This window comes from Coturnix japonica, chromosome W, assembly GCF_054131305.1.
Source record: "Coturnix japonica strain WE chromosome W, WE-NBRP24, whole genome shotgun sequence".
Lineage (NCBI taxonomy): Eukaryota > Metazoa > Chordata > Aves > Galliformes > Phasianidae > Coturnix > Coturnix japonica.
Window position 1 is genome coordinate 1022940 of NC_140701.1, and position 72089 is coordinate 1095028.

Below are 72089 nucleotides of genomic sequence, written 5' to 3' on the forward strand. Positions count from 1 at the left end.
TTCTAAACATAAAGGTGGTTTTCATCACCAAAAGAAATCGATTTCTCTTCAAAATTAGCGTTTGTAGCCAAATATGACACATTGTTTCCAGAATAACTCTTTTCATCTAAAAAAGAATGACATTTCCAACAGAAATATCCATTTCTGACACATTTTAGAAGTAGGTCACATGAATATCAATACTTATCCCAGAAATGAAAAGTATACTCTTAGGTATGACTCTTCATCCTTGCAGAACTATGGTTTTCTTCCCAAACTAATGCTTTTCATCCCTACAAATAGCAATTTCTCCCTAAATTACTGGTTTTCATCCCCAAAAGAAGACACATTCTCTTTAAAGTGATGCTTTGTAACAAATTATGACTCACTGATTCCAGAATATCTGTCTTCCCCTACAAAATAATGACATTAACATAAGGATTATCCATTTCAGACAAATTTCCCATGTTTTTCACACTAATATCAAGACTTACACCAGAAAAAAATGTGTTCTCTCTTAGGTATCACTCTTGAATCTTGCAAAAAATTCATTTTCTTACCAAGACAAAGCTTGTCATCATTACAAGTAGCATTTTCTACCCAAAAAAGTGGTTTTCATCCCCAATAGAAATCGTTTTCTCTACAAATGGTCCCCTGTAGCAACATATGAAACACTGTTATTGGAATACCTCTTTCCCTCTTCAAAATAATGACATTTCCAACAGAAAGATCGATTTCTGACAAATTTTAGAAGAATGTCACACAAATATCAGTACCTATCCCAGAAATAAAAAGTTCTCTATTAAGAATAATTCTTTATCCTTGCAAAAACATGGTTTTCTCACCAAAATTATGCTTTTTTCCCTTTAAAATAGCGTTGCTTCCCAGAAATACTGGTTTTCATCCCCAGAAGAAGACATTTTCTCTACAAAATGAAGCTTTGTAGCAAAATATGACACATTGCTTCCAGAATACCTTTTCTCTTCTACAAATTGAGGACATTACTAACAGAAACACCTTTTCTCCTCTACAGAATAAGGACATTTCCAACAGATATATCCTTTTCTGAGAGATTTTAGAAAAATTGCACAGGAATATCAATACTTATACCAGAAATAAAAAGGTCTCTCTTAGGTATCAGTCTTTACCCTTGCAAAAATATGGTTTTCTTACCAAAATAATGTTTTTCATCTCTACAAACAGCATGTTCTAAACATAAAGGTGGTTTTCATCACCAAAAGAAATCGATTTCTCTTCAAAATTAGCGTTTGTAGCCAAATATGACACATTGTTTCCAGAATAACTCTTTTCATCTAAAAAAGAATGACATTTCCAACAGAAATATCCATTTCTGACACATTTTAGAAGTAGGTCACATGAATATCAATTCTTATCCCAGAAATGAAAAGTACACTCTTAGGTATCACTCTTCATCCTTGCAGAACTATGGTTTTCTTCCCAAACTAATGCTTTTCATCCCTACAAATAGCAATTTCTCCCTAAATTACTGGTTTTCATCCCCAAAAGAAGACACATTCTCTTTCAAATGATGCTTTGTAACAAATTATGACTCACTGATTCCAGAATATCTGTCTTCCCCTACAAAATAATGACATTAACATAAGGATTATCCATTTCAGACAAATTTCCCATGTTTTTCACACTAATATCAAGACTTACACCAGAAAAAAATGTGTTCTCTCTTAGGTATCACTCTTGAATCTTGCAAAAAATTCATTTTCTTACCAAGACAAAGCTTGTCATCATTACAAGTAGCATTTTCTACCCAAAAAAGTGGTTTTCATCCCCAATAGAAATCGTTTTCTCTACAAATGGTCCCCTGTAGCAACATATGAAACACTGTTATTGGAATACCTCTTTCCCTCTTCAAAATAAGGACATTTCCAACAGAAAGATCGATTTCTGACAAATTTTAGAAGAATGTCACACAAATATCAGTACCTATCCCAGAAATAAAAAGTTCTCTATTAAGAATCATTCTTTATCCTTGCAAAAACATGGTTTTCTCACCAAAATTACGCTTTTTTCCCTTTAAAATAGCATTGTTTCCCAGAAATACTGGTTTTCATCCCCAGAAGAAGACATTTTCTCTACAAAATGATGCTTTGTAGCAAAATATGACACATTGCTTCCAGAATACCTTTTCTCTTCTACAAATTGAGGACATTACTAGCAGAAACACCTTTTCTCCTCTACAGAATAAGGACATTTCCGACAGATATATCCTTTTCTGACAGATTTTAGAAAAATTTCACAGGAATATCAATACTTATACCAGAAATAAAAAGGTCTCTCTTAGGTATCAGTCTTTACCCTTGCAAAAATATGGTTTTCTTACCAAAATAATGTTTTTCATCTCTACAAACAGCATGTTCTAAACATAAAGGTGGTTTTCATCACCAAAAGAAATCGATTTCTCTTCAAAATTAGCGTTTGTAGCCAAATATGACACATTGTTTCCAGAATAACTCTTTTCATCTAAAAAAGAATGACATTTCCAACAGAAATATCCATTTCTGACACATTTTAGAAGTAGGTCACATGAATATCAATTCTTATCCCAGAAATGAAAAGTACACTCTTAGGTATCACTCTTCATCCTTGCAGAACTATGGTTTTCTTCCCAAACTAATTCTTTTCATCCCTACAAATAGCAATTTCTCCCTAAATTACTGGTTTTCATCCCCAAAAGAAGACACATTCTCTTTCAAATGATGCTTTGTAACAAATTATGACTCACTGATTCCAGAATATCTGTCTTCCCCTACAAAATAATGACATTAACATAAGAATTATCCATTTCAGACAAATTTCCCATGTATTTCACACTAATATCAAGACTTACACCAGAAAAAAATGTGTTCTCTCTTAGGTATCACTCTTGAATCTTGCAAAAAATTCATTTTCTTACCAAGACAAAGCTTGTCATCATTACAAGTAGCATTTTCTACCCAAAAAAGTGGTTTTCATCCCCAATAGAAATCGTTTTCTCTACAAATGGTCCCCTGTAGCAACATATGAAACACTGTTATTGGAATACCTCTTTCCCTCTTCAAAATAAGGACATTTCCAACAGAAAGATCGATTTCTGACAAATTTTAGAAGAATGTCACACAAAAATCAGTACCTATCCCAGAAATAAAAAGTTCTCTATTAAGAATCATTCTTTATCCTTGCAAAAACATGGTTTTCTCACCAAAATTATGCTTTTTTCCCTTTAAAATAGATTGTTTCCCAGAAATACTGGTTTTCATCCCCAGAAGAAGACATTTTCTCTACAAAATGAAGCTTTGTAGCAAAATATGACACATTGCTTCCAGAATACCTTTTCTCTTCTACAAATTGAGGACATTACTAACAGAAACACCTTTTCTCCTCTACAGAATAAGGACATTTCCAACAGATATATCCTTTTCTGTCAGATTTTAGAAAAATTGCACAGGAATATCAATACTTATACCAGAAATAAAAAGGTCTCTCTTAGGTATCACTCTTTACCCTTGCAAAAATATGGTTTTCTTACCAAAATAATGTTTTTCATCTCTACAAACAGCATGTTCTAAACATAAAGGTGGTTTTCATCACCAAAAGAAATCGATTTCTCTTCAAAATTAGCGTTTGTAGCCAAATATGACACATTGTTTCCAGAATAACTCTTTTCATCTAAAAAAGAATGACATTTCCAACAGAAATATCCATTTCTGACACATTTTAGAAGTAGGTCACATGAATATCAATACTTATCCCAGAAATGAAAAGTACACTCTTAGGTATCACTCTTCATCCTTGCAGAACTATGGTTTTCTTCCCAAACTAATGCTTTTCATCCCTACAAATAGCAATTTCTCCCTAAATTACTGGTTTTCATCCCCAAAAGAAGACACATTCTCTTTCAAGTGATGCTTTGTAACAAATTATGACTCACTGATTCCAGAATATCTGTCTTCCCCTACAAAATAATGACATTAACATAAGAATTATCCATTTCAGACAAATTTCCCATGTATTTCACACTAATATCAAGACTTACACCAGAAAAAAATGTGTTCTCTCTTAGGTATCACTCTTGAATCTTGCAAAAAATTCATTTTCTTACCAATACAAAGCTTGTCATCATTACAAGTAGCATTTTCTACCCAAAAAAGTGGTTTTCATCCCCAATAGAAATCGTTTTCTCTACAAATGGTCCCCTGTAGCAACATATGAAACACTGTTATTGGAATACCTCTTTCCCTCTTCAAAATAAGGACATTTCCAACAGAAAGATCGATTTCTGACAAATTTTAGAAGTATGTCACACAAATATCAGTACCTATCCAGGAAATAAAAAGTTCTCTCCTAAGAATCATTCTTTATCCTTGCAAAAACATGGTTTTCTCACCAAAATTATGCTTTTATCCCTTTAAAATAGCATTGTTTCCCAGAAATACTGGTTTTCATCCTCAGAAGAAGACATTTTCTCTACAAAATGAAGCTTTGTAGCAAAATATGACACATTGCTTCCAGAATACTTTTTCTCTTCTACAAATTGAGGACATTACTAACAGAAACACCTTTTCTCCTCTACAGAATAAGGACATTTCCAACAGATATATCCTTTTCTGACAGATTTTAGAAAAATTGCACAGGAATATCAATACTTATACCAGAAATAAAAAGGTCTCTCTTAGGTATCACTCTTTACCCTTGCAAAAATATGGTTTTCTTACCAAAATAATGTTTTTCATCTCTACAAACAGCATGTTCTAAACATAAAGGTGGTTTTCATCACCAAAAGAAATCGATTTCTCTTCAAAATTAGCGTTTGTAGCCAAATATGACACATTGTTTCCAGAATAACTCTTTTCATCTAAAAAAGAATGACATTTCCAACAGAAATATCCATTTCTGACACATTTTAGAAGTAGGTCACATGAATATCAATTCTTATCCCAGAAATGAAAAGTACACTCTTAGGTATCACTCTTCATCCTTGCAGAACTATGGTTTTCTTCCCAAACTAATGCTTTTCATCCCTACAAATAGCAATTTCTCCCTAAATTACTGGTTTTCATCCCCAAAAGAAGACACATTCTCTTTCAAATGATGCTTTGTAACAAATTATGACTCACTGATTCCAGAATATCTGTCTTCCCCTACAAAATAATGACATTAACATAAGAATTATCCATTTCAGACAAATTTCCCATGTATTTCACACTAATATCAAGACTTACACCAGAAAAAAATGTGTTCTCTCTTAGGTATCACTCTTGAATCTTGCAAAAAATTCATTTTCTTACCAATACAAAGCTTGTCATCATTACAAGTAGCATTTTCTACCCAAAAAAGTGGTTTTCATCCCCAATAGAAATCGTTTTCTCTACAAATGGTCCCCTGTAGCAACATATGAAACACTGTTATTGGAATACCTCTTTCCCTCTTCAAAATAAGGACATTTCCAACAGAAATATCGATTTCTGACAAATTTTAGAAGAATGTCACACAAATATCAGTACCTATCCCAGAAATAAAAAGTTCTCTATTAAGAATCATTCTTTATCCTTGCAAAAACATGGTTTTCTCACCAAAATTACGCTTTTTTCCCTTTAAAATAGCATTGTTTCCCAGAAATACTGGTTTTCATCCCCAGAAGAAGACATTTTCTCTACAAAATGAAGCTTTGTAGCAAAATATGACACATTGCTTCCAGAATACCTTTTCTCTTCTACAAATTGAGGACATTACTAGCAGAAACACCTTTTCTCCTCTACAGAATAAGGACATTTCCGACAGATATATCCTTTTCTGACAGATTTTAGAAAAATTTCACAGGAATATCAATACTTATACCAGAAATAAAAAGGTCTCTCTTAGGTATCACTCTTTACCCTTGCAAAAATATGGTTTTCTTACCAAAATAATGTTTTTCATCTCTACAAACAGCATGTTCTAAACATAAAGGTGGTTTTCATCACCAAAAGAAATCGATTTCTCTTCAAAATTAGCGTTTGTAGCCAAATATGACACATTGTTTCCAGAATAACTCTTTTCATCTAAAAAAGAATGACATTTCCAACAGAAATATCCATTTCTGACACATTTTAGAAGTAGGTCACATGAATATCAATACTTATCCCAGAAATGAAAAGTACACTCTTAGGTATCACTCTTCATCCTTGCAGAACTATGGTTTTCTTCCCAAACTAATTCTTTTCATCCCTACAAATAGCAATTTCTCCCTAAATTACTGGTTTTCATCCCCAAAAGAAGACACATTCTCTTTCAAATGATGCTTTGTAACAAATTATGACTCACTGATTCCAGAATATCTGTCTTCCCCTACAAAATAATGACATTAACATAAGAATTATCCATTTCAGACAAATTTCCCATGTATTTCACACTAATATCAAGACTTACACCAGAAAAAAATGTGTTCTCTCTTAGGTATCACTCTTGAATCTTGCAAAAAATTCATTTTCTTACCAATACAAAGCTTGTCATCATTACAAGTAGCATTTTCTACCCAAAAAAGTGGTTTTCATCCCCAATAGAAATCGTTTTCTCTACAAATGTTCCCCTGTAGCAACATATGAAACACTGATATTGGAATACCTCTTTCCCTCTTCAAAATAAGGACATTTCCAACAGAAAGATCGATTTCTGACAAATTTTAGAAGAATGTCACACAAATATCAGTACCTATCCCAGAAATAAAAAGTTCTCTATTAAGAATCATTCTTTATCCTTGCAAAAACATGGTTTTCTCACCAAAATTACGCTTTTTTCCCTTTAAAATAGCATTGTTTCCCAGAAATACTGGTTTTCATCCCCAGAAGAAGACATTTTCTCTACAAAATGATGCTTTGTAGCAAAATATGACACATTGCTTCCAGAATACCTTTTCTCTTCTACAAATTGAGGACATTACTAGCAGAAACACCTTTTCTCCTCTACAGAATAAGGACATTTCCGACAGATATATCCTTTTCTGACAGATTTTAGAAAAATTTCACAGGAATATCAATACTTATACCAGAAATAAAAAGGTCTCTCTTAGGTATCACTCTTTACCCTTGCAAAAATATGGTTTTCTTACCAAAATAATGTTTTTCATCTCTACAAACAGCATGTTCTAAACATAAAGGTGGTTTTCATCACCAAAAGAAATCGATTTCTCTTCAAAATTAGCGTTTGTAGCCAAATATGACACATTGTTTCCAGAATAACTCTTTTCATCTAAAAAAGAATGACATTTCCAACAGAAATATCCATTTCTGACACATTTTAGAAGTAGGTCACATGAATATCAATTCTTATCCCAGAAATGAAAAGTACACTCTTAGGTATCACTCTTCATCCTTGCAGAACTATGGTTTTCTTCCCAAACTAATGCTTTTCATCCCTACAAATAGCAATTTCTCCCTAAATTACTGGTTTTCATCCCCAAAAGAAGACACATTCTCTTTAAAATGATGCTTTGTAACAAATTATGACTCACTGATTCCAGAATATCTGTCTTCCCCTACAAAATAATGACATTAACATAAGGATTATCCATTTCAGACAAATTTCCCATGTATTTCACACTAATATCAAGACTTACACCAGAAAAAAATGTGTTCTCTCTTAGGTATCACTCTTGAATCTTGCAAAAAATTCATTTTCTTACCAATACAAAGCTTGTCATCATTACAAGTAGCATTTTCTACCCAAAAAAGTGGTTTTCATCCCCAATAGAAATCGTTTTCTCTACAAATGGTCCCCTGTAGCAACATATGAAACACTGTTATTGGAATACCTCTTTCCCTCTTCAAAGTAAGGACATTTCCAACAGAAATATCGATTTCTGACACATTTTAGAAGTAGGTCACATGAATATCAATACTTATCCCAGAAATGAAAAGTACACTCTTAGGTATCACTCTTCATCCTTGCAGAACTATGGTTTTCTTCCCAAACTAATGCTTTTCATCCCTACAAATAGCAATTTCTCCCTAAATTACTGGTTTTCATCCCCAAAAGAAGACACATTCTCTTTCAAATGATGCTTTGTAACAAATTATGACTCACTGATTCCAGAATATCTGTCTTCCCCTACAAAATAATGACATTAACATAAGAATTATCCATTTCAGACAAATTTCCAATGTATTTCACACTAATATCAAGACTTACACCAGAAAAAAATGTGTTCTCTCTTAGGTATCACTCTTGAATCTTGCAAAAAATTCATTTTCTTACCAATACAAAGCTTGTCATCATTACAAGTAGCATTTTCTACCCAAAAAAGTGGTTTTCATCCCCAATAGAAATCGTTTTCTCTACAAATGGTCCCCTGTAGCAACATATGAAACACTGTTATTGGAATACCTCTTTCCCTCTTCAAAATAAGGACATTTCCAACAGAAATATCGATTTCTGACAAATTTTAGAAGAATGTCACACAAATATCAGTACCTATCCCAGAAATAAAAAGTTCTCTATTAAGAATCATTCTTTATCCTTGCAAAAACATGGTTTTCTCACCAAAATTACGCTTTTTTCCCTTTAAAATAGCATTGTTTCCCAGAAATACTGGTTTTCATCCCCAGAAGAAGACATTTTCTCTACAAAATGATGCTTTGTAGCAAAATATGACACATTGCTTCCAGAATACCTTTTCTCTTCTACAAATTGAGGACATTACTAGCAGAAACACCTTTTCTCCTCTACAGAATAAGGACATTTCCGACAGATATATCCTTTTCTGACAGATTTTAGAAAAATTTCACAGGAATATCAATACTTATACCAGAAATAAAAAGGTCTCTCTTAGGTATCACTCTTTACCCTTGCAAAAATATGGTTTTCTTACCAAAATAATGTTTTTCATCTCTACAAACAGCATGTTCTAAACATAAAGGTGGTTTTCATCACCAAAAGAAATCGATTTCTCTTCAAAATTAGCGTTTGTAGCCAAATATGACACATTGTTTCCAGAATAACTCTTTTCATCTAAAAAAGAATGACATTTCCAACAGAAATATCCATTTCTGACACATTTTAGAAGTAGGTCACATGAATATCAATTCTTATCCCAGAAATGAAAAGTACACTCTTAGGTATCACTCTTCATCCTTGCAGAACTATGGTTTTCTTCCCAAACTAATGCTTTTCATCCCTACAAATAGCAATTTCTCCCTAAATTACTGGTTTTCATCCCCAAAAGAAGACACATTCTCTTTCAAATGATGCTTTGTAACAAATTATGACTCACTGATTCCAGAATATCTGTCTTCCCCTACAAAATAATGACATTAACATAAGGATTATCCATTTCAGACAAATTTCCCATGTATTTCACACTAATATCAAGACTTACACCAGAAAAAAATGTGTTCTCTCTTAGGTATCACTCTTGAATCTTGCAAAAAATTCATTTTCTTACCAATACAAAGCTTGTCATCATTACAAGTAGCATTTTCTACCCAAAAAAGTGGTTTTCATCCCCAATAGAAATCGTTTTCTCTACAAATGGTCCCCTGTAGCAACATATGAAACACTGTTATTGGAATACCTCTTTCCCTCTTCAAAGTAAGGACATTTCCAACAGAAATATCGATTTCTGACACATTTTAGAAGTAGGTCACATGAATATCAATACTTATCCCAGAAATGAAAAGTACACTCTTAGGTATCACTCTTCATCCTTGCAGAACTATGGTTTTCTTCCCAAACTAATTCTTTTCATCCCTACAAATAGCAATTTCTCCCTAAATTACTGGTTTTCATCCCCAAAAGAAGACACATTCTCTTTCAAATGATGCTTTGTAACAAATTATGACTCACTGATTCCAGAATATCTGTCTTCCCCTACAAAATAATGACATTAACATAAGAATTATCCATTTCAGACAAATTTCCCATGTATTTCACACTAATATCAAGACTTACACCAGAAAAAAATGTGTTCTCTCTTAGGTATCACTCTTGAATCTTGCAAAAAATTCATTTTCTTACCAATACAAAGCTTGTCATCATTACAAGTAGCATTTTCTACCCAAAAAAGTGGTTTTCATCCCCAATAGAAATCGTTTTCTCTACAAATGGTCCCCTGTAGCAACATATGAAACACTGTTATTGGAATACCTCTTTCCCTCTTCAAAATAAGGACATTTCCAACAGAAAGATCGATTTCTGACAAATTTTAGAAGAATGTCACACAAAAATCAGTACCTATCCCAGAAATAAAAAGTTCTCTATTAAGAATCATTCTTTATCCTTGCAAAAACATGGTTTTCTCACCAAAATTATGCTTTTTTCCCTTTAAAATAGATTGTTTCCCAGAAATACTGGTTTTCATCCCCAGAAGAAGACATTTTCTCTACAAAATGAAGCTTTGTAGCAAAATATGACACATTGCTTCCAGAATACTTTTTCTCTTCTACAAATTGAGGACATTACTAACAGAAACACCTTTTCTCCTCTACAGAATAAGGACATTTCCAACAGATATATCCTTTTCTGACAGATTTTAGAAAAATTGCACAGGAATATCAATACTTATACCAGAAATAAAAAGGTCTCTCTTAGGTATCACTCTTTACCCTTTCAAAAATATGGTTTTCTTACCAAAATAATGTTTTTCATCTCTACAAACAGCATGTTCTAAACATAAAGGTGGTTTTCATCACCAAAAGAAATCGATTTCTCTTCAAAATTAGCGTTTGTAGCCAAATATGACACATTGTTTCCAGAATAACTCTTTTCATCTAAAAAAGAATGACATTTCCAACAGAAATATCCATTTCTGACACATTTTAGAAGTAGGTCACATGAATATCAATACTTATCCCAGAAATGAAAAGTACACTCTTAGGTATCACTCTTCATCCTTGCAGAACTATGGTTTTCTTCCCAAACTAATGCTTTTCATCCCTACAAATAGCAATTTCTCCCTAAATTACTGGTTTTCATCCCCAAAAGAAGACACATTCTCTTTAAAGTGATGCTTTGTAACAAATTATGACTCACTGATTCCAGAATATCTGTCTTCCCCTACAAAATAATTCATTAACATAAGAATTATCCATTTCAGACAAATTTCCCATGTATTTCACACTAATATCAAGACTTACACCAGAAAAAAATGTGTTCTCTCTTAGGTATCACTCTTGAATCTTGCAAAAAATTCATTTTCTTACCAATACAAAGCTTGTCATCTTTACAAGTAGCATTTTCTACCCAAAAAAGTGGTTTTCATCCCCAATAGAAATCGTTTTCTCTACAAATGGTCCCCTGTAGCAACATATGAAACACTGTTATTGGAATACCTCTTTCCCTCTTCAAAATAAGGACATTTCCAACAGAAAGATCGATTTCTGACAAATTTTAGAAGAATGTCACACAAATATCAGTACCTATCCCAGAAATAAAAAGTTCTCTATTAAGAATCATTCTTTATCCTTGCAAAAACATGGTTTTCTCACCAAAATTACGCTTTTTTCCCTTTAAAATAGCATTGTTTCCCAGAAATACTGGTTTTCATCCCCAGAAGAAGACATTTTCTCTACAAAATGAAGCTTTGTAGCAAAATATGACACATTGCTTCCAGAATACCTTTTCTCTTCTACAAATTGAGGACATTACTAGCAGAAACACCTTTTCTCCTCTACAGAATAAGGACATTTCCGACAGATATATCCTTTTCTGACAGATTTTAGAAAAATTTCACAGGAATATCAATACTTATACCAGAAATAAAAAGGTCTCTCTTAGGTATCACTCTTTACCCTTGCAAAAATATGGTTTTCTTACCAAAATAATGTTTTTCATCTCTACAAACAGCATGTTCTAAACATAAAGGTGGTTTTCATCACCAAAAGAAATCGATTTCTCTTCAAAATTAGCGTTTGTAGCCAAATATGACACATTGTTTCCAGAATAACTCTTTTCATCTAAAAAAGAATGACATTTCCAACAGAAATATCCATTTCTGACACATTTTAGAAGTAGGTCACATGAATATCAATACTTATCCCAGAAATGAAAAGTACACTCTTAGGTATCACTCTTCATCCTTGCAGAACTATGGTTTTCTTCCCAAACTAATTCTTTTCATCCCTACAAATAGCAATTTCTCCCTAAATTACTGGTTTTCATCCCCAAAAGAAGACACATTCTCTTTCAAATGATGCTTTGTAACAAATTATGACTCACTGATTCCAGAATATCTGTCTTCCCCTACAAAATAATGACATTAACATAAGAATTATCCATTTCAGACAAATTTCCCATGTATTTCACACTAATATCAAGACTTACACCAGAAAAAAATGTGTTCTCTCTTAGGTATCACTCTTGAATCTTGCAAAAAATTCATTTTCTTACCAATACAAAGCTTGTCATCATTACAAGTAGCATTTTCTACCCAAAAAAGTGGTTTTCATCCCCAATAGAAATCGTTTTCTCTACAAATGGTCCCCTGTAGCAACATATGAAACACTGTTATTGGAATACCTCTTTTCCCCTTCAAAATAAGGACATTTCCAACAGAAAGATCGATTTCTGACAAATTTTAGAAGAATGTCACACAAAAATCAGTACCTATCCCAGAAATAAAAAGTTCTCTATTAAGAATCATTCTTTATCCTTGCAAAAACATGGTTTTCTCACCAAAATTATGCTTTTTTTCCCTTTAAAATAGATTGTTTCCCAGAAATACTGGTTTTCATCCCCAGAAGAAGACATTTTCTCTACAAAATGAAGCTTTGTAGCAAAATATGACACATTGCTTCCAGAATACCTTTTCTCTTCTACAAATTGAGGACATTACTAACAGAAACACCTTTTCTCCTCTACAGAATAAGGACATTTCCAACAGATATATCCTTTTCTGAGAGATTTTAGAAAAATTGCACAGGAATATCAATACTTATACCAGAAATAAAAAGGTCTCTCTTAGGTATCAGTCTTTACCCTTGCAAAAATATGGTTTTCTTACCAAAATAATGTTTTTCATCTCTACAAACAGCATGTTCTAAACATAAAGGTGGTTTTCATCACCAAAAGAAATCGATTTCTCTTCAAAATTAGCGTTTGTAGCCAAATATGACACATTGTTTCCAGAATAACTCTTTTCATCTAAAAAAGAATGACATTTCCAACAGAAATATCCATTTCTGACACATTTTAGAAGTAGGTCACATGAATATCAATTCTTATCCCAGAAATGAAAAGTACACTCTTAGGTATCACTCTTCATCCTTGCAGAACTATGGTTTTCTTCCCAAACTAATGCTTTTCATCCCTACAAATAGCAATTTCTCCCTAAATTACTGGTTTTCATCCCCAAAAGAAGACACATTCTCTTTAAAGTGATGCTTTGTAACAAATTATGACTCACTGATTCCAGAATATCTGTCTTCCCCTACAAAATAATGACATTAACATAAGAATTATCCATTTCAGACAAATTTCCCATGTATTTCACACTAATATCAAGACTTACACCAGAAAAAAATGTGTTCTCTCTTAGGTATCACTCTTGAATCTTGCAAAAAATTCATTTTCTTACCAATACAAAGCTTGTCATCTTTACAAGTAGCATTTTCTACCCAAAAAAGTGGTTTTCATCCCCAATAGAAATCGTTTTCTCTACAAATGGTCCCCTGTAGCAACATATGAAACACTGTTATTGGAATACCTCTTTCCCTCTTCAAAATAAGGACATTTCCAACAGAAAGATCGATTTCTGACAAATTTTAGAAGTATGTCACACAAATATCAGTACCTATCCCAGAAATAAAAAGTTCTCCATTAAGAATCATTCTTTATCCTTGCAAAAACATGGTTTTCTCACCAAAATTACGCTTTTTTCCCTTTAAAATAGCATTGTTTCCCAGAAATACTGGTTTTCATCCCCAGAAGAAGACATTTTCTCTACAAAATGATGCTTTGTAGCAAAATATGACACATTGCTTCCAGAATACCTTTTCTCTTCTACAAATTGAGGACATTACTAGCAGAAACACCTTTTCTCCTCTACAGAATAAGGACATTTCCGACAGATATATCCTTTTCTGACAGATTTTAGAAAAATTTCACAGGAATATCAATACTTATACCAGAAATAAAAAGGTCTCTCTTAGGTATCACTCTTTACCCTTGCAAAAATATGGTTTTCTTACCAAAATAATGTTTTTCATCTCTACAAACAGCATGTTCTAAACATAAAGGTGGTTTTCATCACCAAAAGAAATTGATTTCTCTTCAAAATTAGCGTTTGTAGCCAAATATGACACATTGTTTCCAGAATAACTCTTTTCATCTAAAAAAGAATGACATTTCCAACAGAAATATCCATTTCTGACACATTTTAGAAGTAGGTCACATGAATATCAATTCTTATCCCAGAAATGAAAAGTACACTCTTAGGTATCACTCTTCATCCTTGCAGAACTATGGTTTTCTTCCCAAACTAATTCTTTTCATCCCTACAAATAGCAATTTCTCCCTAAATTACTGGTTTTCATCCCCAAAAGAAGACACATTCTCTTTCAAATGATGCTTTGTAACAAATTATGACTCACTGATTCCAGAATATCTGTCTTCCCCTACAAAATAATGACATTAACATAAGAATTATCCATTTCAGACAAATTTCCCATGTATTTCACACTAATATCAAGACTTACACCAGAAAAAAATGTGTTCTCTCTTAGGTATCACTCTTGAATCTTGCAAAAAATTCATTTTCTTACCAATACAAAGCTTGTCATCATTACAAGTAGCATTTTCTACCCAAAAAAGTGGTTTTCATCCCCAATAGAAATCGTTTTCTCTACAAATGGTCCCCTGTAGCAACATATGAAACACTGTTATTGGAATACCTCTTTTCCCCTTCAAAATAAGGACATTTCCAACAGAAAGATCGATTTCTGACAAATTTTAGAAGAATGTCACACAAAAATCAGTACCTATCCCAGAAATAAAAAGTTCTCTATTAAGAATCATTCTTTATCCTTGCAAAAACATGGTTTTCTCACCAAAATTATGCTTTTTTTCCCTTTAAAATAGATTGTTTCCCAGAAATACTGGTTTTCATCCCCAGAAGAAGACATTTTCTCTACAAAATGAAGCTTTGTAGCAAAATATGACACATTGCTTCCAGAATACCTTTTCTCTTCTACAAATTGAGGACATTACTAACAGAAACACCTTTTCTCCTCTACAGAATAAGGACATTTCCAACAGATATATCCTTTTCTGAGAGATTTTAGAAAAATTGCACAGGAATATCAATACTTATACCAGAAATAAAAAGGTCTCTCTTAGGTATCAGTCTTTACCCTTGCAAAAATATGGTTTTCTTACCAAAATAATGTTTTTCATCTCTACAAACAGCATGTTCTAAACATAAAGGTGGTTTTCATCACCAAAAGAAATCGATTTCTCTTCAAAATTAGCGTTTGTAGCCAAATATGACACATTGTTTCCAGAATAACTCTTTTCATCTAAAAAAGAATGACATTTCCAACAGAAATATCCATTTCTGACACATTTTAGAAGTAGGTCACATGAATATCAATTCTTATCCCAGAAATGAAAAGTACACTCTTAGGTATCACTCTTCATCCTTGCAGAACTATGGTTTTCTTCCCAAACTAATGCTTTTCATCCCTACAAATAGCAATTTCTCCCTAAATTACTGGTTTTCATCCCCAAAAGAAGACACATTCTCTTTAAAGTGATGCTTTGTAACAAATTATGACTCACTGATTCCAGAATATCTGTCTTCCCCTACAAAATAATGACATTAACATAAGAATTATCCATTTCAGACAAATTTCCCATGTATTTCACACTAATATCAAGACTTACACCAGAAAAAAATGTGTTCTCTCTTAGGTATCACTCTTGAATCTTGCAAAAAATTCATTTTCTTACCAATACAAAGCTTGTCATCTTTACAAGTAGCATTTTCTACCCAAAAAAGTGGTTTTCATCCCCAATAGAAATCGTTTTCTCTACAAATGGTCCCCTGTAGCAACATATGAAACACTGTTATTGGAATACCTCTTTTCCCCTTCAAAATAAGGACATTTCCAACAGAAAGATCGATTTCTGACAAATTTTAGAAGAATGTCACACAAATATCAGTACCTATCCCAGAAATAAAAAGTTCTCTATTAAGAATCATTCTTTATCCTTGCAAAAACATGGTTTTCTCACCAAAATTACGCTTTTTTCCCTTTAAAATAGCATTGTTTCCCAGAAATACTGGTTTTCATCCCCAGAAGAAGACATTTTCTCTACAAAATGAAGCTTTGTAGCAAAATATGACACATTGCTTCCAGAATACCTTTTCTCTTCTACAAATTGAGGACATTACTAGCAGAAACACCTTTTCTCCTCTACAGAATAAGGACATTTCCGACAGATATATCCTTTTCTGACAGATTTTAGAAAAATTTCACAGGAATATCAATACTTATACCAGAAATAAAAAGGTCTCTCTTAGGTATCACTCTTTACCCTTGCAAAAATATGGTTTTCTTACCAAAATAATGTTTTTCATCTCTACAAACAGCATGTTCTAAACATAAAGGTGGTTTTCATCACCAAAAGAAATCGATTTCTCTTCAAAATTAGCGTTTGTAGCCAAATATGACACATTGTTTCCAGAATAACTCTTTTCATCTAAAAAAGAATGACATTTCCAACAGAAATATCCATTTCTGACACATTTTAGAAGTAGGTCACATGAATATCAATTCTTATCCCAGAAATGAAAAGTACACTCTTAGGTATCACTCTTCATCCTTGCAGAACTATGGTTTTCTTCCCAAACTAATGCTTTTCATCCCTACAAATAGCAATTTCTCCCTAAATTACTGGTTTTCATCCCCAAAAGAAGACACATTCTCTTTAAAGTGATGCTTTGTAACAAATTATGACTCACTGATTCCAGAATATCTGTCTTCCCCTACAAAATAATTCATTAACATAAGAATTATCCATTTCAGACAAATTTCCCATGTATTTCACACTAATATCAAGACTTACACCAGAAAAAAATGTGTTCTCTCTTAGGTATCACTCTTGAATCTTGCAAAAAATTCATTTTCTTACCAATACAAAGCTTGTCATCTTTACAAGTAGCATTTTCTACCCAAAAAAGTGGTTTTCATCCCCAATAGAAATCGTTTTCTCTACAAATGGTCCCCTGTAGCAACATATGAAACACTGTTATTGGAATACCTCTTTCCCTCTTCAAAATAAGGACATTTCCAACAGAAAGATCGATTTCTGACAAATTTTAGAAGAATGTCACACAAATATCAGTACCTATCCCAGAAATAAAAAGTTCTCTATTAAGAATCATTCTTTATCCTTGCAAAAACATGGTTTTCTCACCAAAATTACGCTTTTTTCCCTTTAAAATAGCATTGTTTCCCAGAAATACTGGTTTTCATCCCCAGAAGAAGACATTTTCTCTACAAAATGATGCTTTGTAGCAAAATATGACACATTGCTTCCAGAATACCTTTTCTCTTCTACAAATTGAGGACATTACTAGCAGAAACACCTTTTCTCCTCTACAGAATAAGGACATTTCCGACAGATATATCCTTTTCTGACAGATTTTAGAAAAATTTCACAGGAATATCAATACTTATACCAGAAATAAAAAGGTCTCTCTTAGGTATCACTCTTTACCCTTGCAAAAATATGGTTTTCTTACCAAAATAATGTTTTTCATCTCTACAAACAGCATGTTCTAAACATAAAGGTGGTTTTCATCACCAAAAGAAATCGATTTCTCTTCAAAATTAGCGTTTGTAGCCAAATATGACACATTGTTTCCAGAATAACTCTTTTCATCTAAAAAAGAATGACATTTCCAACAGAAATATCCATTTCTGACACATTTTAGAAGTAGGTCACATGAATATCAATTCTTATCCCAGAAATGAAAAGTACACTCTTAGGTATCACTCTTCATCCTTGCAGAACTATGGTTTTCTTCCCAAACTAATGCTTTTCATCCCTACAAATAGCAATTTCTCCCTAAATTACTGGTTTTCATCCCCAAAAGAAGACACATTCTCTTTCAAATGATGCTTTGTAACAAATTATGACTCACTGATTCCAGAATATCTGTCTTCCCCTACAAAATAATGACATTAACATAAGGATTATCCATTTCAGACAAATTTCCCATGTATTTCACACTAATATCAAGACTTACACCAGAAAAAAATGTGTTCTCTCTTAGGTATCACTCTTGAATCTTGCAAAAAATTCATTTTCTTACCAATACAAAGCTTGTCATCATTACAAGTAGCATTTTCTACCCAAAAAAGTGGTTTTCATCCCCAATAGAAATCGTTTTCTCTACAAATGGTCCCCTGTAGCAACATATGAAACACTGTTATTGGAATACCTCTTTCCCTCTTCAAAGTAAGGACATTTCCAACAGAAATATCGATTTCTGACACATTTTAGAAGTAGGTCACATGAATATCAATACTTATCCCAGAAATGAAAAGTACACTCTTAGGTATCACTCTTCATCCTTGCAGAACTATGGTTTTCTTCCCAAACTAATTCTTTTCATCCCTACAAATAGCAATTTCTCCCTAAATTACTGGTTTTCATCCCCAAAAGAAGACACATTCTCTTTCAAATGATGCTTTGTAACAAATTATGACTCACTGATTCCAGAATATCTGTCTTCCCCTACAAAATAATGACATTAACATAAGAATTATCCATTTCAGACAAATTTCCCATGTATTTCACACTAATATCAAGACTTACACCAGAAAAAAATGTGTTCTCTCTTAGGTATCACTCTTGAATCTTGCAAAAAATTCATTTTCTTACCAATACAAAGCTTGTCATCATTACAAGTAGCATTTTCTACCCAAAAAAGTGGTTTTCATCCCCAATAGAAATCGTTTTCTCTACAAATGGTCCCCTGTAGCAACATATGAAACACTGTTATTGGAATACCTCTTTCCCTCTTCAAAATAAGGACATTTCCAACAGAAAGATCGATTTCTGACAAATTTTAGAAGAATGTCACACAAAAATCAGTACCTATCCCAGAAATAAAAAGTTCTCTATTAAGAATCATTCTTTATCCTTGCAAAAACATGGTTTTCTCACCAAAATTATGCTTTTTTCCCTTTAAAATAGATTGTTTCCCAGAAATACTGGTTTTCATCCCCAGAAGAAGACATTTTCTCTACAAAATGAAGCTTTGTAGCAAAATATGACACATTGCTTCCAGAATACTTTTTCTCTTCTACAAATTGAGGACATTACTAACAGAAACACCTTTTCTCCTCTACAGAATAAGGACATTTCCAACAGATATATCCTTTTCTGACAGATTTTAGAAAAATTGCACAGGAATATCAATACTTATACCAGAAATAAAAAGGTCTCTCTTAGGTATCACTCTTTACCCTTTCAAAAATATGGTTTTCTTACCAAAATAATGTTTTTCATCTCTACAAACAGCATGTTCTAAACATAAAGGTGGTTTTCATCACCAAAAGAAATCGATTTCTCTTCAAAATTAGCGTTTGTAGCCAAATATGACACATTGTTTCCAGAATAACTCTTTTCATCTAAAAAAGAATGACATTTCCAACAGAAATATCCATTTCTGACACATTTTAGAAGTAGGTCACATGAATATCAATACTTATCCCAGAAATGAAAAGTACACTCTTAGGTATCACTCTTCATCCTTGCAGAACTATGGTTTTCTTCCCAAACTAATGCTTTTCATCCCTACAAATAGCAATTTCTCCCTAAATTACTGGTTTTCATCCCCAAAAGAAGACACATTCTCTTTAAAGTGATGCTTTGTAACAAATTATGACTCACTGATTCCAGAATATCTGTCTTCCCCTACAAAATAATTCATTAACATAAGAATTATCCATTTCAGACAAATTTCCCATGTATTTCACACTAATATCAAGACTTACACCAGAAAAAAATGTGTTCTCTCTTAGGTATCACTCTTGAATCTTGCAAAAAATTCATTTTCTTACCAATACAAAGCTTGTCATCTTTACAAGTAGCATTTTCTACCCAAAAAAGTGGTTTTCATCCCCAATAGAAATCGTTTTCTCTACAAATGGTCCCCTGTAGCAACATATGAAACACTGTTATTGGAATACCTCTTTTCCCCTTCAAAATAAGGACATTTCCAACAGAAAGATCGATTTCTGACAAATTTTAGAAGAATGTCACACAAATATCAGTACCTATCCCAGAAATAAAAAGTTCTCTATTAAGAATCATTCTTTATCCTTGCAAAAACATGGTTTTCTCACCAAAATTACGCTTTTTTCCCTTTAAAATAGCATTGTTTCCCAGAAATACTGGTTTTCATCCCCAGAAGAAGACATTTTCTCTACAAAATGAAGCTTTGTAGCAAAATATGACACATTGCTTCCAGAATACCTTTTCTCTTCTACAAATTGAGGACATTACTAGCAGAAACACCTTTTCTCCTCTACAGAATAAGGACATTTCCGACAGATATATCCTTTTCTGACAGATTTTAGAAAAATTTCACAGGAATATCAATACTTATACCAGAAATAAAAAGGTCTCTCTTAGGTATCACTCTTTACCCTTGCAAAAATATGGTTTTCTTACCAAAATAATGTTTTTCATCTCTACAAACAGCATGTTCTAAACATAAAGGTGGTTTTCATCACCAAAAGAAATCGATTTCTCTTCAAAATTAGCGTTTGTAGCCAAATATGACACATTGTTTCCAGAATAACTCTTTTCATCTAAAAAAGAATGACATTTCCAACAGAAATATCCATTTCTGACACATTTTAGAAGTAGGTCACATGAATATCAATTCTTATCCCAGAAATGAAAAGTACACTCTTAGGTATCACTCTTCATCCTTGCAGAACTATGGTTTTCTTCCCAAACTAATGCTTTTCATCCCTACAAATAGCAATTTCTCCCTAAATTACTGGTTTTCATCCCCAAAAGAAGACACATTCTCTTTAAAGTGATGCTTTGTAACAAATTATGACTCACTGATTCCAGAATATCTGTCTTCCCCTACAAAATAATTCATTAACATAAGAATTATCCATTTCAGACAAATTTCCCATGTATTTCACACTAATATCAAGACTTACACCAGAAAAAAATGTGTTCTCTCTTAGGTATCACTCTTGAATCTTGCAAAAAATTCATTTTCTTACCAATACAAAGCTTGTCATCTTTACAAGTAGCATTTTCTACCCAAAAAAGTGGTTTTCATCCCCAATAGAAATCGTTTTCTCTACAAATGGTCCCCTGTAGCAACATATGAAACACTGTTATTGGAATACCTCTTTCCCTCTTCAAAATAAGGACATTTCCAACAGAAATATCGATTTCTGACAAATTTTAGAAGAATGTCACACAAATATCAGTACCTATCCCAGAAATAAAAAGTTCTCTATTAAGAATCATTCTTTATCCTTGCAAAAACATGGTTTTCTCACCAAAATTACGCTTTTTTCCCTTTAAAATAGCATTGTTTCCCAGAAATACTGGTTTTCATCCCCAGAAGAAGACATTTTCTCTACAAAATGAAGCTTTGTAGCAAAATATGACACATTGCTTCCAGAATACCTTTTCTCTTCTACAAATTGAGGACATTACTAGCAGAAACACCTTTTCTCCTCTACAGAATAAGGACATTTCCGACAGATATATCCTTTTCTGACAGATTTTAGAAAAATTTCACAGGAATATCAATACTTATACCAGAAATAAAAAGGTCTCTCTTAGGTATCACTCTTTACCCTTGCAAAAATATGGTTTTCTTACCAAAATAATGTTTTTCATCTCTACAAACAGCATGTTCTAAACATAAAGGTGGTTTTCATCACCAAAAGAAATCGATTTCTCTTCAAAATTAGCGTTTGTAGCCAAATATGACACATTGTTTCCAGAATAACTCTTTTCATCTAAAAAAGAATGACATTTCCAACAGAAATATCCATTTCTGACACATTTTAGAAGTAGGTCACATGAATATCAATACTTATCCCAGAAATGAAAAGTACACTCTTAGGTATCACTCTTCATCCTTGCAGAACTATGGTTTTCTTCCCAAACTAATTCTTTTCATCCCTACAAATAGCAATTTCTCCCTAAATTACTGGTTTTCATCCCCAAAAGAAGACACATTCTCTTTCAAATGATGCTTTGTAACAAATTATGACTCACTGATTCCAGAATATCTGTCTTCCCCTACAAAATAATGACATTAACATAAGAATTATCCATTTCAGACAAATTTCCCATGTATTTCACACTAATATCAAGACTTACACCAGAAAAAAATGTGTTCTCTCTTAGGTATCACTCTTGAATCTTGCAAAAAATTCATTTTCTTACCAATACAAAGCTTGTCATCATTACAAGTAGCATTTTCTACCCAAAAAAGTGGTTTTCATCCCCAATAGAAATCGTTTTCTCTACAAATGGTCCCCTGTAGCAACATATGAAACACTGTTATTGGAATACCTCTTTTCCCCTTCAAAATAAGGACATTTCCAACAGAAAGATCGATTTCTGACAAATTTTAGAAGAATGTCACACAAAAATCAGTACCTATCCCAGAAATAAAAAGTTCTCTATTAAGAATCATTCTTTATCCTTGCAAAAACATGGTTTTCTCACCAAAATTATGCTTTTTTTCCCTTTAAAATAGATTGTTTCCCAGAAATACTGGTTTTCATCCCCAGAAGAAGACATTTTCTCTACAAAATGAAGCTTTGTAGCAAAATATGACACATTGCTTCCAGAATACCTTTTCTCTTCTACAAATTGAGGACATTACTAACAGAAACACCTTTTCTCCTCTACAGAATAAGGACATTTCCAACAGATATATCCTTTTCTGAGAGATTTTAGAAAAATTGCACAGGAATATCAATACTTATACCAGAAATAAAAAGGTCTCTCTTAGGTATCAGTCTTTACCCTTGCAAAAATATGGTTTTCTTACCAAAATAATGTTTTTCATCTCTACAAACAGCATGTTCTAAACATAAAGGTGGTTTTCATCACCAAAAGAAATCGATTTCTCTTCAAAATTAGCGTTTGTAGCCAAATATGACACATTGTTTCCAGAATAACTCTTTTCATCTAAAAAAGAATGACATTTCCAACAGAAATATCCATTTCTGACACATTTTAGAAGTAGGTCACATGAATATCAATTCTTATCCCAGAAATGAAATGTACACTCTTAGGTATCACTCTTCATCCTTGCAGAACTATGGTTTTCTTCCCAAACTAATGCTTTTCATCCCTACAAATAGCAATTTCTCCCTAAATTACTGGTTTTCATCCCCAAAAGAAGACACATTCTCTTTAAAGTGATGCTTTGTAACAAATTATGACTCACTGATTCCAGAATATCTGTCTTCCCCTACAAAATAATGACATTAACATAAGAATTATCCATTTCAGACAAATTTCCCATGTATTTCACACTAATATCAAGACTTACACCAGAAAAAAATGTGTTCTCTCTTAGGTATCACTCTTGAATCTTGCAAAAAATTCATTTTCTTACCAATACAAAGCTTGTCATCTTTACAAGTAGCATTTTCTACCCAAAAAAGTGGTTTTCATCCCCAATAGAAATCGTTTTCTCTACAAATGGTCCCCTGTAGCAACATATGAAACACTGTTATTGGAATACCTCTTTCCCTCTTCAAAATAAGGACATTTCCAACAGAAAGATCGATTTCTGACAAATTTTAGAAGAATGTCACACAAATATCAGTACCTATCCCAGAAATAAAAAGTTCTCCATTAAGAATCATTCTTTATCCTTGCAAAAACATGGTTTTCTCACCAAAATTACGCTTTTTTCCCTTTAAAATAGCATTGTTTCCCAGAAATACTGGTTTTCATCCCCAGAAGAAGACATTTTCTCTACAAAATGATGCTTTGTAGCAAAATATGACACATTGCTTCCAGAATACCTTTTCTCTTCTACAAATTGAGGACATTACTAGCAGAAACACCTTTTCTCCTCTACAGAATAAGGACATTTCCGACAGATATATCCTTTTCTGACAGATTTTAGAAAAATTTCACAGGAATATCAATACTTATACCAGAAATAAAAAGGTCTCTCTTAGGTATCACTCTTTACCCTTGCAAAAATATGGTTTTCTTACCAAAATAATGTTTTTCATCTCTACAAACAGCATGTTCTAAACATAAAGGTGGTTTTCATCACCAAAAGAAATCGATTTCTCTTCAAAATTAGCGTTTGTAGCCAAATATGACACATTGTTTCCAGAATAACTCTTTTCATCTAAAAAAGAATGACATTTCCAACAGAAATATCCATTTCTGACACATTTTAGAAGTAGGTCACATGAATATCAATTCTTATCCCAGAAATGAAAAGTACACTCTTAGGTATCACTCTTCATCCTTGCAGAACTATGGTTTTCTTCCCAAACTAATGCTTTTCATCCCTACAAATAGCAATTTCTCCCTAAATTACTGGTTTTCATCCCCAAAAGAAGACACATTCTCTTTAAAGTGATGCTTTGTAACAAATTATGACTCACTGATTCCAGAATATCTGTCTTCCCCTACAAAATAATGACATTAACATAAGAATTATCCATTTCAGACAAATTTCCCATGTATTTCACACTAATATCAAGACTTACACCAGAAAAAAATGTGTTCTCTCTTAGGTATCACTCTTGAATCTTGCAAAAAATTCATTTTCTTACCAATACAAAGCTTGTCATCATTACAAGTAGCATTTTCTACCCAAAAAAGTGGTTTTCATCCCCAATAGAAATCGTTTTCTCTACAAATGGTCCCCTGTAGCAACATATGAAACACTGTTATTGGAATACCTCTTTCCCTCTTCAAAATAAGGACATTTCCAACAGAAAGATCGATTTCTGACAAATTTTAGAAGTATGTCACACAAATATCAGTACCTATCCAGGAAATAAAAAGTTCTCTCCTAAGAATCATTCTTTATCCTTGCAAAAACATGGTTTTCTCACCAAAATTATGCTTTTATCCCTTTAAAATAGCATTGTTTCCCAGAAATACTGGTTTTCATCCTCAGAAGAAGACATTTTCTCTACAAAATGAAGCTTTGTAGCAAAATATGACACATTGCTTCCAGAATACTTTTTCTCTTCTACAAATTGAGGACATTACTAACAGAAACACCTTTTCTCCTCTACAGAATAAGGACATTTCAAACAGATATATCCTTTTCTGACAGATTTTAGAAAAATTTCACAGGAATATCAATACTTATACCAGAAATAAAAAGGTCTCTCTTAGGTATCACTCTTTACCCTTGCAAAAATATGGTTTTCTTACCAAAATAATGTTTTTCATCTCTACAAACATCATGTTCTAAACATAAAGGTGGTTTTCATCACCAAAAGAAATCGATTTCTCTTCAAAATTAGCGTTTGTAGCCAAATATGACACATTGTTTCCAGAATAACTCTTTTCATCTAAAAAAGAATGACATTTCCAACAGAAATATCCATTTCTGACACATTTTAGAAGTAGGTCACATGAATATCAATACTTATCCCAGAAATGAAAAGTACACTCTTAGGTATCACTCTTCATCCTTGCAGAACTATGGTTTTCTTCCCAAACTAATGCTTTTCATCCCTACAAATAGCAATTTCTCCCTAAATTACTGGTTTTCATCCCCAAAAGAAGACACATTCTCTTTAAAGTGATGCTTTGTAACAAATTATGACTCACTGATTCCAGAATATCTGTCTTCCCCTACAAAATAATGACATTAACATAAGAATTATCCATTTCAGACAAATTTCCCATGTATTTCACACTAATATCAAGACTTACACCAGAAAAAAATGTGTTCTCTCTTAGGTATCACTCTTGAATCTTGCAAAAAATTCATTTTCTTACCAATACAAAGCTTGTCATCATTACAAGTAGCATTTTCTACCCAAAAAAGTGGTTTTCATCCCCAATAGAAATCGTTTTCTCTACAAATGGTCCCCTGTAGCAACATATGAAACACTGTTATTGGAATACCTCTTTCCCTCTTCAAAATAAGGACATTTCCAACAGAAAGATCGATTTCTGACAAATTTTAGAAGTATGTCACACAAATATCAGTACCTATCCAGGAAATAAAAAGTTCTCTCCTAAGAATCATTCTTTATCCTTGCAAAAACATGGTTTTCTCACCAAAATTATGCTTTTATCCCTTTAAAACAGCATTGTTTCCCAGAAATACTGGTTTTCATCCTCAGAAGAAGACATTTTCTCTACAAAATGAAGCTTTGTAGCAAAATATGACACATTGCTTCCAGAATACTTTTTCTCTTCTACAAATTGAGGACATTACTAACAGAAACACCTTTTCTCCTCTACAGAATAAGGACATTTCCAACAGATATATCCTTTTCTGACAGATTTTAGAAAAATTGCACAGGAATATCAATACTTATACCAGAAATAAAAAGGTCTCTCTTAGGTATCACTCTTTACCCTTGCAAAAATATGGTTTTCTTACCAAAATAATGTTTTTCATCTCTACAAACAGCATGTTCTAAACATAAAGGTGGTTTTCATCACCAAAAGAAATCGATTTCTCTTCAAAATTAGCGTTTGTAGCCAAATATGACACATTGTTTCCAGAATAACTCTTTTCATCTAAAAAAGAATGACATTTCCAACAGAAATATCCATTTCTGACACATTTTAGAAGTAGGTCACATGAATATCAATTCTTATCCCAGAAATGAAAAGTACACTCTTAGGTATCACTCTTCATCCTTGCAGAACTATGGTTTTCTTCCCAAACTAATGCTTTTCATCCCTACAAATAGCAATTTCTCCCTAAATTACTGGTTTTCATCCCCAAAAGAAGACACATTCTCTTTCAAATGATGCTTTGTAACAAATTATGACTCACTGATTCCAGAATATCTGTCTTCCCCTACAAAATAATGACATTAACATAAGAATTATCCATTTCAGACAAATTTCCCATGTATTTCACACTAATATCAAGACTTACACCAGAAAAAAATGTGTTCTCTCTTAGGTATCACTCTTGAATCTTGCAAAAAATTCATTTTCTTACCAATACAAAGCTTGTCATCTTTACAAGTAGCATTTTCTACCCAAAAAAGTGGTTTTCATCCCCAATAGAAATCGTTTTCTCTACAAATGGTCCCCTGTAGCAACATATGAAACACTGTTATTGGAATACCTCTTTCCCTCTTCAAAATAAGGACATTTCCAACAGAAAGATCGATTTCTGACAAATTTTAGAAGAATGTCACACAAATATCAGTACCTATCCCAGAAATAAAAAGTTCTCCATTAAGAATCATTCTTTATCCCTGCAAAAACTTGGTTTTCTCACCAAAATTACGCTTTTTTCCCTTTAAAATAGCATTGTTTCCCAGAAATACTGGTTTTCATCCTCAGAAGAAGACATTTTCTCTACAAAATGAAGCTTTGTAGCAAAATATGACACATTGCTTCCAGAATACCTTTTCTCTTCTACAAATTGAGGACATTACTAGCAGAAACACCTTTTCTCCTCTACAGAATAAGGACATTTCCGACAGATATATCCTTTTCTGACAGATTTTAGAAAAATTTCACAGGAATATCAATACTTATACCAGAAATAAAAAGGTCTCTCTTAGGTATCACTCTTTACCCTTGCAAAAATATGGTTTTCTTACCAAAATAATGTTTTTCATCTCTACAAACAGCATGTTCTAAACATAAAGGTGGTTTTCATCACCAAAAGAAATCGATTTCTCTTCAAAATTAGCGTTTGTAGCCAAATATGACACATTGTTTCCAGAATAACTCTTTTCATCTAAAAAAGAATGACATTTCCAACAGAAATATCCATTTCTGACACATTTTAGAAGTAGGTCACATGAATATCAATACTTATCCCAGAAATGAAAAGTACACTCTTAGGTATCACTCTTCATCCTTGCAGAACTATGGTTTTCTTCCCAAACTAATGCTTTTCATCCGTACAAATAGCAATTTCTCCCTAAATTACTGGTTTTCATCCCCAAAAGAAGACACATTCTCTTTAAAGTGATGCTTTGTAACAAATTATGACTCACTGATTCCAGAATATCTGTCTTCCCCTACAAAATAATGACATTAACATAAGAATTATCCATTTCAGACAAATTTCCCATGTATTTCACACTAATATCAAGACTTACACCAGAAAAAAATGTGTTCTCTCTTAGGTATCACTCTTGAATCTTGCAAAAAATTCATTTTCTTACCAATACAAAGCTTGTCATCATTACAAGTAGCATTTTCTACCCAAAAAAGTGGTTTTCATCCCCAATAGAAATCGTTTTCTCTACAAATGGTCCCCTGTAGCAACATATGAAACACTGTTATTGGAATACCTCTTTCCCTCTTCAAAATAAGGACATTTCCAACAGAAAGATCGATTTCTGACAAATTTTAGAAGTATGTCACACAAATATCAGTACCTATCCAGGAAATAAAAAGTTCTCTCCTAAGAATCATTCTTTATCCTTGCAAAAACATGGTTTTCTCACCAAAATTATGCTTTTATCCCTTTAAAATAGCATTGTTTCCCAGAAATACTGGTTTTCATCCTCAGAAGAAGACATTTTCTCTACAAAATGAAGCTTTGTAGCAAAATATGACACATTGCTTCCAGAATACTTTTTCTCTTCTACAAATTGAGGACATTACTAACAGAAACACCTTTTCTCCTCTACAGAATAAGGACATTTCCAACAGATATATCCTTTTCTGACAGATTTTAGAAAAATTGCACAGGAATATCAATACTTATACCAGAAATAAAAAGGTCTCTCTTAGGTATCACTCTTTACCCTTGCAAAAATATGGTTTTCTTACCAAAATAATGTTTTTCATCTCTACAAACAGCATGTTCTAAACATAAAGGTGGTTTTCATCACCAAAAGAAATCGATTTCTCTTCAAAATTAGCGTTTGTAGCCAAATATGACACATTGTTTCCAGAATAACTCTTTTCATCTAAAAAAGAATGACATTTCCAACAGAAATATCCATTTCTGACACATTTTAGAAGTAGGTCACATGAATATCAATTCTTATCCCAGAAATGAAAAGTACACTCTTAGGTATCACTCTTCATCCTTGCAGAACTATGGTTTTCTTCCCAAACTAATGCTTTTCATCCCTACAAATAGCAATTTCTCCCTAAATTACTGGTTTTCATCCCCAAAAGAAGACACATTCTCTTTAAAGTGATGCTTTGTAACAAATTATGACTCACTGATTCCAGAATATCTGTCTTCCCCTACAAAATAATGACATTAACATAAGAATTATCCATTTCAGACAAATTTCCCATGTATTTCACACTAATATCAAGACTTACACCAGAAAAAAATGTGTTCTCTCTTAGGTATCACTCTTGAATCTTGCAAAAAATTCATTTTCTTACCAATACAAAGCTTGTCATCTTTACAAGTAGCATTTTCTACCCAAAAAAGTGGTTTTCATCCCCAATAGAAATCGTTTTCTCTACAAATGGTCCCCTGTAGCAACATATGAAACACTGTTATTGGAATACCTCTTTCCCTCTTCAAAATAAGGACATTTCCAACAGAAAGATCGATTTCTGACAAATTTTAGAAGAATGTCACACAAATATCAGTACCTATCCCAGAAATAAAAAGTTCTCCATTAAGAATCATTCTTTATCCCTGCAAAAACTTGGTTTTCTCACCAAAATTACGCTTTTTTCCCTTTAAAATAGCATTGTTTCCCAGAAATACTGGTTTTCATCCCCAGAAGAAGACATTTTCTCTACAAAATGAAGCTTTGTAGCAAAATATGACACATTGCTTCCAGAATACCTTTTCTCTTCTACAAATTGAGGACATTACTAGCAGAAACACCTTTTCTCCTCTACAGAATAAGGACATTTCCGACAGATATATCCTTTTCTGACAGATTTTAGAAAAATTTCACAGGAATATCAATACTTATACCAGAAATAAAAAGGTCTCTCTTAGGTATCACTCTTTACCCTTGCAAAAATATGGTTTTCTTACCAAAATAATGTTTTTCATCTCTACAAACAGCATGTTCTAAACATAAAGGTGGTTTTCATCACCAAAAGAAATCGATTTCTCTTCAAAATTAGCGTTTGTAGCCAAATATGACACATTGTTTCCAGAATAACTCTTTTCATCTAAAAAAGAATGACATTTCCAACAGAAATATCCATTTCTGACACATTTTAGAAGTAGGTCACATGAATATCAATACTTATCCCAGAAATGAAAAGTACACTCTTATGTATCACTCTTCATCCTTGCAGAACTATGGTTTTCTTCCCAAACTAATGCTTTTCATCCCTACAAATAGCAATTTCTCCCTAAATTACTGGTTTTCATCCCCAAAAGAAGACACATTCTCTTTAAAGTGATGCTTTGTAACAAATTATGACTCACTGATTCCAGAATATCTGTCTTCCCCTACAAAATAATGACATTAACATAAGAATTATCCATTTCAGACAAATTTCCCATGTATTTCACACTAATATCAAGACTTACACCAGAAAAAAATGTGTTCTCTCTTAGGTATCACTCTTGAATCTTGCAAAAAATTCATTTTCTTACCAATACAAAGCTTGTCATCATTACAAGTAGCATTTTCTACCCAAAAAAGTGGTTTTCATCCCCAATAGAAATCGTTTTCTCTACAAATGGTCCCCTGTAGCAACATATGAAACACTGTTATTGGAATACCTCTTTCCCTCTTCAAAATAAGGACATTTCCAACAGAAATATCGATTTCTGACAAATTTTAGAAGTATGTCACACAAATATCAGTACCTATCCAGGAAATAAAAAGTTCTCTCCTAAGAATCATTCTTTATCCTTGCAAAAACATGGTTTTCTCACCAAAATTATGCTTTTTATCCCTTTAAAACAGCATTGTTTCCCAGAAATACTGGTTTTCATCCTCAGAAGAAGACATTTTCTCTACAAAATGAAGCTTTGTAGCAAAATATGACACATTGCTTCCAGAATACCTTTTCTCTTCTACAAATTGAGGACATTACTAACAGAAACACCTTTTCTCCTCTACAGAATAAGGACATTTCCAACAGATATATCCTTTTCTGACAGATTTTAGAAAAATTGCACAGGAATATCAATACTTATACCAGAAATAAAAAGGTCTCTCTTAGGTATCACTCTTTACCCTTGCAAAAATATGGTTTTCTTACCAAAATAATGTTTTTCATCTCTACAAACATCATGTTCTAAACATAAAGGTGGTTTTCATCACCAAAAGAAATCGATTTCTCTTCAAAATTAGCGTTTGTAGCCAAATATGACACATTGTTTCCAGAATAACTCTTTTCATCTAAAAAAGAATGACATTTCCAACGGAAATATCCATTTCTGACACATTTTAGAAGTAGGTCACATGAATATCAATTCTTATCCCAGAAATGAAAAGTACACTCTTAGGTATCACTCTTCATCCTTGCAGAACTATGGTTTTCTTCCCAAACTAATGCTTTTCATCCCTACAAATAGCAATTTCTCCCTAAATTACTGGTTTTCATCCCCAAAAGAAGACACATTCTCTTTAAAATGATGCTTTGTAACAAATTATGACTCACTGATTCCAGAATATCTGTCTTCCCCTACAAAATAATGACATTAACATAAGGATTATCCATTTCAGACAAATTTTTCATGTATTTCACACTAATATCAAGACTTACACCAGAAAAAAATGTGTTCTCTCTTAGGTATCACTCTTGAATCTTGCAAAAAATTCATTTTCTTACCAATACAAAGCTTGTCATCATTACAAGTAGCATTTTCTACCCAAAAAAGTGGTTTTCATCCCCAATAGAAATCGTTTTCTCTACAAATGGTCCCCTGTAGCAACATATGAAACACTGTTATTGGAATACCTCTTTCCCTCTTCAAAATAAGGACATTTCCAACAGAAATATCGATTTCTGACAAATTTTAGAAGAATGTCACACAAATATCAGTACCTATCCCAGAAATAAAAAGTTCTCTATTAAGAATCATTCTTTATCCTTGCAAAAACATGGTTTTCTCACCAAAATTACGCTTTTTTCCCTTTAAAATAGCATTGTTTCCCAGAAATACTGGTTTTCATCCCCAGAAGAAGACATTTTCTCTACAAAATGAAGCTTTGTAGCAAAATATGACACATTGCTTCCAGAATACCTTTTCTCTTCTACAAATTGAGGACATTACTAGCAGAAACACCTTTTCTCCTCTACAGAATAAGGACATTTCCGACAGATATATCCTTTTCTGACAGATTTTAGAAAAATTTCACAGGAATATCAATACTTATACCAGAAATAAAAAGGTCTCTCTTAGGTATCACTCTTTACCCTTGCAAAAATATGGTTTTCTTACCAAAATAATGTTTTTCATCTCTACAAACAGCATGTTCTAAACATAAAGGTGGTTTTCATCACCAAAAGAAATCGATTTCTCTTCAAAATTAGCGTTTGTAGCCAAATATGACACATTGTTTCCAGAATAACTCTTTTCATCTAAAAAAGAATGACATTTCCAACAGAAATATCCATTTCTGACACATTTTAGAAGTAGGTCACATGAATATCAATTCTTATCCCAGAAATGAAAAGTACACTCTTAGGTATCACTCTTCATCCTTGCAGAACTATGGTTTTCTTCCCAAACTAATGCTTTTCATCCCTACAAATAGCAATTTCTCCCTAAATTACTGGTTTTCATCCCCAAAAGAAGACACATTCTCTTTAAAATGATGCTTTGTAACAAATTATGACTCACTGATTCCAGAATATCTGTCTTCCCCTACAAAATAATGACATTAACATAAGGATTATCCATTTCAGACAAATTTCCCATGTATTTCACACTAATATCAAGACTTACACCAGAAAAAAATGTGTTCTCTCTTAGGTATCACTCTTGAATCTTGCAAAAAATTCATTTTCTTACCAATACAAAGCTTGTCATCATTACAAGTAGCATTTTCTACCCAAAAAAGTGGTTTTCATCCCCAATAGAAATCGTTTTCTCTACAAATGGTCCCCTGTAGCAACATATGAAACACTGTTATTGGAATACCTCTTTCCCTCTTCAAAATAAGGACATTTCCAACAGAAATATCGATTTCTGACAAATTTTAGAAGAATGTCACACAAATATCAGTACCTATCCCAGAAATAAAAAGTTCTCTATTAAGAATCATTCTTTATCCTTGCAAAAACATGGTTTTCTCACCAAAATTACGCTTTTTTCCCTTTAAAATAGCATTGTTTCCCAGAAATACTGGTTTTCATCCCCAGAAGAAGACATTTTCTCTACAAAATGAAGCTTTGTAGCAAAATATGACACATTGCTTCCAGAATACCTTTTCTCTTCTACAAATTGAGGACATTACTAGCAGAAACACCTTTTCTCCTCTACAGAATAAGGACATTTCCGACAGATATATCCTTTTCTGACAGATTTTAGAAAAATTTCACAGGAATATCAATACTTATACCAGAAATAAAAAGGTCTCTCTTAGGTATCACTCTTTACCCTTGCAAAAATATGGTTTTCTTACCAAAATAATGTTTTTCATCTCTACAAACAGCATGTTCTAAACATAAAGGTGGTTTTCATCACCAAAAGAAATCGATTTCTCTTCAAAATTAGCGTTTGTAGCCAAATATGACACATTGTTTCCAGAATAACTCTTTTCATCTAAAAAAGAATGACATTTCCAACAGAAATATCCATTTCTGACACATTTTAGAAGTAGGTCACATGAATATCAATACTTATCCCAGAAATGAAAAGTACACTCTTAGGTATCACTCTTCATCCTTGCAGAACTATGGTTTTCTTCCCAAACTAATGCTTTTCATCCCTACAAATAGCAATTTCTCCCTAAATTACTGGTTTTCATCCCCAAAAGAAGACACATTCTCTTTCAAATGATGCTTTGTAACAAATTATGACTCACTGATTCCAGAATATCTGTCTTCCCCTACAAAATAATGACATTAACATAAGAATTATCCATTTCAGACAAATTTCCCATGTATTTCACACTAATATCAAGACTTACACCAGAAAAAAATGTGTTCTCTCTTAGGTATCACTCTTGAATCTTGCAAAAAATTCATTTTCTTACCAATACAAAGCTTGTCATCATTACAAGTAGCATTTTCTACCCAAAAAAGTGGTTTTCATCCCCAATAGAAATCGTTTTCTCTACAAATGGTCCCCTGTAGCAACATATGAAACACTGTTATTGGAATACCTCTTTCCCTCTTCAAAGTAAGGACATTTCCAACAGAAATATCGATTTCTGACACATTTTAGAAGTAGGTCACATGAATATCAATACTTATCCCAGAAATGAAAAGTACACTCTTAGGTATCACTCTTCATCCTTGCAGAACTATGGTTTTCTTCCCAAACTAATGCTTTTCATCCCTACAAATAGCAATTTCTCCCTAAATTACTGGTTTTCATCCCCAAAAGAAGACACATTCTCTTTAAAGTGATGCTTTGTAACAAATTATGACTCACTGATTCCAGAATATCTGTCTTCCCCTACAAAATAATGACATTAACATAAGAATTATCCATTTCAGACAAATTTCCCATGTATTTCACACTAATATCAAGACTTACACCAGAAAAAAATGTGTTCTCTCTTAGGTATCACTCTTGAATCTTGCATAAAATTCATTTTCTTACCAATACAAAGCTTGTCATCATTACAAGTAGCATTTTCTACCCAAAAAAGTGGTTTTCATCCCCAATAGAAATCGTTTTCTCTACAAATGGTCCCCTGTAGCAACATATGAAACACTGTTATTGGAATACCTCTCTCCCTCTTCAAAATAAGGACATTTCCAACAGAAATATCAATTTCTGACAAATTTTAGAAGAATGTCAAACAAATATCAGTACCTATCCCAGAAATAAAAAGTTCTCTCCTAAGAATCATTCTTTATCCTTGCAAAAACATGGTTTTCTCACCAAAATTATGCTTTTTATCCCTTTAAAATAGCATTGTTTCCCAGAAATACTGGTTTTCATCCCCAGAAGAAGACATGTTCTCTACAAAATTAAGCTTTGTAGCAAAATATGACACATTGCTTCCAGAATACCTTTTCTCTTCTACAAATTGAGGACATTGCTAACAGAAACACCTTTTCTCCTCTACAGAATAAGGACATTTCCAACAGATATATCCTTTTCTGACAGATTTTAGAAAAATTTCACAGGAATATCAATACTTATACCAGAAATAAAAAGGTCTCTCTTAGGTATCACTCTTTACCCTTGCAAAAATATGGTTTTCTTACCAAAATAATGTTTTTCATCTCTACAAACAGCATGTTCTAAACATAAAGGTGGTTTTCATCACCAAAAGAAATCGATTTCTCTTCAAAATTAGCGTTTGTAGCCAAATATGACACATTGTTTCCAGAATAACTCTTTTCATCTAAAAAAGAATGACATTTCCAACAGAAATATCCATTTCTGACACATTTTAGAAGTAGGTCACATGAATATCAATTCTTATCCCAGAAATGAAAAGTACACTCTTAGGTATCACTCTTCATCCTTGCAGAACTATGGTTTTCTTCCCAAACTAATGCTTTTCATCCCTACAAATAGCAATTTCTCCCTAAATTACTGGTTTTCATCCCCAAAAGAAGACACATTCTCTTTCAAATGATGCTTTGTAACAAATTATGACTCACTGATTCCAGAATATCTGTCTTCCCCTACAAAATAATGACATTAACATAAGAATTATCCATTTCAGACAAATTTCCCATGTATTTCACACTAATATCAAGACTTACACCAGAAAAAAATGTGTTCTCTCTTAGGTATCACTCTTGAATCTTGCAAAAAATTCATTTTCTTACCAATACAAAGCTTGTCATCATTACAAGTAGCATTTTCTACCCAAAAAAGTGGTTTTCATCCCCAATAGAAATCGTTTTCTCTACAAATGGTCCCCTGTAGCAACATATGAAACACTGTTATTGGAATACCTCTTTCCCTCTTCAAAATAAGGACATTTCCAACAGAAATATCGATTTCTGACAAATTTTAGAAGAATGTCACACAAATATCAGTACCTATCCCAGAAAAAAAAAGTTCTCTATTAAGAATCATTCTTTATCCTTGCAAAAACATGGTTTTCTCACCAAAATTACGCTTTTTTCCCTTTAAAATAGCATTGTTTCCCAGAAATACTGGTTTTCATCCCCAGAAGAAGACATTTTCTCTACAAAATGAAGCTTTGTAGCAAAATATGACACATTGCTTCCAGAATACCTTTTCTCTTCTACAAATTGAGGACATTACTAGCAGAAACACCTTTTCTCCTCTACAGAATAAGGACATTTCCGACAGATATATCCTTTTCTGACAGATTTTAGAAAAATTTCACAGGAATATCAATACTTATACCAGAAATAAAAAGGTCTCTCTTAGGTATCACTCTTTACCCTTGCAAAAATATGGTTTTCTTACCAAAATAATGTTTTTCATCTCTACAAACAGCATGTTCTAAACATAAAGGTGGTTTTCATCACCAAAAGAAATCGATTTCTCTTCAAAATTAGCGTTTGTAGCCAAATATGACACATTGTTTCCAGAATAACTCTTTTCATCTAAAAAAGAATGACATTTCCAACAGAAATATCCATTTCTGACACATTTTAGAAGTAGGTCACATGAATATCAATACTTATCCCAGAAATGAAAAGTACACTCTTAGGTATCACTCTTCATCCTTGCAGAACTATGGTTTTCTTCCCAAACTAATTCTTTTCATCCCTACAAATAGCAATTTCTCCCTAAATTACTGGTTTTCATCCCCAAAAGAAGACACATTCTCTTTCAAATGATGCTTTGTAACAAATTATGACTCACTGATTCCAGAATATCTGTCTTCCCCTACAAAATAATGACATTAACATAAGAATTATCCATTTCAGACAAATTTCCCATGTATTTCACACTAATATCAAGACTTACACCAGAAAAAAATGTGTTCTCTCTTAGGTATCACTCTTGAAACTTGCAAAAAATTCATTTTCTTACCAATACAAAGCTTGTCATCATTACAAGTAGCATTTTCTACCCAAAAAAGTGGTTTTCATCCCCAATAGAAATCGTTTTCTCTACAAATGGTCCCCTGTAGCAACATATGAAACACTGTTATTGGAATACCTCTTTCCCTCTTCAAAATAAGGACATTTCCAACAGAAATATCGATTTCTGACAAATTTTAGAAGAATGTCACACAAATATCAGTACCTATCCCAGAAATAAAAAGTTCTCTATTAAGAATCATTCTTTATCCTTGCAAAAACATGGTTTTCTCACCAAAATTACGCTTTTTTCCCTTTAAAATAGCATTGTTTCCCAGAAATACTGGTTTTCATCCCCAGAAGAAGACATTTTCTCTACAAAATGAAGCTTTGTAGCAAAATATGACACATTGCTTCCAGAATACCTTTTCTCTTCTACAAATTGAGGACATTACTAGCAGAAACACCTTTTCTCCTCTACAGAATAAGGACATTTCCGACAGATATATCCTTTTCTGACAGATTTTAGAAAAATTTCACAGGAATATCAATACTTATACCAGAAATAAAAAGGTCTCTCTTAGGTATCACTCTTTACCCTTGCAAAAATATGGTTTTCTTACCAAAATAATGTTTTTCATCTCTACAAACAGCATGTTCTAAACATAAAGGTGGTTTTCATCACCAAAAGAAATTGATTTCTCTTCAAAATTAGCGTTTGTAGCCAAATATGACACATTGTTTCCAGAATAACTCTTTTCATCTAAAAAAGAATGACATTTCCAACAGAAATATCCATTTCTGACACATTTTAGAAGTAGGTCACATGAATATCAATACTTATCCCAGAAATGAAAAGTACACTCTTAGGTATCACTCTTCATCCTTGCAGAACTATGGTTTTCTTCCCAAACTAATGCTTTTCATCCCTACAAATAGCAATTTCTCCCTAAATTACTGGTTTTCATCCCCAAAAGAAGACACATTCTCTTTAAAATGATGCTTTGTAACAAATTATGACTCACTGATTCCAGAATATCTGTCTTCCCCTACAAAATAATGACATTAACATAAGAATTATCCATTTCAGACAAATTTCCCATGTATTTCACACTAATATCAAGACTTACACCAGAAAAAAATGTGTTCTCTCTTAGGTATCACTCTTGAATCTTGCAAAAAATTCATTTTCTTACCAATACAAAGCTTGTCATCATTACAAGTAGCATTTTCTACCCAAAAAAGTGGTTTTCATCCCCAATAGAAATCGTTTTCTCTACAAATGGTCCCCTGTAGCAACATATGAAACACTGTTATTGGAATACCTCTTTCCCTCTTCAAAATAAGGACATTTCCAACAGAAAGATCGATTTCTGACAAATTTTAGAAGAATGTCACACAAAAATCAGTACCAATCCCAGAAATAAAAAGTTCTATATTAAGAATCATTCTTTATCCTTGCAAAAACATGGTTTTCTCACCAAAATTATGCTTTTTTCCCTTTAAAATAGATTGTTTCCCAGAAATACTGGTTTTCATCCCCAGAAGAAGACATTTTCTCTACAAAATGAAGCTTTGTAGCAAAATATGACACATTGCTTCCAGAATACCTTTTCTCTTCTACAAATTGAGGACATTACTAACAGAAACACCTTTTCTCCTCTACAGAATAAGGACATTTCCAACAGATATATCCTTTTCTGACAGATTTTAGAAAAATTTCACAGGAATATCAATACTTATACCAGAAATAAAAAGGTCTCTCTTAGGTATCACTCTTTACCCTTGCAAAAATATGGTTTTCTTACCAAAATAATGTTTTTCATCTCTACAAACAGCATGTTCTAAACATAAAGGTGGTTTTCATCACCAAAAGAAATCGATTTCTCTTCAAAATTAGCGTTTGTAGCCAAATATGACACATTGTTTCCAGAATAACTCTTTTCATCTAAAAAAGAATGACATTTCCAACAGAAATATCCATTTCTGACACATTTTAGAAGTAGGTCACATGAATATCAATACTTATCCCAGAAATGAAAAGTACACTCTTAGGTATCACTCTTCATCCTTGCAGAACTATGGTTTTCTTCCCAAACTAATGCTTTTCATCCCTACAAATAGCAATTTCTCCCTAAATTACTGGTTTTCATCCCCAAAAGAAGACACATTCTCTTTAAAGTGATGCTTTGTAACAAATTATGACTCACTGATTCCAGAATATCTGTCTTCCCCTACAAAATAATGACATTAACATAAGAATTATCCATTTCAGACAAATTTCCCATGTATTTCACACTAATATCAAGACTTACACCAGAAAAAAATGTGTTCTCTCTTAGGTATCACTCTTGAATCTTGCAAAAAATTCATTTTCTTACCAATACAAAGCTTGTCATCATTACAAGTAGCATTTTCTACCCAAAAAAGTGGTTTTCATCCCCAATAGAAATCGTTTTCTCTACAAATGGTCCCCTGTAGCAACATATGAAACACTGTTATTGGAATACCTCTTTCCCTCTTCAAAATAAGGACATTTCCAACAGAAATATCGATTTCTGACAAATTTTAGAAGTATGTCACACAAATATCAGTACCTATCCAGGAAATAAAAAGTTCTCTCCTAAGAATCATTCTTTATCCTTGCAAAAACATGGTTTTCTCACCAAAATTATGCTTTTTATCCCTTTAAAATAGCATTGTTTCCCAGAAATACTGGTTTTCATCTTCAGAAGAAGACATTTTCTCTGCAAAATGAAGCTTTGTAGCAAAATATGACACATTGCTTCCAGAATACCTTTTCTCTTCTACAAATTGAGGACATTACTAACAGAAACACCTTTTCTCCTCTACAGAATAAGGACATTTCCAACAGATATATCCTTTTCTGACAGATTTTAGAAAAATTGCACAGGAATATCAATACTTATACCAGAAATAAAAAAGTCTCTCTTAGGTATCACTCTTTACCCTTGCAAAAATATGGTTTTCTTACCAAAATAATGTTTTTCATCTCTACAAACAGCATGTTCTAAACATAAAGGTGGTTTTCATCACCAAAAGAAATCGATTTCTCTTCAAAATTAGCGTTTGTAGCCAAATATGACACATTGTTTCCAGAATAACTCTTTTCATCTAAAAAAGAATGACATTTCCAACAGAAATATCCATTTCTGACACATTTTAGAAGTAGGTCACATGAATATCAATTCTTATCCCAGAAATGAAAAGTACACTCTTAGGTATCACTCTTCATCCTTGCAGAACTATGGTTTTCTTCCCAAACTAATGCTTTTCATCCCTACAAATAGCAATTTCTCCCTAAATTACTGGCTTTCATCCCCAAAAGAACACACATTCTCTTTAAAGTGATGCTTTGTAACAAATTATGACTCACTGATTCCAGAATATCTGTCTTCCCCTACAAAATAATGACATTAACATAAGAATTATCCATTTCAGACAAATTTCCCATGTATTTCACACTAATATCAAGACTTACACCAGAAAAAAATGTGTTCTCTCTTAGGTATCACTCTTGAATCTTGCAAAAAATTCATTTTCTTACCAATACAAAGCTTGTCATCATTACAAGTAGCATTTTCTACCCAAAAAAGTGGTTTTCATCCCCAATAGAAATCGTTTTCTCTACAAATGGTCCCCTGTAGCAACATATGAAACACTGTTATTGGAATACCTCTCTCCCTCTTCAAAATAAGGACATTTCCAACAGAAATATCAATTTCTGACAAATTTTAGAAGAATGTCAAACAAATATCAGTACCTATCCCAGAAATAAAAAGTTCTCTCCTAAGAATCATTCTTTATCCTTGCAAAAACATGGTTTTCTCACCAAAATTATGCTTTTTATCCCTTTAAAATAGCATTGTTTCCCAGAAATACTGGTTTTCATCCCCAGAAGAAGACATGTTCTCTACAAAATTAAGCTTTGTAGCAAAATATGACACATTGCTTCCAGAATACCTTTTCTCTTCTACAAATTGAGGACATTGCTAACAGAAACACCTTTTCTCCTCTACAGAATAAGGACATTTCCAACAGATATATCCTTTTCTGACAGATTTTAGAAAAATTTCACAGGAATATCAATACTTATACCAGAAATAAAAAGGTCTCTCTTAGGTATCACTCTTTACCCTTGCAAAAATATGGTTTTCTTACCAAAATAATGTTTTTCATCTCTACAAACAGCATGTTCTAAACATAAAGGTGGTTTTCGTCACCAAAAGAAATCGATTTCTCTTCAAAATTAGCGTTTGTAGCCAAATATGACACATTGTTTCCAGAATAACTCTTTTCATCTAAAAAAGAATGACATTTCCAACAGAAATATCCATTTCTGACACATTTTAGAAGTAGGTCACATGAATATCAATTCTTATCCCAGAAATGAAAAGTACACTCTTAGGTATCACTCTTCATCCTTGCAGAACTATGGTTTTCTTCCCAAACTAATGCTTTTCATCCCTACAAATAGCAATTTCTCCCTAAATTACTGGTTTTCATCCCCAAAAGAAGACACATTCTCTTTCAAATGATGCTTTGTAACAAATTATGACTCACTGATTCCAGAATATCTGTCTTCCCCTACAAAATAATGACATTAACATAAGGATTATCCATTTCAGACAAATTTCCCATGTATTTCACACTAATATCAAGACTTACACCAGAAAAAAATGTGTTCTCTCTTAGGTATCACTCTTGAATCTTGCAAAAAATTCATTTTCTTACCAATACAAAGCTTGTCATCATTACAAGTAGCATTTTCTACCCAAAAAAGTGGTTTTCATCCCCAATAGAAATCGTTTTCTCTACAAATGGTCCCCTGTAGCAACATATGAAACACTGTTATTGGAATACCTCTCTCCCTCTTCAAAGTAAGGACATTTCCAACAGAAATATCGATTTCTGACAAATTTTAGAAGTATGTCACACAAATATCAGTACCTATCCAGGAAATAAAAAGTTCTCTATTAAGAATCATTCTTTATCCTTGCAAAAACATGGTTTTCTCACCAAAATTATGCTTTTTATCCCTTTAAAACAGCATTGTTTCCCAGAAATACTGGTTTTCATCCTCAGAAGAAGACATTTTCTCTACAAAATGAAGCTTTGTAGCAAAATATGACACATTGCTTCCAGAATACCTTTTCTCTTCTACAAATTGAGGACATTACTAGCAGAAACACCTTTTCTCCTCTACAGAATAAGGACATTTCCAACAGATATATCCTTTTCTGACAGATTTTAGAAAAATTTCACAGGAATATCAATACTTATACCAGAAATAAAAAGGTCTCTCTTAGGTATCACTCTTTACCCTTGCAAAAATATGGTTTTCTTACCAAAATAATGTTTTTCATCTCTACAAACAGCATGTTCTAAACATAAAGGTGGTTTTCATCACCAAAAGAAATCGATTTCTCTTCAAAATTAGCGTTTGTAGCCAAATATGACACATTGTTTCCAGAATAACTCTTTTCAACTAAAAAAGAATGACATTTCCAACAGAAATATCCATTTCTGACACATTTTAGAAGTAGGTCACATGAATATCAATACTTATCCCAGAAATGAAAAGTACACTCTTAGGTATCACTCTTCATCCTTGCAGAACTATGGTTTTCTTCCCAAACTAATTCTTTTCATCCCTACAAATAGCAATTTCTCCCTAAATTACTGGTTTTCATCCCCAAAAGAAGACACATTCTCTTTCAAATGATGCTTTGTAACAAATTATGACTCACTGATTCCAGAATATCTGTCTTCCCCTACAAAATAATGACATTAACATAAGAATTATCCATTTCAGACAAATTTCCCATGTATTTCACACTAATATCAAGACTTACACCAGAAAAAAATGTGTTCTCTCTTAGGTATCACTCTTGAATCTTGCAAAAAATTCATTTTCTTACCAATACAAAGATTGTCATCATTACAAGTAGCATTTTCTACCCAAAAAAGTGGTTTTCATCCCCAATAGAAATCGTTTTCTCTACAAATGGTCCCCTGTAGCAACATATGAAACACTGTTATTGGAATACCTCTTTCCCTCTTCAAAATAAGGACATTTCCAACAGAAAGATCGATTTCTGACAAATTTTAGAAGAATGTCACACAAAAATCAGTACCTATCCCAGAAATAAAAAGTTCTCTATTAAGAATCATTCTTTATCCTTGCAAAAACATGGTTTTCTCACCAAAATTATGCTTTTTTCCCTTTAAAATAGATTGTTTCCCAGAAATACTGGTTTTCATCCCCAGAAGAAGACATTTTCTCTACAAAATGAAGCTTTGTAGCAAAATATGACACATTGCTTCCAGAATACCTTTTCTCTTCTACAAATTGAGGACATTACTAACAGAAACACCTTTTCTCCTCAACAGAATAAGGACATTTCCAACAGATATATCCTTTTCTGACAGATTTTAGAAAAATTTCACAGGAATATCAATACTTATACCAGAAATAAAAAGGTCTCTCTTAGGTATCACTCTTTACCCTTGCAAAAATATGGTTTTCTTACCAAAATAATGTTTTTCATCTCTACAAACAGCGTGTTCTAAACATAAAGGTGGTTTTCATCACCAAAAGAAATCGGTTTCTCTTCAAAATTAGCGTTTGTAGCCAAATATGACACATTGTTTCCAGAATAACTCTTTTCATCTAAAAAAGAATGACATTTCCAACAGAAATATCCATTTCTGACACATTTTAGAAGTAGGTCACATGAATATCAATACTTATCCCAGAAATGAAAAGTACACTCTTAGGTATCACTCTTCATCCTTGCAGAACTATGGTTTTCTTCCCAAACTAATTCTTTTCATCCCTACAAATAGCAATTTCTCCCTAAATTACTGGTTTTCATCCCCAAAAGAAGACACATTCTCTTTAAAGTGATGCTTTGTAACAAATTATGACTCACTGATTCCAGAATATCTGTCTTCCCCTACAAAATAATGACATTAACATAAGGATTATCCATTTCAGACAAATTTCCCATGTATTTCACACTAATATCAAGACTTACACCAGAAAAAAATGTGTTCTCTCTTAGGTATCACTCTTGAATCTTGCAAAAAATTCATTTTCTTACCAATACAAAGCTTGTCATCATTACAAGTAGCATTTTCTACCCAAAAAAGTGGTTTTCATCCCCAATAGAAATCGTTTTCTCTACAAATGGTCCCCTGTAGCAACATATGAAACACTGTTATTGGAATACCTCTTTCCCTCTTCAAAATAAGGACATTTCCAACAGAAAGATTGATTTCTGACAAATTTTAGAAGAATGTCACACAAATATCAGTACCTATCCCAGAAATAAAAAGTTCTCTATTAAGAATCATTCTTTATCCTTGCAAAAACATGGTTTTCTCACCAAAATTACGCTTTTTTCCCTTTAAAATAGCATTGTTTCCCAGAAATACTGGTTTTCATCCCCAGAAGAAGACATTTTCTCTACAAAATGAAGCTTTGTAGCAAAATATGACACATTGCTTCCAGAATACCTTTTCTCTTCTACAAATTGAGGACATTACTAGCAGAAACACCTTTTCTCCTCTACAGAATAAGGACATTTCCGACAGATATATCCTTTTCTGACAGATTTTAGAAAAATTTCACAGGAATATCAATACTTATACCAGAAATAAAAAGGTCTCTCTTAGGTATCACTCTTTACCCTTGCAAAAATATGGTTTTCTTACCAAAATAATGTTTTTCATCTCTACAAACAGCATGTTCTAAACATAAAGGTGGTTTTCATCACCAAAAGAAATCGGTTTCTCTTCAAAATTAGCGTTTGTAGCCAAATATGACACATTGTTTCCAGAATAACTCTTTTCATCTAAAAAAGAATGACATTTCCAACAGAAATATCCATTTCTGACACATTTTAGAAGTAGGTCACATGAATATCAATACTTATCCCAGAAATGAAAAGTACACTCTTAGGTATCACTCTTCATCCTTGCAGAACTATGGTTTTCTTCCCAAACTAATTCTTTTCATCCCTACAAATAGCAATTTCTCCCTAAATTACTGGTTTTCATCCCCAAAAGAAGACACATTCTCTTTCAAATGATGCTTTGTAACAAATTATGACTCACTGATTCCAGAATATCTGTCTTCCCCTACAAAATAATGACATTAACATAAGAATTATCCATTTCAGACAAACTTCCCATGTATTTCACACTAATATCAAGACTTACACCAGAAAAAAATGTGTTCTCTCTTAGGTATCACTCTTGAATCTTGCAAAAAATTCATTTTCTTACCAATACAAAGCTTGTCATCATTACAAGTAGCATTTTCTACCCAAAAAAGTGGTTTTCATCCCCAATAGAAATCGTTTTCTCTACAAATGGTCCCCTGTAGCAACATATGAAACACTGATATTGGAATACCTCTTTCCCTCTTCAAAATAAGGACATTTCCAACAGAAAGATCGATTTCTGACAAATTTTAGAAGAATGTCACACAAAAATCAGTACCTATCCCAGAAATAAAAAGTTCTCTATTAAGAATCATTCTTTATCCTTGCAAAAACATGGTTTTCTCACCAAAATTATGCTTTTTTCCCTTTAAAATAGATTGTTTCCCAGAAATACTGGTTTTCATCCCCAGAAGAAGACATTTTCTCTACAAAATGAAGCTTTGTAGCAAAATATGACACATTGCTTCCAGAATACCTTTTCTCTTCTACAAATTGAGGACATTACTAACAGAAACACCTTTTCTCCTCTACAGAATAAGGACATTTCCAACAGATATATCCTTTTCTGACAGATTTTAGAAAAATTTCACAGGAATATCAATACTTATACCAGAAATAAAAAGGTCTCTCTTAGGTATCACTCTTTACCCTTGCAAAAATATGGTTTTCTTACCAAAATAATGTTTTTCATCTCTACAAACAGCGTGTTCTAAACATAAAGGTGGTTTTCATCACCAAAAGAAATCGGTTTCTCTTCAAAATTAGCGTTTGTAGCCAAATATGACACATTGTTTCCAGAATAACTCTTTTCATCTAAAAAAGAATGACATTTCCAACAGAAATATCCATTTCTGACACATTTTAGAAGTAGGTCACATGAATATCAATACTTATCCCAGAAATGAAAAGTACACTCTTAGGTATCACTCTTCATCCTTGCAGAACTATGGTTTTCTTCCCAAACTAATGCTTTTCATCCCTACAAATAGCAATTTCTCCCTAAATTACTGGTTTTCATCCCCAAAAGAAGACACATTCTCTTTAAAGTGATGCTTTGTAACAAATTATGACTCACTGATTCCAGAATATCTGTCTTCCCCTACAAAATAATGACATTAACATAAGGATTATCCATTTCAGACAAATTTCCCATGTATTTCACACTAATATCAAGACTTACACCAGAAAAAAATGTGTTCTCTCTTAGGTATCACTCTTGAATCTTGCAAAAAATTCATTTTCTTACCAAGACAAAGCTTGTCATCATTACAAGTAGCATTTTCTACCCAAAAAAGTGGTTTTCATCCCCAATAGAAATCGTTTTCTCTACAAATGGTCCCCTGTAGCAACATATGAAACACTGTTATTGGAATACCTCTTTCCCTCTTCAAAATAAGGACATTTCCAACAGAAATATCGATTTCTGACAAATTTTAGAAGAATGTCACACAAATATCAGTACCTATCCCAGAAATAAAAAGTTCTCTATTAAGAATCATTCTTTATCCTTGCAAAAACATGGTTTTCTCACCAAAATTACGCTTTTTTCCCTTTAAAATAGCATTGTTTCCCAGAAATACTGGTTTTCATCCCCAGAAGAAGACATTTTCTCTACAAAATGAAGCTTTGTAGCAAAATATGACACATTGCTTCCAGAATACCTTTTCTCTTCTACAAATTGAGGACATTACTAGCAGAAACACCTTTTCTCCTCTACAGAATAAGGACATTTCCAACAGATATATCCTTTTCTGACAGATTTTAGAAAAATTTCACAGGAATATCAATACTTATACCAGAAATAAAAAGGTCTCTCTTAGGTATCACTCTTTACCCTTGCAAAAATATGGTTTTCTTACCAAAATAATGTTTTTCATCTCTACAAACAGCATGTTCTAAACATAAAGGTGGTTTTCATCACCAAAAGAAATCGATTTCTCTTCAAAATTAGCGTTTGTAGCCAAATATGACACATTGTTTCCAGAATAACTCTTTTCATCTAAAAAAGAATGACATTTCCAACAGAAATATCCATTTCTGACACATTTTAGAAGTAGGTCACATGAATATCAATACTTATCCCAGAAATGAAAAGTACACTCTTAGGTATCACTCTTCATCCTTGCAGAACTATGGTTTTCTTCCCAAACTAATTCTTTTCATCCCTACAAATAGCAATTTCTCCCTAAATTACTGGTTTTCATCCCCAAAAGAAGACACATTCTCTTTCAAATGATGCTTTGTAACAAATTATGACTCACTGATTCCAGAATATCTGTCTTCCCCTACAAAATAATGACATTAACATAAGAATTATCCATTTCAGACAAATTTCCCATGTATTTCACACTAATATCAAGACTTACACCAGAAAAAAATGTGTTCTCTCTTAGGTATCACTCTTGAATCTTGCAAAAAATTCATTTTCTTACCAATACAAAGCTTGTCATCATTACAAGTAGCATTTTCTACCCAAAAAAGTGGTTTTCATCCCCAATAGAAATCGTTTTCTCTACAAATGGTCCCCTGTAGCAACATATGAAACACTGTTATTGGAATACCTCTTTCCCTCTTCAAAATAAGGACATTTCCAACAGAAATATCAATTTCTGACAAATTTTAGAAGAATGTCACACAAAAATCAGTACCTATCCCAGAAATAAAAAGTTCTCTATTAAGAATCATTCTTTATCCTTGCAAAAACATGGTTTTCTCACCAAAATTATGCTTTTTTCCCTTTAAAATAGATTGTTTCCCAGAAATACTGGTTTTCATCCCCAGAAGAAGACATTTTCTCTACAAAATGAAGCTTTGTAGCAAAATATGACACATTGCTTCCAGAATACCTTTTCTCTTCTACAAATTGAGGACATTACTAACAGAAACACCTTTTCTCCTCTACAGAATAAGGACATTTCCAACAGATATATCCTTTTCTGACAGATTTTAGAAAAATTTCACAGGAATATCAATACTTATACCAGAAATAAAAAGGTCTCTCTTAGGTATCACTCTTTACCCTTGCAAAAATATGGTTTTCTTACCAAAATAATGTTTTTCATCTCTACAAACAGCATGTTCTAAACATAAAGGTGGTTTTCATCACCAAAAGAAATCGATTTCTCTTCAAAATTAGCGTTTGTAGACAAATATGACACATTGTTTCCAGAATAACTCTTTTCATCTAAAAAAGAATGACATTTCCAACAGAAATATCCATTTCTGACACATTTTAGAAGTAGGTCACATGAATATCAATACTTATCCCAGAAATGAAAAGTACACTCTTAGGTATCACTCTTCATCCTTGCAGAACTATGGTTTTCTTCCCAAACTAATGCTTTTCATCCCTACAAATAGCAATTTCTCCCTAAATTACTGGTTTTCATCCCCAAAAGAAGACACATTCTCTTTAAAGTGATGCTTTGTAACAAATTATGACTCACTGATTCCAGAATATCTGTCTTCCCCTACAAAATAATGACATTAACATAAGAATTATCCATTTCAGACAAATTTCCCATGTATTTCACACTAATATCAAGACTTACACCAGAAAAAAATGTGTTCTCTCTTAGGTATCACTCTTGAATCTTGCAAAAAATTCATTTTCTTACCAATACAAAGCTTGTCATCATTACAAGTAGCATTTTCTACCCAAAAAAGTGGTTTTCATCCCCAATAGAAATCGTTTTCTCTACAAATGGTCCCCTGTAGCAACATATGAAACACTGTTATTGGAATACCTCTTTCCCTCTTCAAAGTAAGGACATTTCCAACAGAAATATCGATTTCTGACAAATTTTAGAAGTATGTCACACAAATATCAGTACCTATCCAGGAAATAAAAAGTTCTCTCCTAAGAATCATTCTTTATCCTTGCAAAAACATGGTTTTCTCACCAAAATTATGCTTTTTATCCCTTTAAAACAGCATTGTTTCCCAGAAATACTGGTTTTCATCCTCAGAAGAAGACATTTTCTCTACAAAATGAAGCTTTGTAGCAAAATATGACACATTGCTTCCAGAATACCTTTTCTCTTCTACAAATTGAGGACATTACTAGCAGAAACACCTTTTCTCCTCTACAGAATAAGGACATTTCCGACAGATATATCCTTTTCTGACAGATTTTAGAAAAATTTCACAGGAATATCAATACTTATACCAGAAATAAAAAGGTCTCTCTTAGGTATCACTCTTTACCCTTGCAAAAATATGGTTTTCTTACCAAAATAATGTTTTTCATCTCTACAAACAGCATGTTCTAAACATAAAGGTGGTTTTCATCACCAAAAGAAATCGATTTCTCTTCAAAATTAGCGTTTGTAGCCAAATATGACACATTGTTTCCAGAATAACTCTTTTCATCTAAAAAAGAATGACATTTCCAACAGAAATATCCATTTCTGACACATTTTAGAAGTAGGTCACATGAATATCAATACTTATCCCAGAAATGAAAAGTACACTCTTAGGTATCACTCTTCATCCTTGCAGAACTATGGTTTTCTTCCCAAACTAATTCTTTTCATCCCTACAAATAGCAATTTCTCCCTAAATTACTGGTTTTCATCCCCAAAAGAAGACACATTCTCTTTCAAATGATGCTTTGTAACAAATTATGACTCACTGATTCCAGAATATCTGTCTTCCCCTACAAAATAATGACATTAACATAAGAATTATCCATTTCAGACAAATTTCCCATGTATTTCACACTAATATCAAGACTTACACCAGAAAAAAATGTGTTCTCTCTTAGGTATCACTCTTGAATCTTGCAAAAAATTCATTTTCTTACCAATACAAAGCTTGTCATCATTACAAGTAGCATTTTCTACCCAAAAAAGTGGTTTTCATCCCCAATAGAAATCGTTTTCTCTACAAATGGTCCCCTGTAGCAACATATGAAACACTGATATTGGAATACCTCTTTCCCTCTTCAAAATAAGGACATTTCCAACAGAAATATCGATTTCTGACAAATTTTAGAAGAATGTCACACAAATATCAGTACCTATCCCAGAAATAAAAAGTTCTCTATTAAGAATCATTCTTTATCCTTGCAAAAACATGGTTTTCTCACCAAAATTACGCTTTTTTCCCTTTAAAATAGCATTGTTTCCCAGAAATACTGGTTTTCATCCCCAGAAGAAGACATTTTCTCTACAAAATGAAGCTTTGTAGCAAAATATGACACATTGCTTCCAGAATACCTTTTCTCTTCTACAAATTGAGGACATTACTAGCAGAAACACCTTTTCTCCTCTACAGAATAAGGACATTTCCGACAGATATATCCTTTTCTGACAGATTTTAGAAAAATTTCACAGGAATATCAATACTTATACCAGAAATAAAAAGGTCTCTCTTAGGTATCACTCTTTACCCTTGCAAAAATATGGTTTTCTTACCAAAATAATGTTTTTCATCTCTACAAACAGCATGTTCTAAACATAAAGGTGGTTTTCATCACCAAAAGAAATCGATTTCTCTTCAAAATTAGCGTTTGTAGCCAAATATGACACATTGTTTCCAGAATAACTCTTTTCATCTAAAAAAGAATGACATTTCCAACAGAAATATCCATTTCTGACACATTTTAGAAGTAGGTCACATGAATATCAATACTTATCCCAGAAATGAAAAGTACACTCTTAGGTATCACTCTTCATCCTTGCAGAACTATGGTTTTCTTCCCAAACTAATTCTTTTCATCCCTACAAATAGCAATTTCTCCCTAAATTACTGGTTTTCATCCCCAAAAGAAGACACATTCTCTTTCAAATGATGCTTTGTAACAAATTATGACTCACTGATTCCAGAATATCTGTCTTCCCCTACAAAATAATGACATTAACATAAGAATTATCCATTTCAGACAAATTTCCCATGTATTTCACACTAATATCAAGACTTACACCAGAAAAAAATGTGTTCTCTCTTAGGTATCACTCTTGAATCTTGCAAAAAATTCATTTTCTTACCAATACAAAGCTTGTCATCATTACAAGTAGCATTTTCTACCCAAAAAAGTGGTTTTCATCCCCAATAGAAATCGTTTTCTCTACAAATGGTCCCCTGTAGCAACATATGAAACACTGTTATTGGAATACCTCTTTCCCTCTTCAAAATAAGGACATTTCCAACAGAAATATCAATTTCTGACAAATTTTAGAAGAATGTCACACAAAAATCAGTACCTATCCCAGAAATAAAAAGTTCTCTATTAAGAATCATTCTTTATCCTTGCAAAAACATGGTTTTCTCACCAAAATTATGCTTTTTTCCCTTTAAAATAGATTGTTTCCCAGAAATACTGGTTTTCATCCCCAGAAGAAGACATTTTCTCTACAAAATGAAGCTTTGTAGCAAAATATGACACATTGCTTCCAGAATACCTTTTCTCTTCTACAAATTGAGGACATTACTAACAGAAACACCTTTTCTCCTCTACAGAATAAGGACATTTCCAACAGATATATCCTTTTCTGACAGATTTTAGAAAAATTTCACAGGAATATCAATACTTATACCAGAAATAAAAAGGTCTCTCTTAGGTATCACTCTTTACCCTTGCAAAAATATGGTTTTCTTACCAAAATAATGTTTTTCATCTCTACAAACAGCATGTTCTAAACATAAAGGTGGTTTTCATCACCAAAAGAAATCGATTTCTCTTCAAAATTAGCGTTTGTAGCCAAATATGACACATTGTTTCCAGAATAACTCTTTTCATCTAAAAAAGAATGACATTTCCAACAGAAATATCCATTTCTGACACATTTTAGAAGTAGGTCACATGAATATCAATACTTATCCCAGAAATGAAAAGTACACTCTTAGGTATCACTCTTCATCCTTGCAGAACTATGGTTTTCTTCCCAAACTAATGCTTTTCATCCCTACAAATAGCAATTTCTCCCTAAATTACTGGTTTTCATCCCCAAAAGAAGACACATTCTCTTTAAAGTGATGCTTTGTAACAAATTATGACTCACTGATTCCAGAATATCTGTCTTCCCCTACAAAATAATGACATTAACATAAGAATTATCCATTTCAGACAAATTTCCCATGTATTTCACACTAATATCAAGACTTACACCAGAAAAAAATGTGTTCTCTCTTAGGTATCACTCTTGAATCTTGCAAAAAATTCATTTTCTTACCAATACAAAGCTTGTCATCATTACAAGTAGCATTTTCTACCCAAAAAAGTGGTTTTCATCCCCAATAGAAATCGTTTTCTCTACAAATGGTCCCCTGTAGCAACATATGAAACACTGTTATTGGAATACCTCTTTCCCTCTTCAAAGTAAGGACATTTCCAACAGAAATATCGATTTCTGACAAATTTTAGAAGTATGTCACACAAATATCAGTACCTATCCAGGAAATAAAAAGTTCTCTCCTAAGAATCATTCTTTATCCTTGCAAAAACATGGTTTTCTCACCAAAATTATGCTTTTTATCCCTTTAAAACAGCATTGTTTCCCAGAAATACTGGTTTTCATCCTCAGAAGAAGACATTTTCTCTACAAAATGAAGCTTTGTAGCAAAATATGACACATTGCTTCCAGAATACCTTTTCTCTTCTACAAATTGAGGACATTACTAGCAGAAACACCTTTTCTCCTCTACAGAATAAGGACATTTCCGACAGATATATCCTTTTCTGACAGATTTTTGAAAAATTTCACAGGAATATCAATACTTATACCAGAAATAAAAAGGTCTCTCTTAGGTATCACTCTTTACCCTTGCAAAAATATGGTTTTCTTACCAAAATAATGTTTTTCATCTCTACAAACAGCATGTTCTAAACATAAAGGTGGTTTTCATCACCAAAAGAAATCGATTTCTCTTCAAAATTAGCGTTTGTAGCCAAATATGACACATTGTTTCCAGAATAACTCTATTCATCTAAAAAAGAATGACATTTCCAACAGAAATATCCATTTCTGACACATTTTAGAAGTAGGTCACATGAATATCAATACTTATCCCAGAAATGAAAAGTACACTCTTAGGTATCACTCTTCATCCTTGCAGAACTATGGTTTTCTTCCCAAACTAATTCTTTTCATCCCTACAAATAGCAATTTCTCCCTAAATTACTGGTTTTCATCCACAAAAGAAGACACATTCTCTTTAAAATGATGCTTTGTAACAAATTATGACTCACTGATTCCAGAATATCTGTCTTCCCCTACAAAATAATGACATTAACATAAGAATTATCCATTTCAGACAAATTTCCCATGTATTTCACACTAATATCAAGACTTACACCAGAAAAAAATGTGTTCTCTCTTAGGTATCACTCTTGAATCTTGCAAAAAATTCATTTTCTTACCAATACAAAGCTTGTCATCATTACAAGTAGCATTTTCTACCCAAAAAAGTGGTTTTCATCCCCAATAGAAATCGTTTTCTCTACAAATGGTCCCCTGTAGCAACATATGAAACACTGATATTGGAATACCTCTTTCCCTCTTCAAAATAAGGACATTTCCAACAGAAATATCGATTTCTGACAAATTTTAGAAGAATGTCACACAAATATCAGTACCTATCCCAGAAATAAAAAGTTCTCTATTAAGAATCATTCTTTATCCTTGCAAAAACATGGTTTTCTCACCAAAATTACGCTTTTTTCCCTTTAAAATAGCATTGTTTCCCAGAAATACTGGTTTTCATCCCCAGAAGAAGACATTTTCTCTACAAAATGAAGCTTTGTAGCAAAATATGACACATTGCTTCCAGAATACCTTTTCTCTTCTACAAATTGAGGACATTACTAGCAGAAACACCTTTTCTCCTCTACAGAATAAGGACATTTCCGACAGATATATCCTTTTCTGACAGATTTTAGAAAAATTTCACAGGAATATCAATACTTATACCAGAAATAAAAAGGTCTCTCTTAGGTATCACTCTTTACCCTTGCAAAAATATGGTTTTCTTACCAAAATAATGTTTTTCATCTCTACAAACAGCATGTTCTAAACATAAAGGTGGTTTTCATCACCAAAAGAAATCGATTTCTCTTCAAAATTAGCGTTTGTAGCCAAATATGACACATTGTTTCCAGAATAACTCTTTTCATCTAAAAAAGAATGACATTTCCAACAGAAATATCCATTTCTGACACATTTTAGAAGTAGGTCACATGAATATCAATTCTTATCCCAGAAATGAAAAGTACACTCTTAGGTATCACTCTTCATCCTTGCAGAACTATGGTTTTCTTCCCAAACTAATGCTTTTCATCCCTACAAATAGCAATTTCTCCCTAAATTACTGGTTTTCATCCCCAAAAGAAGACACATTCTCTTTCAAATGATGCTTTGTAACAAATTATGACTCACTGATTCCAGAATATCTGTCTTCCCCTACAAAATAATGACATTAACATAAGAATTATCCATTTCAGACAAATTTCCCATGTATTTCACACTAATATCAAGACTTACACCAGAAAAAAATGTGTTCTCTCTTAGGTATCACTCTTGAATCTTGCAAAAAATTCATTTTCTTACCAATACAAAGCTTGTCATCATTACAAGTAGCATTTTCTACCCAAAAAAGTGGTTTTCATCCCCAATAGAAATCGTTTTCTCTACAAATGGTCCCCTGTAGCAACATATGAAACACTGTTATTGGAATACCTCTTTCCCTCTTCAAAATAAGGACATTTCCAACAGAAAGATCGATTTCTGACAAATTTTAGAAGAATGTCACACTAATATCAGTACCTATCCCAGAAATAAAAAGTTCTCTATTAAGAATCATTCTTTATCCTTGCAAAAACATGGTTTTCTCACCAAAATTACGCTTTTTTCCCTTTAAAATAGCATTGTTTCCCAGAAATACTGGTTTTCATCCCCAGAAGAAGACATTTTCTCTACAAAATGAAGCTTTGTAGCAAAATATGACACATTGCTTCCAGAATACCTTTTCTCTTCTACAAATTGAGGACATTACTAGCAGAAACACCTTTTCTCCTCTACAGAATAAGGACATTTCCAACAGATATATCCTTTTCTGACAGATTTTAGAAAAATTGCACAGGAATATCAATACTTATACCAGAAATAAAAAGGTCTCTCTTAGGTATCACTCTTTACCCTTGCAAAAATATGGTTTTCTTAACAAAATAATGTTTTTCATCTCTACAAACAGCATGTTCTAAACATAAAGGTGGTTTTCATCACCAAAAGAAATCGATTTCTCTTCAAAATTAGCGTTTGTAGCCAAATATGACACATTGTTTCCAGAATAACTCTTTTCATCTAAAAAAGAATGACATTTCCAACAGAAATATCCATTTCTGACACATTTTAGAAGTAGGTCACATGAATATCAATACTTATCCCAGAAATGAAAAGTACACTCTTAGGTATCACTCTTCATCCTTGCAGAACTATGGTTTTCTTCCCAAACTAATTCTTTTCATCCCTACAAATAGCAATTTCTCCCTAAATTACTGGTTTTCATCCCCAAAAGAAGACACATTCTCTTTCAAATGATGCTTTGTAACAAATTATGACTCACTGATTCCAGAATATCTGTCTTCCCCTACAAAATAATGACATTAACATAAGGATTATCCATTTCAGACAAATTTCCCATGTATTTCACACTAATATCAAGACTTACACCAGAAAAAAATGTGTTCTCTCTTAGGTATCACTCTTGAATCTTGCAAAAAATTCATTTTCTTACCAATACAAAGCTTGTCATCATTACAAGTAGCATTTTCTACCCAAAAAAGTGGTTTTCATCCCCAATAGAAATCGTTTTCTCTACAAATGGTCCCCTGTAGCAACATATGAAACACTGTTATTGGAATACCTCTTTCCCTCTTCAAAATAAGGACATTTCCAACAGAAAGATCGATTTCTGACAAATTTTAGAAGAATGTCACACAAAAATCAGTACCTATCCCAGAAATAAAAAGTTCTCTATTAAGAATCATTCTTTATCCTTGCAAAAACATGGTTTTCTCACCAAAATTATGCTTTTTTCCCTTTAAAATAGATTGTTTCCCAGAAATACTGGTTTTCATCCCCAGAAGAAGACATTTTCTCTACAAAATGAAGCTTTGTAGCAAAATATGACACATTGCTTCCAGAATACCTTTTCTCTTCTACAAATTGAGGACATTACTAACAGAAACACCTTTTCTCCTCTACAGAATAAGGACATTTCCAACAGATATATCCTTTTCTGACAGATTTTAGAAAAATTTCACAGGAATATCAATACTTATACCAGAAATAAAAAGGTCTCTCTTAGGTATCACTCTTTACCCTTGCAAAAATATGGTTTTCTTACCAAAATAATGTTTTTCATCTCTACAAACAGCATGTTCTAAACATAAAGGTGGTTTTCATCACCAAAATAAATCGATTTCTCTTCAAAATTAGCGTTTGTAGCCAAATATGACACATTGTTTCCAGAATAACTCTTTTCATCTAAAAAAGAATGACATTTCCAACAGAAATATCCATTTCTGACACATTTTAGAAGTAGGTCACATGAATATCAATACTTATCCCAGAAATGAAAAGTACACTCTTAGGTATCACTCTTCATCCTTGCAGAACTATGGTTTTCTTCCCAAACTAATGCTTTTCATCCCTACAAATAGCAATTTCTCCCTAAATTACTGGTTTTCATCCCCAAAAGAAGACACATTCTCTTTAAAGTGATGCTTTGTAACAAATTATGACTCACTGATTCCAGAATATCTGTCTTCCCCTACAAAATAATGACATTAACATAAGAATTATCCATTTCAGACAAATTTCCCATGTATTTCACACTAATATCAAGACTTACACCAGAAAAAAATGTGTTCTCTCTTAGGTATCACTCTTGAATCTTGCAAAAAATTCATTTTCTTACCAATACAAAGCTTGTCATCATTACAAGTAGCATTTTCTACCCAAAAAAGTGGTTTTCATCCCCAATAGAAATCGTTTTCTCTACAAATGGTCCCCTGTAGCAACATATGAAACACTGTTATTGGAATACCTCTTTCCCTCTTCAAAATAAGGACATTTCCAACAGAAAGATCGATTTCTGACAAATTTTAGAAGAATGTCACACAAATATCAATACCCATCCCAGAAATAAAAAGTTCACTCCTAAGAATCATTCTTTATCCTTGCAAAAACATGGTTTTCTCACCAAAATTATGCTTTTTATCCCTTTAAAATAGCATTGTTTCCCAGAAATACTGGTTTTCATCCTCAGAAGAAGACATTTTCTCTGCAAAATGAAGCTTTGTAGCAAAATATGACACATTGCTTCCAGAATACCTTTTCTCTTCTACAAATTGAGGACATTACTAACAGAAACACCTTTTCTCCTCTACAGAATAAGGACATTTCCAACAGATATATCCTTTTCTGACAGATTTTAGAAAAATTGCACAGGAATATCAATACTTATACCAGAAATTAAAAAGTCTCTCTTAGGTATCACTCTTTACCCTTGCAAAAATATGGTTTTCTTACCAAAATAATGTTTTTCATCTCTACAAACAGCATGTTCTAAACATAAAGGTGGTTTTCATCACCAAAAGAAATCGATTTCTCTTCAAAATTAGCGTTTGTAGCCAAATATGACACATTGTTTCCAGAATAACTCTTTTCATCTAAAAAAGAATGACATTTCCAACAGAAATATCCATTTCTGACACATTTTAGAAGTAGGTCACATGAATATCAATTCTTATCCCAGAAATGAAAAGTACACTCTTAGGTATCACTCTTCATCCTTGCAGAACTATGGTTTTCTTCCCAAACTAATGCTTTTCATCCCTACAAATAGCAATTTCTCCCTAAATTACTGGTTTTCATCCCCAAAAGAAGACACATTCTCTTTCAAATGATGCTTTGTAACAAATTATGACTCACTGATTCCAGAATATCTGTCTTCCCCTACAAAATAATGACATTAACATAAGGATTATCCATTTCAGACAAATTTCCCATGTATTTCACACTAATATCAAGACTTACACCAGAAAAAAATGTGTTCTCTCTTAGGTATCACTCTTGAATCTTGCAAAAAATTCATTTTCTTACCAATACAAAGCTTGTCATCATTACAAGTAGCATTTTCTACCCAAAAAAGTGGTTTTCATCCCCAATAGAAATCGTTTTCTCTACAAATGGTCCCCTGTAGCAACATATGAAACACTGTTATTGGAATACCTCTTTCCCTCTTCAAAATAAGGACATTTCCAACAGAAATATCGATTTCTGACAAATTTTAGAAGAATGTCACACAAATATCAGTACCTATCCCAGAAATAAAAAGTTCTCTATTAAGAATCATTCTTTATCCTTGCAAAAACATGGTTTTCTCACCAAAATTATGCTTTTTTCCCTTTAAAATAGCATTGTTTCCCAGAAATACTGGTTTTCATCCCCAGAAGAAGACATTTTCTCTACAAAATGAAGCTTTGTAGCAAAATATGACACATTGCTTCCAGAATACCTTTTCTCTTCTACAAATTGAGGACATTACTAGCAGAAACACCTTTTCTCCTCTACAGAATAAGGACATTTCCAACAGATATATCCTTTTCTGACAGATTTTAGAAAAATTTCACAGGAATATCAATACTTATACCAGAAATAAAAAGGTCTCTCTTAGGTATCACTCTTTACCCTTGCAAAAATATGGTTTTCTTACCAAAATAATGTTTTTCATCTCTACAAACAGCGTGTTCTAAACATAAAGGTGGTTTTCATCACCAAAAGAAATCGATTTCTCTTCAAAATTAGCGTTTGTAGCCAAATATGACACATTGTTTCCAGAATAACTCTTTTCATCTAAAAAAGAATGACATTTCCAACAGAAATATCCATTTCTGACACATTTTAGAAGTAGGTCACATGAGTATCAATTCTTATCCCAGAAATGAAAAGTACACTCTTAGGTATCACTCTTCATCCTTGCAGAACTATGGTTTTCTTCCCAAACTAATGCTTTTCATCCCTACAAATAGCAATTTCTCCCTAAATTACTGGTTTTCATCCCCAAAAGAAGACACATTCTCTTTCAAATGATGCTTTGTAACAAATTATGACTCACTGATTCCAGAATATCTGTCTTCCCCTACAAAATAATGACATTAACATAGGGATTATCCATTTCAGACAAATTTCCCATGTATTTCACACTAATATCAAGACTTACACCAGAAAAAAATGTGTTCTCTCTTAGGTATCACTCTTGAATCTTGCAAAAAATTCATTTTCTTACCAATACAAAGCTTGTCATCATTACAAGTAGCATTTTCTACCCAAAAAAGTGGTTTTCATCCCCAATAGAAATCGTTTTCTCTACAAATGGTCCCCTGTAGCAACATATGAAACACTGTTATTGGAATACCTCTTTTCCCCTTCAAAATAAGGACATTTCCTACAGAAAGATCGATTTCTGACAAATTTTAGAAGAATGTCACACAAAAATCAGTACCTATCCCAGAAATAAAAAGTTCTCTATTAAGAATAATTCTTTATCCTTGCAAAAACATGGTTTTCTCACCAAAATTATGCTTTTTTCCCTTTAAAATAGCGTTGTTTCCCAGAAATACTGGTTTTCATCCCCAGAAGAAGACATGTTCTCTACAAAATGAAGCTTTGTAGCAAAATATTACACATTGCTTCCAGAATACCTTTTCTCTTCTACAAATTGAGGACATTGCTAACAGAAACACCTTTTCTCCTCTACAGAATAAGGACATTTCCAACAGATATATCCTTTTCTGACAGATTTTAGAAAAATTGCACAGGAATATCAATACTTATACCAGAAATAAAAAGGTCTCTCTTAGGTATCACTCTTTACCCTTGCAAAAATATGGTTTTCTTACCAAAATAATGTTTTTCATCTCTACAAACATCATGTTCTAAACATAAAGGTGGTTTTCATCACCAAAAGAAATCGATTTCTCTTCAAAATTAGCGTTTGTAGCCAAATATGACACATTGTTTCCAGAATAACTCTTTTCATCTAAAAAAGAATGACATTTCCAACAGAAATATCCATTTCTGACAGGTTTTAGAAGTAGGTCACATGAATATCAATACTTATCCCAGAAATGAAAAGTACACTCTTAGGTATCACTCTTCATCCTTGCAGAACTATGGTTTTCTTCCCAAACTAATGCTTTTCATCCCTACAAATAGCAATTTCTCCCTAAATTACTGGTTTTCATCCCCAAAAGAAGACACATTCTCTTTAAAGTGATGCTTTGTAACAAATTATGACTCACTGATTCCAGAATATCTGTCTTCCCCTACAAAATAATGACATTAACATAAGAATTATCCATTTCAGACAAATTTCCCATGTATTTCACACTAATATCAAGACTTACACCAGAAAAAAATGTGTTCTCTCTTAGGTATCACTCTTGAATCTTGCAAAAAATTCATTTTCTTACCAATACAAAGCTTGTCATCATTACAAGTAGCATTTTCTACCCAAAAAAGTGGTTTTCATCCCCAATAGAAATCGTTTTCTCTACAAATGGTCCCCTGTAGCAACATATGAAACACTGTTATTGGAATACCTCTTTCCCTCTTCAAAATAAGGACATTTCCAACAGAAAGATCGATTTCTGACAAATTTTAGAAGAATGTCACACAAATATCAATACCCATCCCAGAAATAAAAAGTTCACTCCTAAGAATCATTCTTTATCCTTGCAAAAACATGGTTTTCTCACCAAAATTATGCTTTTTTCCCTTTAAAATAGCGTTGTTTCCCAGAAATACTGGTTTTCATCCCCAGAAGAAGACATGTTCTCTACAAAATGAAGCTTTGTAGCAAAATATTACACATTGCTTCCAGAATACCTTTTCTCTTCTACAAATTGAGGACATTGCTAACAGAAACACCTTTTCTCCTCTACAGAATAAGGACATTTCCAACAGATATATCCTTTTCTGACAGATTTTAGAAAAATTGCACAGGAATATCAATACTTATACCAGAAATAAAAAGGTCTCTCTTAGGTATCACTCTTTACCCTTGCAAAAATATGGTTTTCTTACCAAAATAATGTTTTTCATCTCTACAAACATCATGTTCTAAACATAAAGGTGGTTTTCATCACCAAAAGAAATCGATTTCTCTTCAAAATTAGCGTTTGTAGCCAAATATGACACATTGTTTCCAGAATAACTCTTTTCATCTAAAAAAGAATGACATTTCCAACAGAAATATCCATTTCTGACAGGTTTTAGAAGTAGGTCACATGAATATCAATACTTATCCCAGAAATGAAAAGTACACTCTTAGGTATCACTCTTCATCCTTGCAGAACTATGGTTTTCTTCCCAAACTAATGCTTTTCATCCCTACAAATAGCAATTTCTCCCTAAATTACTGGTTTTCATCCCCAAAAGAAGACACATTCTCTTTAAAGTGATGCTTTGTAACAAATTATGACTCACTGATTCCAGAATATCTGTCTTCCCCTACAAAATAATGACATTAACATAAGAATTATCCATTTCAGACAAATTTCCCATGTATTTCACACTAATATCAAGACTTACACCAGAAAAAAATGTGTTCTCTCTGTTGCCTTGTGTAAGGTAACCTAAAGAACTACGTCCATCATTGAGAATGTGCATCTGACGGCCCCATGACCAAGTTACACGCTGATCACACCAATATGGTGAGCTGTAAAATGGCGTTTAATGAACCGTGTGAGACCCTTATATAGGGCTCCAATTTCAGCCTCATACATATACATTACCGAGCACGGGGAGGCCTATCGCGTTACATCCCGTGAGTTCGTGCCGCCTAATACATCATTTCCCCCTCTCCATGCTCGATAAAGTATGCCCCGTTACATCCCGAACGCTAATCCTTAATCCTAATATAAAAATGTTAGTCTCTATAATTTAAACTTAATAAGTTATCTAAAAAGTGAGGTAGACAAGCTACAGAGGTAGGTAGTGCAATATCTAATAACATCAGTAGTTTTCTAATGATTATATCCAAGGCATCTTGGGTTTATACAGTTCCTTCTTCTCAAAGTTTATCATATACCCGTTGGTACTCCATTTTTTCGTTAAACATTCTTTCTATCATACGCTGTAAACAACCCTGGACACACTGAAACAAACAAGGTAAGCAAATCATTAAAGCTAAAAAGAATAAAATACCTATGATTAATACTTTGAGAAACTGCTTAAGCCATGGGCCCAGATTACCAAACAGTCCCTCCAACCAGCTTCCGAATGCATCATCTATTGCGATCTTCTTCGTGTGTTCTTGCATCCATTCCAACTTCCTATGTATCGAATCGCTGTGGTCGCTCAGATTGAAACAACACATCCCTTCAAAGTCCTTGCACCCGTGCCCTTGAGCAAGCAGCAGAAAGTCAATTGCAGCTCTATTTTGAAGAACAGCGTGTCTGATGTTGTTAACGTCCATCAGGAGTTCCGACAGGACTGCTGTGGTGACATTAGCTTGCTTCACGGACCAGCATGCCAATCTCTCAATTTCTCTTAGGGCCTGGGCTGAAGCTACTCCCGGAGCTAAGACGGATGCAAAGATTCTAGCTGTGGGACCCCACAGCTGAACCTCATCACTACAATCCTGGTCCAATGTTTTTATTGACCTTTTCTGGCGTCGAGCTCGATCGATCTTTTTCATAACACTTATCATTGCAGTGCGATTGGGAGCCAACAATGTCAGCTTTCCCAAATAACACGGCCCCCCAACTGGATTCTTTGGTATCCCTTGCCAAGCTCTATCCCCACATATCAAAAATATGTCCTTAGGAAGGGCCTTGGCTGTACCATTGCAGTTTATTCCTTCCCCAGCTAAAGGTTCCTTTCGAGAACAACAACCAGAACATGCCAGATCGTCAGGGCCCCAGTAGCATGAGAGATTATAGGTGGACCCGTTAGGATGACGTACCACATACTTCTGATTGTAAGAGAGCCACCTCCCACCCTGCTTTATGCATTGGTCTGCAAATCCATTCTTGGAGCCATCCCCAGAGCAGGGACGGGAGAATTCCTCCACCCTTTCAGCTGAGAAACCACAATATGCCCCTGTCAAGCTATATGTGTCAAATTGAATGGGGTTAAGTAAAGTAAAGGGTTCCGACCCAGTTGTTCCCGAGAATGGTGCCCCATTCCCGAGTAGGCCTTCCCATACCCTGCGATTGGACAGTTGACCCGGTGTCCTAAAACCCGAAAAATACAAACATCTAACCGGGCGTTCCCACTTTTGAGAGTTCTTATTCCATGTTACGTTACCAACCGATTGGGATCCAAGAAGCTGCAACTCTGGTGGATCCCAGGGCAAGGAGGTGTTCAAGGATCTAATAAAACATGCAGACATTCTGGCCCAGTCAGTGAATTTAGACTCAAATGCTTTCATAAAGAAAACTTTGTCCACTGCATCTCTCTTGCAGTTGTTCTTACGCACATATCCGTTAAACTCCTTTGGGTCCCACCTGGGTACACCTATAAGGCATGTTCTAAACGGTGATGTGGCTGACTGCAGGCTAAGGCAGAAATCTTTCTGCCCAGTTCGATTAGACCATGTAACCCAAATATTTTCTGGTTGTGATGTTAAGTGAGTACCCTCTCCCCCGGTAATGAATGCAATTACACAAAGACACACAGCAAGTGATACAACAGATGTCCTTCTCGTTGGTACTAGCAGCAGTTCTTTATCTGTTCTTTTTCCTTTTTCTGAAGAGTCACTTTTATGAGCCTTTTGCTTCAGGCAATCCTTTATAACAGAAGTCAGCGCTTCCTTAGGCAGTTCCGATCCTTCTACTGCCCATATCAATCGATTGGCAAACTCAGAGAATGACTCTGAGGGACCCTGCATAATCTCTGACCACGGGGCTACAGGCTCTGCTTTTCTTATAAAGCGTATAAAAGCAGAGGTAGCCGCCCCCGTGGTGGCAAGCAGCTCTCCTGGGCGGAGGTCCCTAAGCTGCCTCTCTGCAGATCCAGCCAAATCCGCAGATGAACCTGAAAGCCTCATTAAATCAGTTTTTGGATCTCCCTCCTTCCCATTTGCTGGATGCTGTGGATCGCGCGCAGCCTGTGCTAAAACAGCTTTGAGTTGTATTATCCACTCCTCCTTCCACACAGTAAACTGTACTGGTTCGAGGGCTACTCTCATAAGGCTTTCAATATCATATGGGAGTAGGGGACCTGGGGCTACGAGAGCCTCAAAGGCACTCATTGTCATCGGGGATCTCAATCCCTTTTTGTCAATCGCCTCTATAAACCGAGCAACTGCTTTTGCTTCCAAAGGTACCCAAACCGGTCCCTCCTGTTTGACTACAATTGGGAACACCGCCCAGTCCCGCTCCTTGAGCCCCACCTCTCGCATTGTATCGCAAATGTCAGTCCAATCAGTGGGCTTACGCGATATCTCTCGCTCCTCCCACTTCTCCCCCCTCCTCCGGGGAACCACGACCGACTGGGTGGGGACAGGCAATTCCTTCCGTTCCTCCCCTTTCTCCTCCCCCTTCGCGGGAGACGAAACCGACGGGGTGAAGGCAGACAGTACCTTTTGTTCCTCCCCTTTCTCCTCCCCCTCCTCGGGAGGCGAAACCAAAGGGGTAGGGGCAGGCAGTACCTTTCGTTCCTCCCCTTTCGCGGGATGAGGTCCCTCCTCCGGGGGCGGGTCTAGGGGTGGCTTAACGCCTCCACGGCGCGCCTCCCCCCATGACTCTCCCTCCCTCGGACAGGACCCACCCCCCTCAGGTGAACGAAAGCTCTGCAAACAGGGGTATAGGCGGGGATAATATGGCGGCGCCTCCCCAGATGAGGCAACTTCCGCCATCCCTTCCGGAGTTGTTTCGGGCGCCGCCATGGCCATTGTGAAAACGGCCGGCGTGGTCGGCGCCATCTTGGGTACGGAGTCGCCGCAAGGGAGCGGTTCCTCCGCACCCTCCGGGACCCCAGACGTCCCGGAACCCACCCCAAAAACCCCATTCGCGACTGCCTGGATCTTTTTCTCCTCCTTAGCCGCTTTAAGCGCTCCCAGGACCAAAACCCAGGTTTTTAACTCCTCCGCCTTATAATCGTTTGTTGCTCTTAGGAGCAGGGCAGCGGTGAAAGATTCCCACCGCTCCGAATCGAGCAAATTACAAGGGGAGGGTGAAAGCTCCGCTTCCTGCAAAAAAGTAATAACGGCAACAATCTCCTTCATAGAAGGAGCATTCCTACCGCAGTGGGTTTTACAAACCCGTAATAGTACCTTTGTGACGGAATCCATGTTTTTTCTGGTGCTCGACACCGTACGTCCTCGCACCCTTTGTATATATACCCGGGCCCAAAGTCCCACGGTCTTCCACGGTCTTACCGCAGGATAATCAGTAGCTGCAGTCAATATATCGCCCCTCCGGCGCTTCCACGGGATCTAACCGTAGGATTCGCGTCCGTCTCGCGGTTAGCCGTCGCACACTCACTCTCAGGACAGCCTCACACGGGGCACCAGTTGTTGCCTTGTGTAAGGTAACCTAAAGAACTACGTCCATCATTGAGAATGTGCATCTGACGGCCCCATGACCAAGTTACACGCTGATCACACCAATATGGTGAGCTGTAAAATGGCGTTTAATGAACCGTGTGAGACCCTTATATAGGGCTCCAATTTCAGCCTCATACATATACATTACCGAGCACGGGGAGGCCTATCGCGTTACATCCCGTGAGTTCGTGCCGCCTAATACATCATCTCTCTTAGGTATCACTCTTGAATCTTGCAAAAAATTCATTTTCTTACCAATACAAAGCTTGTCATCATTACAAGTAGCATTTTCTACCCAAAAAAGTGGTTTTCATCCCCAATAGAAATCGTTTTCTCTACAAATGGTCCCCAGTGGCAACATAAGATACACTGTTATTGGAATACCTCTTTTCCCCTTCAAAATAAGGACATTTCCAACAGAAATATCGATTTCTGGCAAATTTTAGAAGAATGTCACACAAATATCAGTACCTATCCCAGAAATAAAAAGTTCTCTCCTAAGAATCATTCTTTATCCTTGCAAAAACATGGTTTTCTCACCAAAATTATGCTTTTTTTCCCTTTAAAATAGCGTTGTTTCCCAGAAATACTGGTTTTCATCCCCAGAAGAAGACATGTTCTCTACAAAATGAAGCTTTGTAGCAAAATATGAAACATTGCTTCCAGAATACCTTTTCTCTTCTACAAATTGAGGACATTACTAACAGAAACACCTTTTCTCCTCTACAGAATAAGGACATTTCCAACAGATATATCCTTTTCTGAGAAATTTTAGAAAAATTTCACAGGAATATCAATACTTATACCAGAAATAAAAAGGTCTCTCTTAGGTATCACTCTTTACCCTTGCAAAAATATGGTTTTCTTACCAAAATAATGTTTTTCATCTCTACAAACAGCGTGTTCTAAACATAAAGGTGGTTTTAATCACCAAAAGAAATCGGTTTCTCTTCAAAATTAGCGTTTGTAGCCAAATATGACACATTGTTTCCAGAATAACTCTTTTCATTTAAAAAAGAATGACATTTCCAACAGAAATATCCATTTCTGACACATTTTAGAAGTAGGTCACATGAGTATCAATTCTTATCCCAGAAATGAAAAGTACACTCTTAGGTATCACTCTTCATCCTTGCAGAACTATGGTTTTCTTCCCAAACTAATTCTTTTCATCCCTACAAATAGCAATTTCTCCCTAAATTACTGGTTTTCATCCCCAAAAGAAGACACATTCTCTTTCAAATGATGCTTTGTAACAAATTATGACTCACTGATTCCAGAATATCTTTCTTCCCCTACAAAATAATGACATTAACATAAGAATTATCCATTTCAGACAAATTTCCCGTGTATTTCACACTAATATCAAGACTTACACCAGAAAAAAATGTGTTCTCTCTTAGGTATCACTCTTGAATCTTGCAAAAAATTCATTTTCTTACCAATACAAAGCTTGTCATCATTACAAGTAGCATTTTCTACCCAAAAAAGTGGTTTTCATCCCCAATAGAAATCGTTTTCTCTACAAATGGTCCCCTGTAGCAACATATGAAACACTGTTATTGGAATACCTCTTTCCCTCTTCAAAATAAGGACATTTCCAACAGAAATATCAATTTCTGACAAATTTTAGAAGAATGTCAAACAAATATCAGTACCTATCCCAGAAATAAAAAGTTCTCTCCTAAGAATCATTCTTTATCCTTGCAAAAACATGGTTTTCTCACCAAAATTATGCTTTTTATCCCTATAAAATAGCATTGTTTCCCAGAAATACTGGTTTTCATCCCCAGAAGAAGACATGTTCTCTACAAAATTAAGCTTTGTAGCAAAATATGACACATTGCTTCCAGAATACCTTTTCTCTTCTACAAATTGAGGACATTGCTAACAGAAACACCTTTTCTCCTCTTCAGAATAAGGACATTTCCAACAGATATATCCTTTTCTGACAGATTTTAGAAAAATTTCACAGGAATATCAATACTTATACCAGAAATAAAAAGGTCTCTCTTAGGTATCACTCTTTACCCTTGCAAAAATATGGTTTTCTTACCAAAATAATGTTTTTCATCTCTACAAACAGCATGTTCTAAACATAAAGGTGGTTTTCATCACCAAAAGAAATCGATTTCTCTTCAAAATTAGCGTTTGTAGCCAAATATGACACATTGTTTCCAGAATAACTCTTTTCATCTAAAAAAGAATGACATTTCCAACAGAAATATCCATTTCTGACACATTTTAGAAGTAGGTCACAGGAATATCAATACTTATCCCAGAAATGAAAAGTATACTCTTAGGTATGACTCTTCATCCTTGCAGAACTATGGTTTTCTTCCCAAACTAATGCTTTTCATCCCTACAAATAGCAATTTCTCCCTAAATTACTGGTTTTCATCCCCAAAAGAAGACACATTCTCTTTAAAGTGATGCTTTGTAACAAATTATGACTCACTGATTCCAGAATATCTGTCTTCCCCTACAAAATAATGACATTAACATAAGGATTATCCATTTCAGACAAATTTCCCATGTTTTTCACACTAATATCAAGACTTACACCAGAAAAAAATGTGTTCTCTCTTAGGTATCACTCTTGAATCTTGCAAAAAATTCATTTTCTTACCAAGACAAAGCTTGTCATCATTACAAGTAGCATTTTCTACCCAAAAAAGTGGTTTTCATCCCCAATAGAAATCGTTTTCTCTACAAATGGTCCCCTGTAGCAACATATGAAACACTGTTATTGGAATACCTCTTTCCCTCTTCAAAATAAGGACATTTCCAACAGAAAGATCGATTTCTGACAAATTTTAGAAGAATGTCACACAAATATCAGTACCTATCCCAGAAATAAAAAGTTCTCTATTAAGAATAATTCTTTATCCTTGCAAAAACATGGTTTTCTCACCAAAATTATGCTTTTTTCCCTTTAAAATAGCGTTGTTTCCCAGAAATACTGGTTTTCATCCCCAGAAGAAGACATGTTCTCTACAAAATGAAGCTTTGTAGCAAAATATGACACATTGCTTCCAGAATACCTTTTCTCTTCTACAAATTGAGAACATTGCTAACAGAAACACCTTTTCTCCTCTACAGAATAAGGACATTTCCAACAGATATATCCTTTTCTGAGAGATTTTAGAAAAATTTCACAGGAATATCAATACTTATACCAGAAATAAAAAGGTCTCTCTTAGGTATCACTCTTTACCCTTGCAAAAATATGGTTTTCTTACCAAAATAATGTTTTTCATCTCTACAAACAGCATGTTCTAAACATAAAGGTGGTTTTCGTCACCAAAAGAAATCGATTTCTCTTCAAAATTAGCGTTTGTAGCCAAATATGACATATTGTTTCCAGAATAACTCTTTTCATCTAAAAAAGAATGACATTTCCAACAGAAATATCCATTTCTGACACATTTTAGAAGTAGGTCACATGAATATCAATACTTATCCCAGAAATGAAAAGTATACTCTTAGGTATGACTCTTCATCCTTGCAGAACTATGGTTTTCTTCCCAAACTAATGCTTTTCATCCCTACAAATAGCAATTTCTCCCTAAATTACTGGTTTTCATCCCCAAAAGAAGACACATTCTCTTTAAAGTGATGCTTTGTAACAAATTATGACTCACTGATTCCAGAATATCTGTCTTCCCCTACAAAATAATGACATTAACATAAGGATTATCCATTTCAGACAAATTTCCCATGTTTTTCACACTAATATCAAGACTTACACCAGAAAAAAATGTGTTCTCTCTTAGGTATCACTCTTGAATCTTGCAAAAAATTCATTTTCTTACCAAGACAAAGCTTGTCATCATTACAAGTAGCATTTTCTACCCAAAAAAGTGGTTTTCATCCCCAATAGAAATCGTTTTCTCTACAAATGGTCCCCTGTAGCAACATATGAAACACTGTTATTGGAATACCTCTTTCCCTCTTCAAAATAATGACATTTCCAACAGAAAGATCGATTTCTGACAAATTTTAGAAGAATGTCACACAAATATCAGTACCTATCCCAGAAATAAAAAGTTCTCTATTAAGAATCATTCTTTATCCTTGCAAAAACATGGTTTTCTCACCAAAATTATGCTTTTTTCCCTTTAAAATAGCGTTGCTTCCCAGAAATACTGGTTTTCATCCCCAGAAGAAGACATTTTCTCTACAAAATGAAGCTTTGTAGCAAAATATGACACATTGCTTCCAGGATACCTTTTCTCTTCTACAAATTGAGGACATTACTAACAGAAACACCTTTTCTCCTCTACAGAATAAGGACATTTCCAACAGATATATCCTTTTCTGACAGATTTTAGAAAAATTGCACAGGAATATCAATACTTATACCAGAAATAAAAAGGTCTCTCTTAGGTATCACTCTTTACCCTTGCAAAAATATGGTTTTCTTACCAAAATAATGTTTTTCATCTCTACAAACAGCATGTTCTAAACATAAAGGTGGTTTTCGTCACCAAAAGAAATCGATTTCTCTTCAAAATTAGCGTTTGTAGCCAAATATGACATATTGTTTCCAGAATAACTCTTTTCATCTAAAAAAGAATGACATTTCCAACAGAAATATCCATTTCTGACACATTTTAGAAGTAGGTCACATGAATATCAATACTTATCCCAGAAATGAAAAGTATACTCTTAGGTATGACTCTTCATCCTTGCAGAACTATGGTTTTCTTCCCAAACTAATGCTTTTCATCCCTACAAATAGCAATTTCTCCCTAAATTACTGGTTTTCATCCCCAAAAGAAGACACATTCTCTTTAAAGTGATGCTTTGTAACAAATTATGACTCACTGATTCCAGAATATCTGTCTTCCCCTACAAAATAATGACATTAACATAAGGATTATCCATTTCAGACAAATTTCCCATGTTTTTCACACTAATATCAAGACTTACACCAGAAAAAAATGTGTTCTCTCTTAGGTATCACTCTTGAATCTTGCAAAAAATTCATTTTCTTACCAAGACAAAGCTTGTCATCATTACAAGTAGCATTTTCTACCCAAAAAAGTGGTTTTCATCCCCAATAGAAATCGTTTTCTCTACAAATGGTCCCCTGTAGCAACATATGAAACACTGTTATTGGAATACCTCTTTCCCTCTTCAAAATAAGGACATTTCCAACAGAAAGATCGATTTCTGACAAATTTTAGAAGAATGTCACACAAATATCAATACCCATCCCAGAAATAAAAAGTTCACTCCTAAGAATCATTCTTTATCCTTGCAAAAACATGGTTTTCTCACCAAAATTATGCTTTTTATCCCTTTAAAATAGCATTGTTTCCCAGAAATACTGGTTTTCATCCTCAGAAGAAGACATTTTCTCTGCAAAATGAAGCTTTGTAGCAAAATATGACACATTGCTTCCAGAATACCTTTTCTCTTCTACAAATTGAGGACATTACTAACAGAAACACCTTTTCTCCTCTACAGAATAAGGACATTTCCAACAGATATATCCTTTTCTGACAGATTTTAGAAAAATTGCACAGGAATATCAATACTTATACCAGAAATTAAAAAGTCTCTCTTAGGTATCACTCTTTACCCTTGCAAAAATATGGTTTTCTTACCAAAATAATGTTTTTCATCTCTACAAACAGCATGTTCTAAACATAAAGGTGGTTTTCATCACCAAAAGAAATCGATTTCTCTTCAAAATTAGCGTTTGTAGCCAAATATGACACATTGTTTCCAGAATAACTCTTTTCATCTAAAAAAGAATGACATTTCCAACAGAAATATCCATTTCTGACACATTTTAGAAGTAGGTCACATGAATATCAATTCTTATCCCAGAAATGAAAAGTACACTCTTAGGTATCACTCTTCATCCTTGCAGAACTATGGTTTTCTTCCCAAACTAATGCTTTTCATCCCTACAAATAGCAATTTCTCCCTAAATTACTGGTTTTCATCCCCAAAAGAAGACACATTCTCTTTAAAATGATGCTTTGTAACAAATTATGACTCACTGATTCCAGAATATCTGTCTTCCCCTACAAAATAATGACATTAACATAAGGATTA